Source organism: Dendrobates tinctorius, unplaced genomic scaffold, assembly GCF_039654945.1.
Source record: "Dendrobates tinctorius isolate UK_male_01 unplaced genomic scaffold, ASM3965494v1 ptg000124l, whole genome shotgun sequence".
NCBI lineage: Eukaryota > Metazoa > Chordata > Amphibia > Anura > Dendrobatidae > Dendrobates > Dendrobates tinctorius.
Genome location: NW_027361792.1, coordinates 107835 through 165052, shown reverse-complemented (window position 1 = coordinate 165052; position 57218 = coordinate 107835). Strand labels below are relative to the sequence as shown.

Sequence of the window (57218 nt, the reverse complement as noted above, 5' to 3'; positions counted from 1 at the left end):
GTGCATTGGGAATATGGGCTATAAATGGCCACCAGAGAGGAGTAGGCCTCCTGTGCATTGGGAATATGGGCCATAAATGGCCACCAGAGAGGAGTAGGCCTCCTGTGCATGGGAATATGGGCCGTAAATGGCCTCCAGAGAGGAGTAGGCCTCCTGTGCATGTGAATATGGGCCATAAATGGCCTCCTGAGAGGAGTAGGCCTCCTGTGCATTGGGAATATGGGCCGTAAATGGCCTCCAGAGAGGAGTAGGCCTCCTGTGCATGGGAATATGGGCCGTAAATGGCCTCCTGAGAGGAGTAGGCCTCCTGTGCATTGGGAATATGGGCCGTAAATGGCCACCAGAGAGGAGTAGGCCTCCTGTGCTGCCTGTGATTGTCACCAGCTGTATGTGGAGGTATTTTCTGCAGGTTTCTCACACTCTGCACTCCACTGTCGCGTGGTGACCCGCACGATACCGCCATTGCTACAAGCAACAACAAAAAAAATCCAACTGAGCACGGCATTCCGGGGTTTCCTTGTCGTGTCAGCAAGGGAGAACGTTGCCATCACAGTCACCAAAATTGTTCTTCAGTTTGAGGAAAAAATACTCAGACCCCGGTGATTTACTGTGAGCCCATCTTGTCTGGGTCAGGGGTCTCACACTCGGTTATATGCGCAGCACATAGAAAAAAATGTGAATTTGGGGGACCGAGATGACATTTTCAGTGATAATTGGTTTTTCTGGGCCCCGTCTTGTAGCAGTCGCGCCCCATCCTGGGCCCCGTCTTGTAGCAGTCGCGCCCCATCCTGGGCCCCATCTTGTAGTAATTTCCTCAGTTCTGCCAAACTTCACCTACACATTAAAAAAAATCCTTCTCACCTGACCTCGCTCCCTCAGCGAGCAGCGTCCTCTTCTCCTCCACAGCCTGGACGGCGGATGGCAGTGACGGTATACACTGTCCTCGCTGGCCTCTGATTGGTCAGGGGCTAGTATTGGTATTGTGGCACAGAGATCTGTCTGCCGCTCAGTACATTTCAATAGAATGTGCATCCAAGGGCGCGCAGTCAATTGAAAAAAATCACTGATGTTGGCGGCTGCCAGGAACGGGCCGCAGTCATCACTGGATCTCTGGTGCCTGTGGGACGCATGCGGCCCATGGGCCGAGTGTTTGAGACCCCTGGTCCAGTTATAGTTTTAAAGAGGCCATGTAGCTTTTATTTTACTCCTGCTTCTCTACTATTCAGGCTCCAGAGATGCGGGCATTTTCACTGGCTACTAATTGTTATGGGCTTTCCAAATGGGTCATGGATAAAGGGGTAATTATGTAGCACCGTCTAAAGACACGCCCCTGAGGATCCTGTTAGCCACACCTCTTTAGTATAAACAGACAAATTGGCGCCACACAAAAAGTCCAGATCTCTAGAACTGTATGGCAGATTTCAAAAATAAAAAAAACCCCAGAATATTCAGGAGAGTTGGGAATAACAAGAGTAAAAAAGGGCCCTTTTCACCTGGTGACGGGTCCTCTTTAAGGTTTGTATTTGCTTCATCGGCGCCGTGGCCTCTGCGCTGCTGGGGTCATTTCCACCTTCGGTTCTTTGTATTTGCTAATGACAGTGACGTCTTTTGCAGTTAATTAAAGAAGAGAACGTACGTGGAGTCATCACTATGAATGAAGAATATGAAACCAGACTCCTCAGCCCCTCGTCTCAGGTGCGTCTGTCCTGAAATCAGTAAGGTATGACCAAGCGCTGGGACCCCCACTAATCCTGAGAGCGGAGGGGACGTCGCTGTGCATCGTCTGCAGTGCTTATCCCCTGCGCAGTCCGGAGCAGTCTCCTGTACAGTGGGAAACACGGGAGCACTGAACAGTGGGGAAGAGAAGTATTTGATCCACTGCTGATTTTGCACATTTCCCCCCTACACGGAATGGAGAGGTCTGTAATTTTTCTCGTGGGTACACTTCACCTGTGAGAGACAGAGTCTAACAATAAGATTCAGAAGATCACATTGTATGACTTTTACATAATTAATTTGCATTTTATCGCATGAAATAAGTATTTGATACAATAATATTTGGTGCAGAAACCTTGTTTGCAGTTACAGAGGTCAGATGTTTCCTGTAGTTCTTGATCAGGTTGGCACACTCTGCAGCAGGGATTTTGGCCCCCTCCTCCATACAGATCTTCTCCAGATCTTTCAGGTTTCTCGGCTGTCACTGGACAACATTGAGTTTCAGCTCCTCCAAAGATGTCCTATTGGGTTCAGGTCTGGAGACTGGCTAGGCGACTCTAGGACCTTGAAATGCTTCTTGCGTATCTGCTCCTTAGCTGCCCTGGCTCTGTTTCGGGTCATTGTCATGCTGGAAGACCCAGCCACGACCCATCTTCAATGCTCTTACTGAGGGAATGAGGTTGTTGGCCAAAATCTCGCAATACATGACCCCATGCAACCTCCCTTCACTACGGTGCAGTCGTCTTAACCCTTTTATAGAAAAGCACCCCCAAAGTATGATGTTTCCCCCACTATGCTTCACGGTTGGGATGGTGTTCTTGGGGTTGTTCTCATCCTTCTTCATCTTCCTCCAAACATGGCGAGTGGAGTTGATACCAAGAAGTTCTATTTTGGTTTCATCTGACCACATGACCTTCTCCCATGCTTCCTCTGGTTCATCCAGATGGTCACTAGTGAACTTCAAACAGGCCTGGACATGTGCTGGCGCGGGCAGGGGGACCTAGGTTGCCCTGCAGAATTTTAATCCATGATGGAGTAGTGTGTCACTAGCGGTAATGTTTGAGACTGTGGTCCGAGCTCTCTCCAGGTCATTGACCAGGGCCTCCCGTGTAGTTCTGGGCTGATTCCTGACCTTTCTCATAATCATCCTTACCCCACGGGGCGAGATCTTGCATGGAGCCCCAGACCGAGGAAGATTGACAGTCACCTTGTGTTTCTTCCATTTTCTAATATTGTTGCCTTCTCATCAAGCTGCTTACCCATTGTCCTGTAGCCCATCCCAGCCTTATGCAGGTCTACAATTTTGTCACTGGTGTCCTTAGACAGCTCTTTGGTCTTGGCCATGGTGGAGAGGTTGGCGCTTGATTGTGTGGACAGATGTATTTTATACGGGTAACAAGATCAAACAGGTGCAATTAATCCAGGTAATGAGAGCAGACTAGAAGGCTTCTTATAGAAAACTAAGGGTCAGTAAATGCTGTGGGTTGGGCGCTGCGTACATCCGCAGCGGCCAGATTTTAAAACATAGTGATTGGGATTTCAAGAAATCCTATGCCCACTATGCATGCTCCGACACCCGCGGCTTCCCTGCGAAGACTGACATGCAGTGCGTTTTTCCAGACCGCAGCATGTCTATTTATCTTGCGGAGACGCTCAATCTATGGATAGGCGGTGGGGATTTCGCACGGTTCAGTGAACACATACGGAATCACCTGCATCCAAAGCGCTGCCGGTTACTGACCGTGTGGACATAGCCTATCAGGTCTGTGAGAGCCAGGATTCTCACTGGTTGGTCGGTGATCAAATGCTTATTTCATGCAAAAAACATATTAATTATGTAACAATCCTACAATGTGATTTTTCTGTTTTTTATTGTTAGATTTCGTCTCTCTCAGGTGAAGTGTACCTATGATAAAAATTACAGACCTCTCCGTTCTTGGTAAGTGGGAAAATGTGCAATATCAGCAGCGTATAAAATACTTATTTTCACCCCTGTCTGCACTGTATCCCTTGCACAGTCGTGTCGGCTGCAGTCTCCTGTACAGTTGGATACACTGGAGCACTGCTCTGCATCCTCTTGCACAGTCAGGGTGCACTCTCTGCACTGTATCCCTTGCACAGTCGTGTCGGCTGCAGTCTCCTGTACAGTTGGATACACTGGAGCACTGCTCTGCATCCTCTTGCACAGTCAGGGTGCACTCTCTGCACTGTATCCCCTGCACAGTCGTGTCGGCTGCAGTCTCCTGTACAGGTGGATACACTGGAGCACTGCTCTGCATCCTCTTGCACAGTCAGGGTGCACTCTCTGCCCTGTATCCCCTGCACAGTCGTGTCGGCTGCAGTCTCCTGTACAGGTGGATACACTGGAGCACTGCTCTGCATCCTCTTGCACAGTCAGGGTGCACTCTCTGCCCTGTATCTCCTGCACAGTCGTGTCGGCTGCAGTCTCCTGTACAGTTGGATACACTGGAGCACTGCTCTGCATCCTCTGCACAGTCTAGGCACGCTCTCTGCACTGTATCCCCTGCACAGTCGTGTCGGCTGCAGTCTCCTGTACAGGTGGATACACTGGAGCACTGCTCTGCATCCTCTTGCACAGTCAGGGTGCACTCTCTGCCCTGTATCCCCTGCACAGTCGTGTCGGCTGCAGTCTCCTGTACAGTTGGATACACTGGAGCACTGCTCTGCATCCTCTGCACAGTCTAGGCACACTGTCTGCACTGTATCCCCTGCACAGTCGTGTCGGCTGCAGTCTCCTGTACAGTTGGATACACTGGAGCACTGCTCTGCATCCTCTGCACAGTCTGGGCACACTGTCTGCACTGTATCCCCTGCACAGTCGGGTCGGCTGCATTCTCCTTTACAGTTGGATACACTGCAGCACTGCTCTGCATCCTCTGCACAGTCTAGGCGCACTCTCTGCCCTGTATGCCCTGCAGTGTTGGGTCGGCTGCAGTCTCCTGTACAGTTGGATACACTGGAGCACTGCTCTGCATCCTCTGCACAGTCTGGGCGCACTGTCTGCACTGTATCCCCTGCACAGTTGGGTCGGCTGCATTCTCCTGTACAGTTGGATACACTGGAGCACTGCTCTGCATCCTCTGCACAGTCTGGGCGCACTGTCTGCACTGTATCCCCTGCACAGTCGTGTCGGCTGCATTCTCCTGTACAGTTGGATACACTGGAGCACTGCTCTGCATCCTCTGCACAGTCTGGGTGCACTCTCTGCACTGTATCCCCTGCAGTGTCGGGTCGGCTGCATTCTCCTGTACAGTTGGATACACTGGAGGAATGCTCTGCATCCTCTGCACAGTCTGGGTGCACTCTCTGCACTGTATCCCCTGCACATTAGGGTCGGCTGCATTCTCCTGTACAGTTGGATACACTGGAGCACTGCTCTGCATCCTCTGCACAGTCTAGGCGCACTCTCTGCCCTGTATGCCCTGCAGTGTTGGGTCGGCTGCAGTCTCCTGTACAGTTGGATACACTGGAGCACTGCTCTGCATCCTCTGCACAGTCTGGGCGCACTGTCTGCACTGTATCCCCTGCACAGTTGGGTCGGCTGCATTCTCCTGTACAGTTGGATACACTGGAGCACTGCTCTGCATCCTCTGCACAGTCTGGGTGCACTCTCTGCACTGTATCCCCTGCAGTGTCGCGTCGGCTGCAGTCTCCTGTACAGTTGGATACACTGGAGCACTGCTCTGCATCCTCTGCACAGTCTGGGCACACTGTCAGCACTGTATCCCCTGCAGTCGGGTCGGCTGCATTCTCCTGTACAGTTGGATGCACTGCTCTGCATCCTCTGCACAGTCTAGGCGCACTCTCTGCCCTGTATGCCCGGCAGTGTCGGGTCGGCTGCAGTCTCCTGTACAGTTGGATACACTGGAGCACTGCTCTGCATCCTCTGCACAGTCTGGGCGCACTCTCTGCCCTGTATCCCCTGCACAGTCGTGTTGGCTGCAGTCTCCTGTACAGTTGGATACACTGGAGCACTGCTCTGCATCCTCTGCACAGTCTGGGCACACTGTCTGCACTGTATCCCCTGCACAGTTGGGTCGGCTGCATTCTCCTGTACAGTTGGATACACTGGAGCTCTGCTCTGCATCCTCTGCACAGTCTGGGTGCACTCTCTGCACTGTATCCCCTGCAGTGTCGTGTCGGCTGCATTCTCCTGTACAGTTGGATACACTGGAGCACTGCTCTGCATCCTCTGCACAGTCTGGGTGCACTCTCTGCACTGTATCCCCTGCACAGTCGTGTCGGCTGCAGTCTCCTGTACAGTTGGATACACTGGAGCACTGCTCTGCATCCTCTGCACAGTCTGGGTGCACTCTCTGCACTGTATCCCCTGCAGTGTCGGGTCGGCTGCAGTCTCCTGTACAGTTGGATACACTGGAGCACTGCTCTGCATCCTCTGCACAGTCTGGGCACACTGTCAGCACTGTATCCCCTGCACAGTCGGGTCGGCTGCATTCTCCTGTACAGTTGGATGCACTGCTCTGCATCCTCTGCACAGTCTGGGTGCACTCTCTGCACTGTATCCCCTGCACAGTCGTGTCGGCTGCAGTCTCCTGTACAGTTGGATACACTGGAGCACTGCTCTGCATCCTCTGCACAGTCTGGCTGCACTCTCTGCACTGTATCCCCTGCAGTGTCGGGTCGGCTGCAGTCTCCTGTACAGTTGGATACACTGGAGCACTGCTCTGCATCCTCTGCACAGTCTGGGCACACTGTCAGCACTGTATCCCCTGCACAGTCGGGTCGGCTGCATTCTCCTGTACAGTTGGATGCACTGCTCTGCATCCTCTGCACAGTCTGGGTGCACTCTCTGCACTGTATCCCCTGCACAGTCGTGTCGGCTGCAGTCTCCTGTACAGTTGGATACACTGGAGCACTGCTCTGCATCCTCTGCACAGTCTGGCTGCACTCTCTGCACTGTATCCCCTGCACAGTCGTGTCGGCTGCAGTCTCCTGTACAGTTGGATACACTGGAGCACTGCTCTGCATCCTTTGCACAGTCTGGCTGCACTCTCTGCACTGTATCCCCTGCACAGTCGTGTCGGCTGCAGTCTCCTGTACAGTTGGATACACTGGAGGAATGCTCTGCATCCTCTGCACAGTCTGGGTGCACTCTCTGCACTGTATCCCCTGCAGTGTCGGGTCGGCTGTAGTCTCCTGTACAGTTGGATACACTGGAGCACTGCTCTGCATCCTCTGCACAGTCTGGGTGCACTCTCTGCACTGTATCCCGTGCACAGTCGTGTCGGCTGCAGTCTCCTGTACAGGTGGATACACTGGAGCACTGCTCTGCATCCTCTGCACAGTCTGGGCACACTGTCAGCACTGTATCCCCTGCACAGTCGGGTCGGCTGCATTCTCCTGTACAGTTGGATGCACTGCTCTGCATCCTCTGCACAGTCTGGGTGCACTCTCTGCACTGTATCCCCTGCACAGTCGTGTCGGCTGCAGTCTCCTGTACAGTTGGATACACTGGAGCACTGCTCTGCATCCTCTGCACAGTCTGGCTGCACTCTCTGCACTGTATCCCCTGCACAGTCGTGTCGGCTGCAGTCTCCTGTACAGTTGGATACACTGGAGCACTGCTCTGCATCCTTTGCACAGTCTGGCTGCACTCTCTGCACTGTATCCCCTGCACAGTCGTGTCGGCTGCAGTCTCCTGTACAGTTGGATACACTGGAGGAATGCTCTGCATCCTCTGCACAGTCTGGGTGCACTCTCTGCACTGTATCCCCTGCAGTGTCGGGTCGGCTGTAGTCTCCTGTACAGTTGGATACACTGGAGCACTGCTCTGCATCCTCTGCACAGTCTGGGTGCACTCTCTGCACTGTATCCCGTGCACAGTCGTGTCGGCTGCAGTCTCCTGTACAGGTGGATACACTGGAGCACTGCTCTGCATCCTCTGCACAGTCAGGGTGCACACTCTGCACTGTATCCTGTGCACAGTCGTGTCGGCTGCAGTCTCCTGTACAGTTGGATACACTGGAGCACTGCTCTGCATTCTCTGCACAGTCTGGGTGCACTCTCTGCACTGTATCCCCTGCAGTGTCGGGTCGGCTGTAGTCTCCTGTACAGTTGGATACACTGGAGCACTGCTCTGCATCCTCTGCACAGTCTGGGTGCACTCTCTGCACTGTATCCCCTGCAGTGTCGGGTCGGCTGCAGTCTCCTGTACAGTTGGATACATTGGAGGACTGCTCTGCATCCTCTGCACAGTCTAGGCGCACTCTCTGCACTGTATCCCCTGCACAGTTGGGTTGGCTGCAGTCTCCTGTACAGTTGGATACACTGGAGCACTGCTCTGCATCCTCTGCACAGTCTGGGTGCACTCTCTGCACTGTATCCCCTGCAGTGTCGGGTCGGCTGCAGTCTCCTGTACAGTTGGATACATTGGAGGACTGCTCTGCATCCTCTGCACAGTCTAGGCGTGCTCTCTGCACTGTATCCCCTGCACAGTTGGGTCGGCTGCAGTCTCCTGTACAGTTGGATACACTGGAGCACTGCTCTGCATCCTCTGCACAGTCTGGGCGCACTCTCTGCACTGTATCCCCTGCACAGTCGGGTCGGCTGCAGTCTCCTGTACAGTTGGATACACTGGAGCACTGCTCTGCATCCTCTGCACAGTCTGGGCGCACTCTCTGCACTGTATCCCCTGCACAGTTGGGTCGGCTGCAGTCTCCTGTACAGTTGGATACACTGGAGCACTGCTCTGCATCCTCTGCACAGTCTGGGCGCACTCTCTGCACTGTATCCCCTGCACAGTCGGGTCGGCTGCATTCTCCTGTACAGTTGGATACACTGGAGCACTGCTCTGCATCCTCTGCACAGTCTGGGCGCACTCTCTGCACTGTATCCCCTGCACAGTTGGGTCGGCTGCAGTCTCCTGTACAGTTGGATACACTGGAGCACTGCTCTGCATCCTCTGCACAGTCTGGGCGCACTCTCTGCACTGTATCCCCTGCACAGTCGGTCGGCTGCAGTCTCCTGCTGGATGGGCTGAGTGCTCTACCAGCCTCGCATCCCCATCATTCTCAGGATCAGTACTCCCTGTTACAAAATGTTCGGACCCCCGGACTCTGCTCCATTCATTCTCTCTGGAGCTGCTGGAGACAGCAGGGTGCAGCGCGTAGAGCGTGAATGCAGCGGCGCTCGAGCATGTGTACCACTCGATTCTACTGGGACAAAAGAGTCCTGCTCTGCCAGATGGTGCAGGTCCCAGGGGTCGGACCTCCATCGATCAATAACGTATCCCTTATCCTATGGATGTCTTCTCTTCACCCTTGACTTTGCCCCCCACATATTAGTCTGCTATCCACTTGTACCCCTCCATGCGTTTCTCAATCGCTCTTCTCTTTCCAGGAGTGGGAAGCTTTGGGGGTGGAACAGCTGAGGCTCAGCACCGTTGACTTCACCGGGGTTCCCACCCTCGAGCACCTACAGAAGGGGGTAGAGTTTGTTCACAAGCATAGGACAATGGGCAACAGCGTCTACATCCACTGTAAGGCCGGCCGCTCCCGCAGCGCCACAATGGTGGCTGCTTACCTGATAGAGGTAAGACCTGCCACTAATCCCGGATTTATCCCATTAGGGTCCTCATTACATTAATGCTCACCTCTCTACACAATGGCCTCCGAAAGTATTCACTCCCTTGGCTTTTTACCTGTTTTGTTGCGTTAAAACCTGTGTAAATATTTTGTAATCAGATTTGCGTGTGACGCGTCAGCACTAGAAATATACGACTACAAGAAACCAAAAACTCTATGGAGCCGGCCTTTATGGAAGAGAGGGCAGAAAACACCCTTTACTTGCACACAATAATAGTAAGGGTCGCTTTGAGTTTGTCAAAACACGTGTTGGGGGCGTCTCCCCAAGTGTATGGAGGAAGGTGGTATGGTCACATGAGACAAAAATTGAACTTTTTGGCCACCAAGGTAAACTCTATGTCTGGTGGCAAACCAACACAGATCATCACCCCAAGAACACCATCCCCACAGTGAAACATGGTGGCAGCATCATGCTGTTGGGAGGTTTCTAGGCAGCAGGGACAGGGAAAAGGGTCAGAGTTGAGGGGAAGATGGATGGTGAGAAACACAGAATATTGTAGAGCAAAACCTGTTTCAGTCAGTGATGTGAGACTGGGCCTGGGACCTTCCAACAAGGCAATGACCCAAAGCGTATACTGCTAAAGCAACACGGGAGGGGTGTAAGGGGAAACTTGTAAATGTTCTGGAGCGGCCGAGTCACAGCCCAGACCTTAGTCCAGTGGAGAATCTGTGGTCATAAGTGAAGATCGCTGTTCACCAGAGGAAACATCTAGCCTGAAGGAGCTGGAGCAGTTCTGCCTTGAGGAATGGGCAAAAATCCCAGTGGAAAGTTCATAGCGACTGCAGCTGTAATTATTTCAAAAGGAGGATCTACAAAGTTCTGAGTTTAGGGGGAGTGAATAGTTATGCACACTGAAGTTTTCAGTTATTTTGTCCTATTTGTTGTTTGCTTCACAAAAAGAAAACCCAATGTTCACAGTTGTCGGTATGTAATTTACATGAACTGATGTAAACCCTAAAAAAAGTCAAATTCCAGGTTGCGAGGTAGCAAAACACATAAAAATGACAAAGGGGGTGAATACATTCACAAGCCACTGTATATCCTTTGGCAATACGACATGAGTCCTGATTACAGCAGCCATCATAGTAACCCCGCATATTACATCTCAGGAATATACCTTGTGCTAGACGATGAATTTGATAAGCTTTCCTTGCAGCCGCCTGGCATTGAGCGCTATCGGTTACTGTTTTCTCAGATTGCACACTGGATTCTGTACGTTACGATTCTGGAGCACTGCCACCATTTTTTGTTTTTTTTATTCTTGCAGAGATATAAGTGGAAACCGGATGTTGCCGGCGCCTTCATAGCAGAAATCCGTCCCCATATCCTGATCCGCAGTCGGCAGCACCAAATGCTGGAGAGGTTCTATCTCTTAGTGACTAATTCGGACTCTCCGGGACATGGAGGGTGACACAACGCTGAACTTTTCTAGAGTTGATTTTCTAAATAAACGTGTTTCTGGGTCCACGTGTGCCTGTCGTGTATGTGTGTATTGTACATGTGGTGCAGATCTATAGACGGTCCGTCTGGCTGTCATTTCTCACCTTCTGGCACCACCTTCCTCCCTACACTGGATGTTACGTGCGACCTGTTCCACATCCTTCCCGGTACAATGCATTTTCTGCATATATCTGCTGACAAATCTGAATACCTGACCCCACAATTACCCGACGACTGTGGTGTCCACTGACATAGGGGGGACGTGCACTGGCCCCCCAGACCGGAGCCCCCCCATATTAGTGATGGGCCATGTGCTCCTGCCTCTTCAGTGTAAATTCACAGATAGGCACATGTGAGGAGGAGAATTGTTACAGGGTTTCATTACAAAATTTATAACATGTCTTCTGCATACTCTAGGTATAATGGTTAATCAAAGACTGCATCCATCAATGAGCGCAATCTCTGGCCTGTAATCTTTGTCTCTTCATCTTCTACGCATCACTGTACATAGCAGAATGAGTTTCCAGTGATCAGCCAGTGAGCGCTGTAATACGTATTTCTCTTCTCCATCCCCTATGTATCACTGTACATAGCAGAATGAGTTACCAGTGAGGTCTGTAATACATATTTATCTTCTCCATCCCCTATGTATCACTGTACATAGCAGAATGAGTTACCAGTGAGCTCTGTAATACATATTTATCTTCTCCATCCCCTATGTATCACTGTAGATAGCAGAATGAGTTGTCAGTGAGCTCTGTAATTCTCTTCTCCATCCTCTATGTATCACTGTACATAGCAGAATGAGTTACCAGTGATCAGTCAGTGAGCTCATTCACTGCTCTGTAGTCCTTATCTCTTCTACTGATTCATCTTCTAACTTTCACCTTGTCATAAATCAGCTTAGAAGAAGGTTCAGAAGAGATCTAAGATCACAGAAAAGGAGAAAGCCCCCCCCCCACTTTGCACTAACGTGAATCACTTTAACTTCTCCGATCCGTTACGTTCTCCGTGACCATTTGCACTCACCATCTTCCTCCCTCAGGAGGGGCTCAGCCGTAGAGAAAGCCTCCAGACATTCATGTCAGGGATGAAGAATTTCCAGCGGCGCTCCCCACATGATGGGAAAGGGGAATCCTGCGATGCCCGTGCAGGTGACGGCCGGTTCGCACTCGCTAGTGCTTCTTCCAGCCTGAGGACCTAAAGAGGCGATAAGGGCTACAGACACTCCGTAGTCTGCTATGCACTGATATACATAGAGGCTGGAGAAGACGGGGGAGTTTTATCCAAAAATGTAAAAAAAAATAAATAATTACAGCATCATTGATGGCTGCAGAGTGAGGCAACTGGGAAGCAATCAGTGAGCTTATTCTGCATTAACTAGTCACAAATCATCTGCAAGGAGCTGAGAGGCACAAGGATAAGAGTCGGGGTATGTGTACCCATAGTTTTAGATATTTTGGTGTAGGTGTGCTCCAAAATACACCTGTAAGATCATGTGAGAGACTCTTGCCTTTTATTCCTGTTGTGAGACCATTTTGCTGTGCATACAGTGCCTACAAGTAGTACTCAACCCCCTGCAGATTTAGCAGGTTTACACATTCGGAATTAACTTGGCATTGTGACATTTGGACTGTAGATCAGCCTGGAAGTGTGAAATGCACTGCAGCAAAAAAGAATGTTATTTCTTTGTCTAATTTTTTTTTAAATTGTGAAAAGTTTATTCAGAGGGTCATTTATTATTCAACCCCTCAAACCACCAGAATTCTGTTTGGTTCCCCTAAAGTATTAAGAAGTATTTCAGGCACAAAGAACAATGAGCTTCACATGTTTGGATTAATTATCTCTTTTTCCAGCCTTTTCTGACTATTTAAGACCCTCCCCAAACTTGTGAACAGCACTCATACATGGTCAACATGGGAAAGACAAAGGAGCATTCCAAGGCCATCAGAGACAAGATCGTGGAGGGTCATAATGCTGGCAAGGGGTACAAAACCCTTTCCAAGGAGTTGGGCCTACCTGTCTCCACTGTTGGGAGCATCATCCGGAAGTGGAAGGCTTATGGAACTACTGTTAGCCTTCCACGGCCTGGACAGCCTTTGAAAGATTCCTCCCGTGCCGAGGCCAGGCTTGTCCGAAGAGTCAAGGCTAACCCAAGGACAACAAGGAAGGAGCTCCGGGAAGATCTCATGGCAGTGGGGACATTGGTTTCAGTCAATACCATAAGTAACGTACTCCACCGCAATGGTCTCCGTTCCAGACGAGCCCGTAAGGTACCTTTACTTTCAAAGCGTCATGTCAAGGCTCGTCTACAGTTTGCTCATGATCACTTGGAGGACTCTGAGACAGACTGGTTCAAGGTTCTCTGGTCTGATGAGACCAAGATCGAGATCTTTGGTGCCAACCACACACGTGACGTTTGGAGACTGGATGGCACTGCATACGACCCCAAGAATACCATCCCTACAGTCAAGCATGGTGGTGGCAGCATCATGCTGTGGGGCTGTTTCTCAGCCAAGGGGCCTGGCCATCTGGTCCGCATCCATGGGAAGATGGATAGCACGGCCTACCTGGAGATTTTGGCCAAGAACCTCCGCTCCTCCATCAAGGATCTTAAGATGGGTCTTCATTTCATCTTCCAACAAGACAACGACCCAAAGCACACAGCCAAGAAAACCAAGGCCTGGTTCAAGAGGGAAAAAATCAAGGTGTTGGAGTGGCCTAGTCAGTCTCCTGACCTTAACCCAATTGAAAACTTGTGGAAGGAGCTCAAGATTAAAGTCCACATGAGACACCCAAAGAACCTAGATAACTTGGAGAAGATCTGCATGGAGGAGTGGGCCAAGATAACTCCAGAGACCTGTGCCGGCCTGATCAGGTCTTATAAAAGACGATTATTAGCTGTAATTGCAAACAAGGGTTATTCCACAAAATATTAAACCTAGGGGTTGAATAATAATTGACCCACACTTTTATGTTTAAAATTTATTAAAATTTAACTGAGCAACATAACTTTTTGGTTTGTAAGATTTATGCATCTGTTAATAAATCCTGCTCTTGTGTGAAGTTTGAAGGCTCTAACTTATTTGCATCTTATCAAACCTGCTAAATCTGCAGGGGGTTGAATACTACTTGTAGGCACTGTATGTTCGGTCTTTTTAGTGTTTTTCTGCTGATGGGGAACGCTCCAAATTACTCACAGCCTCAAAAACCACTGTGTGCACATCCCCACGCCTGTCAGAAGAGCTCACTGACAGATTCTCAGTTACCTCATTCTACAGCCTGCAATAGACACTGCCCCACCGAGGTTCAAAACTTGTGAAGAAACCAAATTATAAAAATAAATTTTATTAAACAACACATTTATTTAAGATAAGAACATGGCCCCGAACATTTTTTTTAAGGAAGAAACTTGAATACAGAAGGAAACGAAGAGAATAGTCACTGATACTTACAAGTGTAACTATTGTGTTACGCTGACGCTTTGTACAGGCAATAAGCAGCTGCGCAGGGGTCCGGAGCCATCCGGAGTGGGGGGCAAGGAGCCACTGGTGGGGGACCCCCAGCAATCCGTGACTGCCCCGGTCAGTTTTGTGCAATGCGTGGTGTAATGGGCCATGAGAGAGGACCTGGTGAAAGTGGAGATTCTATAAAGGGTGTATAGGTGGGCGCCAGAAACACCCCCCCCAATCAGCAAGGTGAGCACACAGGAAGAGGCAGGAGAGGGGCTGCTGATTCCCTAATTAGCAGACATTTCAGTGTGGGGAGGTGCGCTTGCTTTTACATTCTGGCTGCTACATTGTGGACCCCACGTATCATATATGGCGCATCTGACAGAAGGGTCCCCCTGTAACGTCAGACAGGAGTACCCCGTAACGTCAGACAGGAGTACCCCGTAACTTCTGGGTGACTCACATAAGGAGGGCTCCGCATGACAGCTGAACACTTTAGGTTGGGGCTACATGTTGAGGGGTAACCGAAAGTTCTGCAGCTCATCTGACTGCAAAGTGAATAAATGGCCAAATCGCAGGAGAGTCTCAGGCAACTTACATCCAAGACTGTGTGCGACCTGTGAAAGAAACCAACACGTCGCAGGGTGACGCCGTAGGGAACGATTGGATGAGATGTCGTAGGGTGACGCCGTAGGGAAGGATTGGATGAGGTGTCGCAGGGTGACGCCGTAGGGAACGATTGGATGAGGTGTCGCAGGGTGAAGCCATAGGGAACGATTGGATGAGATGTCGCAGGGTGACGCCGTAGGGAACGATTGGATGAGGTGTCGCAGGGTGACGCCGTAGGGAACGATTGGATGAGGTGTCGCAGGGTGACGCCGTAGGGAACGATTGGATGAGATGTCGCAGGGTGACGCCGTAGGGAACTATTGGATGAGGTGTCGCAGGGTGACGCCTTAGGGAACTATTGGATGAGGTGTCGCAGGGTGACGCCGTAGGGAACGATTGGATGAGATGTCGCAGGGTGAAGCCGTAGAGAACGATTAGATGCGATGTCGCAGTGTGACGCCGTAGGGAACGATTGGATGAGATGTCGCAGGGTGACGCCGTAGGGAACGATTGGATGAGATGTCGCAGGGTGACGCCGTAGGGAACGATTGGATGAGATGTCGCAGGGTGACGCCGTAGGGAACGATTGGATGAGATGTCGCAGGGTGACGCCGTAGGGAACGATTGGATGAGATGTCGCAGGGTGACGCCGTAGGGAACGATTGGATGAGATGTCGCAGGGTGACGCCGTAGGGAACGATTGGATGAGATGTCGCAGGGTGAAGCCATAGGGAGCTATTAGATGCGATGTCGCAGTGTGACGCTATAGGGAACGATTGGATGAGATGTCGCAGGGTGAAGCCATAGGGAATGATTAGATGCGATGTCGCAGTGACGCTATAGGGAACGATTGGATGAGGTGTCGCAGGGTGACGCCGTAGGGAACGATTGGATGAGATGTCGCAGGGTGACGCCGTAGGGAACGATTGGATGAGATGTCGCAGGGTGAAGCCATAGGGAATGATTAGATGCGATGTCGCAGTGACGCTATAGGGAACAATTGGATGAGATGTCGCAGGGTGACGCCGTAGGGTACGATTGAGATGTCGCAGGGTGAAGCCGTAGTGAACGATTGGATGAGGTGTCGCAGGGTGAAGCCATAGGGAGCTATTAGATGCGATGTCGCAGTGTGACGCCATAGGGAACGATTGGATGAGATGTCGCAGTGTGACGCTATAGGGAACGATTGGATGAGGTGTCGCAGGGTGACGCCGTAGGGAACGATTGGATGAGGTGTCGCAGGGTGACGCCGTAGGGAACGATTGGATGAGATGTCGCAGGGTGAAGCCATAGGGAATGATTAGATGCGATGTCGCAGTGACGCTATAGGGAACAATTGGATGAGATGTCGCAGGGTGACGCCGTAGGGTACGATTGAGATGTCGCAGGGTGAAGCCGTAGTGAACGATTGGATGAGGTGTCGCAGGGTGAAGCCATAGGGAGCTATTAGATGCGATGTCGCAGTGTGACGCCATAGGGAACGATTGGATGAGATGTCGCAGTGTGACGCTATAGGGAACGATTGGATGAGGTGTCGCAGGGTGAAGCCATAGGGAGCTATTAGATGCGATGTCGCAGTGTGACGCCATAGGGAACGATTGGATGAGATGTCGCAGTGTGACGCTATAGGGAACGATTGGATGAGGTGTCGCAGGGTGACGCTATAGGGAACGATTGGATGAGGTGTCGCAGGGTGATACCATGATCCCAGTATTAAGTGTGCCGCCCCAGCTCCGTACACAGGTAGCAGACTGGCGTAGACACCATATGCAAATGAGACTGGCAGTGCACTAGGGGCGTGGCAGCGTACTGGCAGCAGACCACAACCCTCGATGCACTCCCAGTCTGATTTGCATACGGCGTCTGCACTGGCTTCCTTGTGACGGGCACATCGATCAGCCGCACCGATCCTTCCATAGGTAGAGCGCTCCGGTTCCCTTTCTGGGTCTACAGACGCTGTGGTGCTGGGTCCATGGTTTAGAGCCAGTATTGCACCAAAAGCTGCTAGGAACCTGCTAGATAAAACCTGCAGTGAGGTGTTCTGGGGTCTTCCATACTTGTGCCCCTCCGTTACTTTCACATTTACCAGTCGCAGTTTTCTGCCGCCCCAACTATGCACAATCTGACTAAAGTTTGCGCTTTTCGCACCACAGTTGCCAAAAGTTGTAAAAGTAGGCAAAGTTTATCACAAGGAGAGCGGCCAACAACGGTCAGCGTAAATCCAGAAAAGCCCACTCAGGACCCCCGGGTATGAGCCAGAATGGACCCCTGCCCCCTTGTACTGTACGGGCACTTGTCATCTGAACGGCTTCAGGCGCTTTTCCATTTCTCCAGGCCATGACATACCGTCACACTCATCTATATGCAGGGGGAGCTGCATTTTTAAAGGGTGGTCTCTGATGGGCTGCAGCGGTCACGTCTGTCCACCTTGAACCATCGTTGGGGGACGGGGCAGCAGGGATGGGTGGGGGGAGCGTGGCTTATTATAAGCACATTTAGAGATGTTTCGTCGTGGACAATCCCTTTAATACCCGGAATGTTTCACCTGGGTGTGAACGTGCGCTTCTCTGGATACGGGCAGGCACTGAATGAGACGGGTGACTCCTTTTATCACTTTTTAATTGAAATTCTTCCCCTTTAAAGATCAGGTCACATATGTAGCCTTCACCCCACCCCGATCACTTCCTAAGAACAGTGACTGATCCTACATCACAGGCTGTTCTGGGGGTTTTTTTTGGCAGTGGTCCATATCCCCTGGACTTCCACACAACTGCGGCTGCTGGGAGCAGTGGATCTGCATCCTCCGGCGCGGCCAAGGGTGGGGAACACCACTCTATAGAGATGGTGTTAATAATAAAGAAACATTGCAGAAGGCAATACACCCATAGACGCCAATGTATACAGCACGCAGTCAGCCGGGCCGGGGATTGCAGAGACATATCAGCACTGGGCAGCGCCGGAGATTGCATCAGCAGATGTCATCTATAGAAACCCGGAGGTCCTGATATCTGCAGAGAGGCAAATACCCGAACGTCCGGCTCAAAGGCCAAGTCCAGCGTCTGAGGGGGTGCACTGGTGGTCTCCAGCCTAAAGTGGTTAGTGAAGATAATAAGCACTAGTTAGGATTTCATATATCCAAGGACACGGCCGGGACTGAGCCACGAGTGCCCCTTAGGACAGGCAGACGTCTGACCAACCAGGACATTTCTTCCTGAGGGTCGTTGACTTTAGATTACTAGAAGCAAAGGGTTGATTGACAGCCGTCCTATGACCCAACGCAGAGCCGTAAAAGTCCACACCCCGATGCAAACCTTCTGCAGCCTTATCGGCAGTAGTCTCGGCCCGTACGAAATTGTGCCGATATTTTGGTGCGGATTTCACTGTTTTCTAAAGGCTCAAAACCGACCTGAAATCCGCAGGGGAAATTTGATCGGGTGCAGACTGAAGTTGGCGCTAGAGCTGGATCACGTGGGGATCTCTCAAGCTGCGGAGATCTGGTGGAACCTCATCCATCGTGCTAATACTGTAAGGCCGCGTTCACACATAGCATACACGGTGCATTTCTGGTGCAGAAAGTCCACTGAGGATGCGATTTCATGAGAACTCCTGCCACCGTGCGTCTATAGTGCGTGTTTTTTCATTGTAGGCTTCTATGGGGAACCTAAAAATGGAAAATAAATTAAAAAAAAAAAGTTTTGCTTTCAAATGCATAAAAAAATCCTTGTAAAATCTGCCCCAAAAATGCAAAATATTCAGAGCAGTTTACCATTGTGTTCTGTGGTGCAGAATAAAGCCGCAGATATTTCTACATGTAACTATGGCCAAATACACAGCAGAAAGTCTGCCCTGCCTCCAGCCTGTGCGCAGACCCCACGTGTGGCCCCCAACCTTCATTATTACAGCCTGTACCATGTAGTGAAGTGCAGGCGGTATATAGGATATGGATGTGAAGTCCTACCGCCCGCCATACAGGCAGATCACACGGGATCCCTGCCGCTCTGAGCCCGCGGCTTCCATCATGAAGCTTCCTGACGGCTCCGACCCCGCAGCAATACATCATCAAACAAACAACGCCAAAGGGAACGTGTCCTCAGAAAATGACCGGCCGTTTACATCAAGGTTCTGTAAGAGGTTTGCTTTTACTAATAATCCTGAAAAAAAAAATAAATTAATAAATTGGACAATTTTCACACTGATTACTGTGGCTGTACTAATACTTCATGTCCTTTCAGGAAGAGTTGTCAGCAGTTTCATTATCATCATAAGGTTTATAAGGATTGGTAACACAGGGCCCACCATTCACAATGGGTGGTGTCACAGCTCACCTCTTCCTCCTCCTGTACAATGACTGATCACACCTCTATATACAGTAGATAACACAGGATCCGTCATTCACAATAGGTGATATCACAGCTCACCTCCTCCTATACAATGACTGATAACACCTCTATATACAGTAACACAGGATCCACCATTCACAATAGGTGATGTCACAGCTCACCTCCTCATCCTCCTGTACAAAGACTGATAACACAGGATCCACCATTCACAAAAGATGATGTCACAGCTCACCTCCTCCAGTACAATGACTGATCACACCTCTATATACAGTAGGTAACACACGATCCACCATTCACAATAGGTGATATCACAGCTCACCTCCTCCTCCTGTACAATGACTGATAACACCTCTATATACAGTAGATAACAGGATCCACCATTCACAATAGATGATGTCACAGCTCACCTCCTCCTCCTGTACAATGACTGATAACACCTCTATATATAGTAGGTAACACAGGATCCACCATTCATAATAGGTGATATCATAGCTCACCTCCTCCTCCAGTACAATGACTGATCACACCGCTATATACAGTAGGTAACACACAATCCACCATTCACAATAGGTGATATCACAGCTCACCTCCTCCTCCTGTACAATGACTGATATCTACTGTATATATACCGTAAGTGTTAACAGGATCCACTATTCACAATAGATGATGTCACAGCTCACCTCCTCCTGTATAATGACCTTTGCACACGCTCATTAGATGCCTCAATACAAAGCACAGGATCTGTTTGTTTATTGCAGATCATGTACATGTGGATTTCTTGAAAACAGGAATAGTCCCAGTGGGCAAAATATTTCAAAGATTTCAGATTTTGCTTTTTTAATATGGATTGTGATATTAAAAAAAAAAACATTAAACTTAACACAAAATCCCGATCTAAACAATAGTTCATATTTCTTCTGGCATTTCCCCTATGGAGCGTCACTGTCAGACGGGCATAAATGGCTGCTGGTAACGAGGAGCAGTCAGATACATCGGTGCCAATTGTCAAGACGTTTTTACGGGGGACTCGGGTGCCAGGACCCCAATGATTGCAGAAAAAGGCAGAAGTGACCAGCGGAGGATGTGATGGGCTCTGCTCATGTCTGCGGCCTACAGAAAGTCCACACGCGCTAACCATGTGCCGCCTAGTGGAGCCGGAGGGGAACTGCGCCCAGCCGAAGGTTTCTGCCTTTTTTCAGCATCCCGACGTCTCCACCAATTGGAGACTATGATGTATCACCACAATCAATATTTTTGGATGTGGATGGGGCTGGTTTGTCTTGACGGGGCTCTAAACACAAGTATCTAAGCATAGATTTAGCAGTGGCCAGAAGACGGCAGAGGACATGGGCAGGTTCAGTACGCTTCACCAATGCCACCATTTCAGGCTGGCGGTCCCATCCAGCTTTCTTCTTTATGACCAGATTTTCATATATTTCAGATCCAAGAACCGAATCAACGAGCGACGTCTCCAGCTTTCCCCAAGTCATCATGCCAATAAAAACTGCAGATTGGTAAGCAGAAAGCGAATGCCGCTGGTGACGGTCACCACTGAGGTGGCGGGGTTTAACTTGAAGGTGTTGGCGTCCCCTTTCTTGTATTGGTCCCGAAACACGTAGATGCAGCCGTTGCAGCTGGCGATTTTCCAGAGCGCCGGCCGTGAGCTCCAGACCTCGGGCAGGCACAGCCGGGTGAAGCTGTCCAGCAACGGGTTATAACACACCAGCGAGTCCCCCTCCGCTACGATGAACACCAGGTCCTTGTGAACGGCCGCGTGCATTCGACCCGCAAACGGCAGCAGGTAGGGTTTGACGTGGCACTTCTCTGTGGTGGTATCGAAACACTGGATGACACGGGAGGGTTTGGTGAAGAAGTCCAGATCGTTCTCCTCGCCTCCCATTAGGTAGATAAGCCCGTTCAGGTTCACCCCCGCCGCCCCGGAGATGGAGACCTCCAGCTGACTAGTCTCTGTCCAGACATTGTCCGGTACTCGGTAGTAAATCACCACGTTAGAGAGCGAGTCCTGCAGGGTCTTACCCCCCAGGGAGTAGATGGCATCCTTGCCGGGCACGGACACCAGCGTATGCTGCAGACGGTCCCGGGGTAGTGGTGCGCATCGCTCCCAGTCCATGGTCTCCATATTACACTTCCACATTCGACGAGGTATGGACCCTCCTACCACGTAGAGATCGGCACCATGTTTGCACGCGGCAGTGATCTGGTGGCACAGACTGTTCTGTCCGCTTACACTTATAGAATCGTCCTGCGCACAATGGAGAGAGACGGCAAGGGAGTGCGTGCGAGATTCCTCCTTCCCGATCAGATAGATGTGCACGTTTTCCCCGATTTCCTTAAAGACATAAAATACACATGGAAACAATTAAGGCTGTGTGCCCACGATGCGTTTTGTTAAGCGTTTCCGCAGCGTTTGAGCCGGATCAGACGCTGCAGAAACGCTTAAAAGATGCATCAAATTAATTAGCATGCGTTTTTGGCTTTTTGTACAGAATCTGTATGCAGACAAGTGTTTCGGGGCGTTTGCCCCTCCTCAGTGCAAGGCAACAGACCCAATTCAGCTGTATGAGCGGCCTCTGAGGTCTAAGGGGCAACGTTTCTCCTTGGAGATATGGTAAACGAGCGACGGTGACACATGTACTGCGAGCGATCATAGAAAGGTGTCAGAACACGCAGAGCATCGCAGGTACTATAGGAAAGGTGTCAACGCCCAGAGCATCGCAACCAAGATAGAAAGGAGTCACAACGCGCAGAGCAGTGCAACTAATACAGAAATTAGTCACAACGCGCAGAGCATCAGTTTTGCTTTTCATTATATGGAGGTTACATTTACCACCTACTATAGCGGAGCCAGTCAATTTGCCGGACCTCCATCTAGCGGCCATGCCAGTGCTCCATGGCCGACGGACGGGAGCCCTGTGAATCCACCTCCTACCTGCATCCCCGATCCTTCTTTTGATTAGCCATCCTGGCGCTACATCATATGGCCGTCATGCCACCACCATGACATTGTGCCGTACCTACAAATCCGAAGCGGAGTGGGGCATACGGGCAGGAAGAAGGTGGCTAACAGGGCTCCCTCTTACGACAGCCATTGATGACTGACATGGCCGCTGGACTAGGGTCCTGCAAATCCACTCGCTTCTCTGTCCAGGAGAGAAGTCCCAGGAAATCGATGTGAAAATGATCCTAGCAGAAGAACATGGCGCTATGTACGGAAATCACTGCCAACGACGTCACCAAGTGTAAAGGAGGAGATGAAAAATGAAAAGAAGCACAAGGCGGATTGTGGCTACTGGATATGATGTCGGACGCCATGAGAACCCACTACATTATGTGAGGCCGTGCGGATCTGTACATACCCAGGTGTTCCCACACCTTGCACAGGGAAGCGCCGCACCCGAGCTCCACCTGAAGAAGAATCGGATTCACCAGAACGGGCACCTTTATCCATCGCTCCACGTCTGATCAGGTGTCCATTGTAGCAGCTTTCCACAGGCAATGAGACCGGTCTGCAGCTCCACAGACAGTGAGCTGCGATGCTCTGCGCGTCCCGACCCCTTTCTATCACAGCTGCGATGCTCTGCGCGTCCCGACCCCTTTCTATCACAGCTGCGATGCTCTGCGCGTCCCGAGCCCTTTCTATCACAGCTGCGATGCTCTGCGTGTCCCGAGCCCTTTCTATCACAGCTGCGATGCTCTGCGTGTCCCGAGCCCTTTCTATCACAGCTGCGATGCTCTGCGTGTCCCGAGCCCTTTCTATCACAGCTGCGATGCTCTGCGTGTCCCGAGCCCTTTCTATCACAGCTGCGATGCTCTGCGTGTCCCGAGCCCTTTCTATCACAGCTGCGATGCTCTGCGTGTCCCGAGCCCTTTCTATCACAGCTGCGTTGCTCCGTGTGTCCCGAGCCCTTTCTATCACAGCTGCGATGCGCAGCGTGTTTTTACCCCTTTCTATCACAGCTGCGTTGCTCTGCGTGTCCCGAGCCCTTTCTATCACAGCTGCGTTGCTCTGCGTGTCCCGAGCCCTTTCTATCACAGCTGCGATGCTCTGCGCGTCCCGACCCCTTTCTATCACAGCTGCGATGCTCTGCGTGTCCCGAGCCCTTTCTATCACAGCTGCGATGCTCTGCGTGTCCCGAGCCCTTTCTATCACAGCTGCGATGCTCTGCGTGTCCCGAGCCCTTTCTATCACAGCTGCGATGCTCTGCGTGTCCCGAGCCCTTTCTATCACAGCTGCGATGCTCTGCGTGTCCCGAGCCCTTTCTATCACAGCTGCGATGCTCTGCGTGTCCCGAGCCCTTTCTATCACAGCTGCGATGCTCTGCGTGTCCCGAGCCCTTTCTATCACAGCTGCGATGCTCTGCGTGTCCCGAGCCCTTTCTATCACAGCTGCGATGCTCTGCGTGTCCTGAGCCCTTTCTATCACAGCTGCGATGCGCCGCGTGTTTTTACCCCTTTCTATCACAGCTGCGTTGCTCTGCGTGTCCCGAGCCCTTTCTATCACAGCTGCGATGCTCTGCGTGTCCCGAGCCCTTTCTATCACAGCTGCGATGCTCTGCGTGTCCCGAGCCCTTTCTATCACAGCTGCGATGCTCTGCGTGTCCTGAGCCCTTTCTATCACAGCTGCGTTGCTCCGTGTGTCCCGAGCCCTTTCTATCACAGCTGCGTTGCTCCGTGTGTCCCGAGCCCTTTCTATCACAGCTGCGCTGCTCCGTGTGTCCCGAGCCCTTTCTATCACAGCTGCGATGCTCTGTGTGTCCCGAGCCCTTTCTATCACAGCTGCGATGCTCTGCGTGTCCCGAGCCCTTTCTATCACAGCTGCGCTGCTCCGTGTGTCCCGAGCCCTTTCTATCACAGCTGCGCTGCTCCGTGTGTCCCGAGCCCTTTCTATCACAGCTGCGATGCTCTGCGTGTCCCGAGCCCTTTCTATCACAGCTGCGATGCTCTGCGTGTCCCGAGCCCTTTCTATCACAGCTGCGATGCTCTGCGTGTCCCGAGCCCTTTCTATCACAGCTGCGATGCTCTGCGTGTCCTGAGCCCTTTCTATCACAGCTGCGATGTGCCGCGTGTTTTTACCCCTTTCTATCACAGCTGCGTTGCTCTGCGTGTCCCGAGCCCTTTCTATCACAGCTGCGATGCTCTGCGTGTCCCGAGCCCTTTCTATCACAGCTGCGATGCTCTGCGTGTCCTGAGCCCTTTCTATCACAGCTGCGTTGCTCCGTGTGTCCCGAGCCCTTTCTATCACAGCTGCGTTGCTCCGTGTGTCCCGAGCCCTTTCTATCACAGCTGCGCTGCTCCGTGTGTCCCGAGCCCTTTCTATCACAGCTGCGATGCTCCGCGTGTCCCGAGCCCTTTCTATCACAGCTGCGATGCTCTGCGTGTCCCGAGCCCTTTCTATCACAGCTGCGATGCTCTGCGTGTCCCGAGCCCTTTCTATCACAGCTGCGATGCTCTGCGTGTCCCGAGCCCTTTCTATCACAGCTGCGATGCTCTGCGTGTCCCGAGCCCTTTCTATCACAGCTGCGATGCTCTGCGTGTCCCAAGCCCTTTCTATCACAGCTGCGATGCTCTGCGTGTCCCGAGCCCTTTCTATCACAGCTGCGATGCTCTGCGTGTCCTGAGCCCTTTCTATCACAGCTGCGATGCGCCGCGTGTTTTTACCCCTTTCTATCACAGCTGCGTTGCTCTGCGTGTCCCGAGCCCTTTCTATCACAGCTGCGATGCTCTGCGTGTCCCGAGCCCTTTCTATCACAGCTGCGATGCTCTGCGTGTCCCGAGCCCTTTCTATCACAGCTGCGATGCTCTGCGTGTCCTGAGCCCTTTCTATCACAGCTGCGTTGCTCCGTGTGTCCCGAGCCCTTTCTATCACAGCTGCGTTGCTCCGTGTGTCCCGAGCCCTTTCTATCACAGCTGCGCTGCTCCGTGTGTCCCGAGCCCTTTCTATCACAGCTGCGATGCTCTGCGTGTCCCGAGCCCTTTCTATCACAGCTGCGATGCTCTGCGTGTCCCGAGCCCTTTCTATCACAGCTGCGCTGCTCCGTGTGTCCCGAGCCCTTTCTATCACAGCTGCGCTGCTCCGTGTGTCCCGAGCCCTTTCTATCACAGCTGCGATGCTCTGCGTGTCCCGAGCCCTTTCTATCACAGCTGCGATGCTCTGCGTGTCCCGAGCCCTTTCTATCACAGCTGCGATGCTCTGCGTGTCCCGAGCCCTTTCTATCACAGCTGCGATGCTCTGCGTGTCCCGAGCCCTTTCTATCACAGCTACGTTGCTCCGTGTGTCCCGAGCCCTTTCTATCACAGCTGCGATGTGCCGCGTGTTTTTACCCCTTTCTATCACAGCTGCGTTGCTCTGCGTGTCCCGAGCCCTTTCTATCACAGCTGCGATGCTCTGCGTGTCCCGAGCCCTTTCTATCACAGCTGCGATGCTCTGCGTGTCCCGAGCCCTTTCTATCACAGCTGCGATGCTCTGCGTGTCCCGAGCCCTTTCTATCACAGCTGCGCTGCTCTGCACCAGCGAGGATGGGCGTTATTGAAATGTAGCAAAAAGTAAACCGTAGTGTTGCAGCGATTCCCCTGCGGACTGTTCCTACCTTCAGGCTGGAGATCAGCACCTCGGAGAATCCCTCCCGTTCCTCCTTATTGTAGTGGATCCAGCTCTTTATGGCCGCGCTCGGATTCTGAGAACAGGGAACGCCGTCTGGTGGGAAGAAGAAGAATCAGGAAGAACCTGACAGGATGACATTGTGGACGATGGGAATTTACAGCGAGCGGAAGGGAACAGCTCACACTTTATAAGAACTCCGACTCCGTCAGTGAACGGAAACTTCCTTTTTATGCCCTATTATTATTATTATTATTGTTTCTCCAGCTCAGCGCAATTGCGATTAACCAGCCACATACACGTTTTATTTTACCATTTCAGAAGGTGAAAAAAAAAAAAAAAAAGGTGTACTTTCTATAGGAAAAAAAAAAAATTGGTTTGTGTCAGCATTTTCTGAGACTTCTGGCTTTTCTGTGCCGGTTCTTTACACTTCCCCTTCAGAGTACTCTATTTTGTATCTCAATTGATCGGACTTTTATGGAGGCCGAGATATAAAATATAATATATATTTCTTTATCCTTAGCTGGGGAATAGTAGTTGACTTTTTTTTCTCTCCATAGGGGACTTAGAGGGGATGTCCAGGTCAAGCACAATAGTCTATAAGTCACTCTATACGACTACAGACTTGTGAAGCCTCACAGCGCGCGCGGCCAGGCGGTCATGTGACTGCAGCTGTGCGATAATGTATAATCCCGGCCACATTCCAACTAGACGTGTGCGGCCTCGCTCGGTGCAAGTGAAGTGAACTAAGTGAGGCAAGTCTAGTTGGAATGTGGCCAGAAGTATGCATATCGCATATCTGCGGTCACATGATCGCTGCAGGCACTGGAGAATTCTGACAGCGTGCACGTGGATCGGGCAGCATGCATCAGCTGTCAGGCTCCCTTTAAAAGGGAATCTGTGAGCAGGATGTCCCCCATTAAACTACTTATATGCAGATGTAGTCCTCTTAAAGACAAGTCGAGCAATACATTTACATGTCCAGTCCATTCCTTTATTAATGAGAAATCACCGTTTAACTTGATATGCAAATGAGGCTGAAGAGCTACTGTAGATCTGAAGCCTCTGTCACTTCAGCTCTAAGCCTCACCCAGCACTGCCTCCTCCTGCTTGCTGACATCCTCAATGCTCTGTGACTTCAGGAAGAGGAGCCATCAATTAAGAAGGAGGTGGCGGTAGTAGGCAGAAAATAGAGCTGGAGTGACAGAAGCTTCAGATCTACCAGAGTCCTTCAGCCTCATTTGCATATCAATTCAAATCCTGATTTCCCAGTAATTGAGGATTGGACCGGCCATGTAAAGATATTGCAGGACTTGTCTTTGAAAGTGCTACATGCACGCATAAAGAGTATGGGGTGTGGGAGGGGGGCATTACGTGAATGCACTGGGGTGGAAGACGATGGATACCCAAAATGGACGTCCTGGGATTCTCCTGTCTGGAAATTCCACAGTGGATAAGCTTGTGTGTATTGTGTGCACATGCCCCTAATGAAGCAGCAGTATAGGGGGGAGTTGAGAGACCGCAGATCACTTAGTGCAGCGATTCAGTTTTCAGCCTCAGGACAGGTCACTTTTTGCCTATACCGCAATCATCCCTGAGATTGGGGAAACTACAATTCCCAGCATGCACCTGGTTGTTGGGGCACGTTGAGAATTATATGTTTGCAGCGACTGCACAGTGACCCATCACAGTGGAAAAAAAAAGGGTATGATTTTCATCCAGAAAAGTAGGACTAGTGACATGCAAGCGCCACACAATTTTTCACACCTAGCATCCGATTGCAATGCGAGTTTAACATGAGATCTACATAGAGAATTACTGTCATTTACAGTGCTTGTGCATTTTACTGTGAGTTTTTAATAAATGATTATTCTTCTGAAAAAAAAAAAAATGTTGTGGGGTCCTGTGTAATTTTGTTAACCAGCAGAGGGAAAGCCAACAGCTAGGAGCAGGTATTTATAGCCCGGGAATGGCGGTAATACCCATGGAGGTTCCTATTAATTTCGGCTCACAACTGTATCTTAGCCTTCAATGGGTATTAAAATAGAGGACCCCTATATATAAATAAAAAAAAAAAAAAAAAGGGAGCAGGGTCCCACTACAATTAATAACCAGCAAAGGCTAGGCAGAAAGATGCAGGCTAATATTAATAGGCTAGCAAGGAGCCATGGATATTGACCCCCTCCCAGACGTAAAACATCAGCTCCCAGCCGCCCCAGAAAGGCGCATCCATAAGTGCCTCGCTGTGACTCATAGATTAACATTGGTCCGAGTGCAATCAGATTTTTTTTTTATCAGATTGCACTCGTCCGTTTTCTTCGCAGATGAGTATGAGCCCTTAGGGATCAGGCTGAGCGCAGTCACTCACCTGCTAGGATGTCTGTGAGTAATCGCAGTGGCAGGTTCAGGAACTCCTCGCTATCACACAGCTGTGACAGGTGGGTTTTGGCGCAGTGTTTCGCCGCAGTGTAAAGGGAGGTGTCGCTGTGCTGATCCGCCAACCACATGATCTGCAGACAGTTCTTCACCTGCACCGTCCGCACCAGGAAGCGAGAGCATTCTTCAAACAAAGAGATCAGTTGGTACATGTCCGCCACCTCGTAGGTCTCCTGCAACTCCTCCAGCCGCAGCTTCACAGTCCCATGATAGATGTAATCCACCAGTAACTGGAACACGCGGGCGCTGACGTCCTGCAGCTGGATCACGCGGTTACGTCCCTCCTTTAGATTGGACGCAAACATGGAGCGAAAGAAGCAGCTCTGGGCCGACAGAACCAGCCGGTGCAACTGGAACTCCTTCCCCTCCACCAGGATGGTGACGTCCGCAAACAGCTGCTCCTCCATGCACAGCTTCATGATGCTCTGAGCCACCCGGCTGCTGTGGGAGCGATCCGTAAACGTGTACGTCACAAAGTAATTCTCCTCAGAGGTGCCGGCCAGGTTCTGAGACGCCGCTTCATCTGAAGAAGGGTCCATGGTCTACAATACGCCTGAGATGCAAGTGCCTGGGAAGCAAAGCAGACGCAAAAACAAGGCTTAGTGATGGAATCTACGAGTCGCAGTGATCAACCAGGTGTCAATGACGGCGCGAGAAACATTTACACAAGTCTGAATGGACGGAGTAGATTTACAGCGCACCTCCACCCGGTGAGCACAGAAGGCAGGAGTCCAGGAGGTGGAGCCGGGTCCCTGCACTTACACCCCAGAAAGGGGGAGACCCTGAAGGATTCCCTGCTTTGTACTTTATGAGATTTACGGTCTCACTCTCCCCAAAACCTAAAGCACATCTGCAGCCCATCAGCTCCTGACTGTGCACAGGCCGGGGTCAGGAGAGCCCAATTGTGCGGATATAGGGGGTCCAATGGATGACGGTGTGGTGCATCACTAGTACCTACCCATCGCGGCAATCAGCCCCCAGACAGTCAGGACAAAGGTTTGACACTTGGGGGCCACAAAAAAATCCAGGTGTGACCAAAAGAGATCGTATTGAGAGATTCTCCTTAACAGGCTGGAAGCCTGAGGCTGCACTACTGAGGCGCCTGATGTCAGACACAAGGAATACTGCGCCTGACAGGAGTCCGTAAGGGGCACGCCGTCATCAGAATCCGACATGGTGGGGGCTTCAGGCGTCACACCCTTCCAGCGGTCTGCACGGCGTCGGCGCACCATGTCCGGGTGCTAGTGCCCACCGATGTCAGATCACGTCTGGACAATCCCTTTAATTCCATGCACGGCCTGTGGCTCGCCCAGCAAGGGGGTCAGGGTCGCTGCACGCTGGGGGGGGGTCAGGGTCGCTGCACGCTGGGGGGGGTCAGGGTCGCTGCACGCTGGGGGGGGTCAGGGTCGCTGCACGCTGGGGGGGGTCAGGGTCGCTGCACGCTGGGGGGGGTCAGGGTCGCTGCACGCTGGGGGGGGTCAGGGTCGCTGCACGCTGGGGGGGGTCAGGGTCGCTGCACGCTGGGGGGGGTCAGGGTCGCTGCACGCTGGGGGGGGTCAGGGTCGCTGCACCCTGGGGGGGGTCAGGGTCGCTGCACGCTGGGGGGGGTCAGGGTCGCTGCACGCTGGGGGGGGTCAGGGTCGCTGCACGCTGGGGGGGGTCAGGGTCGCTGCACGCTGGGGGGGGTCAGGGTCGCTGCACGCTGGGGGGGGTCAGGGTCGCTGCACGCTGGGGGGGGTCAGGGTCGCTGCACGCTGGGGGGGGTCAGGGTCGCTGCACGCTGGGGGGGGTCAGGGTCGCTGCACGCTGGGGGGGGTCAGGGTCGCTGCACGCTGGGGGGGGTCAGGGTCGCTGCACGCTGGGGGGGGTCAGGGTCGCTGCACGCTGGGGGGGGTCAGGGTCGCTGCACGCTGGGGGGGGTCAGGGTCGCTGCACGCTGGGGGGGGTCAGGGTCGCTGCACGCTGGGGGGGGTCAGGGTCGCTGCACGCTGGGGGGGGTCAGGGTCGCTGCACGCTGGGGGGGGTCAGGGTCGCTGCACGCTGGGGGGGGTCAGGGTCGCTGCACGCTGGGGGGGGTCAGGGTCGCTGCACGCTGGGGGGGGTCAGGGTCGCTGCACGCTGGGGGGGGTCAGGGTCGCTGCACGCTGGGGGGGGTCAGGGTCGCTGCACGCTGGGGGGGGTCAGGGTCGCTGCACGCTGGGGGGGGTCAGGGTCGCTGCACGCTGGGGGGGGGTCAGGGTCGCTGCACGCTGGGGGGGGTCAGGGTCGCTGCACGCTGGGGGGGGTCAGGGTCGCTGCACGCTGGGGGGGGTCAGGGTCGCTGCACGCTGGGGGGGGTCAGGGTCGCTGCACGCTGGGGGGGGTCAGGGTCGCTGCACGCTGGGGGGGGTCAGGGTCGCTGCACGCTGGGGGGGGTCAGGGTCGCTGCACGCTGGGGGGGGTCAGGGTCGCTGCACGCTGGGGGGGGTCAGGGTCGCTGCACGCTGGGGGGGGTCAGGGTCGCTGCACGCTGGGGGGGGTCAGGGTCGCTGCACGCTGGGGGGGGTCAGGGTCGCTGCACGCTGGGGGGGGTCAGGGTCGCTGCACGCTGGGGGGGGTCAGGGTCGCTGCACGCTGGGGGGGGTCAGGGTCGCTGCACGCTGGGGGGGGGTCAGGGTCGCTGCACGCTGGGGGGGGTCAGGGTCGCTGCACGCTGGGGGGGGTCAGGGTCGCTGCACGCTGGGGGGGGTCAGGGTCGCTGCACGCTGGGGGGGGTCAGGGTCGCTGCACGCTGGGGGGGGTCAGGGTCGCTGCACGCTGGGGGGGGTCAGGGTCGCTGCACGCTGGGGGGGGTCAGGGTCGCTGCACGCTGGGGGGGGTCAGGGTCGCTGCACGCTGGGGGGGGTCAGGGTCGCTGCACGCTGGGGGGGGTCAGGGTCGCTGCACGCTGGGGGGGGTCAGGGTCGCTGCACGCTGGGGGGGGTCAGGGTCGCTGCACGCTGGGGGGGGTCAGGGTCGCTGCACGCTGGGGGGGGTCAGGGTCGCTGCACGCTGGGGGGGTCAGGGTCGCTGCACGCTGGGGGGGTCAGGGTCGCTGCACGCTGGGGGGGGTCAGGGTCGCTGCACGCTGGGGGGGGTCAGGGTCGCTGCACGCTGGGGGGGGTCAGGGTCGCTGCACGCTGGGGGGGTCAGGGTCGCTGCACGCTGGGGGGGTCAGGGTCGCTGCACGCTGGGGGGGTCAGGGTCGCTGCACGCTGGGGGGGTCAGGGTCGCTGCACGCTGGGGGGGTCAGGGTCGCTGCACGCTGGGGGGGTCAGGGTCGCTGCACGCTGGGGGGGGTCAGGGTCGCTGCACGCTGGGGGGGGTCAGGGTCGCTGCACGCTGGGGGGGTCAGGGTCGCTGCACGCTGGGGGGGGTCAGGGTCGCTGCACGCTGGGGGGGGTCAGGGTCGCTGCACGCTGGGGGGGGTCAGGGTCGCTGCACGCTGGGGGGGTCAGGGTCGCTGCACGCTGGGGGGGGTCAGGGTCGCTGCACGCTGGGGGGGGTCAGGGTCGCTGCACGCTGGGGGGGGTCAGGGTCGCTGCACGCTGGGGGGGGTCAGGGTCGCTGCACGCTGGGGGGGGTCAGGGTCGCTGCACGCTGGGGGGGTCAGGGTCGCTGCACGCTGGGGGGGTCAGGGTCGCTGCACGCTGGGGGGGGTCAGGGTCGCTGCACGCTGGGGGGGGTCAGGGTCGCTGCACACTGGGGGGGGTCAGGGTCGCTGCACGCTGGGGGGGTCAGGGTCGCTGCACGCTGGGGGGGTCAGGGTCGCTGCACGCTGGGGGGGTCAGGGTCGCTGCACGCTGGGGGGGTCAGGGTCGCTGCACGCTGGGGGGGTCAGGGTCGCTGCACGCTGGGGGGGGTCAGGGTCGCTGCACGCTGGGGGGGTCAGGGTCGCTGCACGCTGGGGGGGTCAGGGTCGCTGCACGCTGGGGGGGTCAGGGTCGCTGCACGCTGGGGGGGGTCAGGGTCGCTGCACGCTGGGGGGGGTCAGGGTCGCTGCACGCTGGGGGTGGTGGTTATGGTTTTGTCCCTCATATGTGACGGGGGCACAATACCAGGCGCCCCAAGGACGAGTCGGCGGGTGCCAGAGCCCCTGGGGTGTAAAACCCCCAAATACATGGCCGGAGAGGTGACCCAGCCATGGACGGAGCACTACACTGAGCCAGTGACCGTCTCTCCAGGGCACAGCCGCCATGCCACAGGTACCTGGCAGCACTGACACTGCCCACGCCCAGCATTACCCGCCGGGGTCACACCGCGCCGACTACAAAGTATGGAAGGAAAAACAACAAAGAAGAGTCACAAGGGAGAGTGACGGGGATTGTAGTCGGGTGACGTCATACGCCAGGGTTCATGGAGGAAAAAGCCGAGAAACGTGCTGTGAACGCGTCAGGAAGGCACCGACAGACCGCGGGACGGGATTCAGCAGCGTCAGCTCCCAGCAGCCATCACTCACCGGCCCCGGAGCTCCCCGAGCCTTCCCACGCAGTCTGACACCGGAACGTTCTAGGTCAGGAACCCAGAGCGCTGGAATCTACACCGGAAGTTATCAGGAACGCTTTACTGGGAGGACCGGAGAGGCTGTAGTGACTTCCGCTCTATTTCGTGTGCCCTTGTCTGTCCGTCAGGTGGAAAGATGCTGACTGCAGTGCGGGCGGCGCAGCGGGGTCTGCTCCGGGGAGGTGAGGGCAGCGTAGTACTACAAGTCTCAGCACTGGCGGCTCACTGGAAAGTCAGGATCAGTAATGTAATGTATATACACAGTGACTGCACCAGCAGAATAGTGAGTGCAGCTCTGGAGTATAATACAGGAGGTAACTCAGGATCAGTAATGTAATGTATGTACACAGTGACTGCACCAGCAGAATAGTGAGTGCAGCTCTGGAGTATAATACAGGATGTAACTCAGGATCAGTAATGTATTGTATGTACACAGTGACTGCACCAGCAGAATAGTGAGTGCAGCTCTGGGGTATAATACAGGATGTAACTCAGGATCAGTAATGTAATGTATGTACACAGTGACTGCACCAGCAGAATAGTGAGTGCAGCTCTGGAGTATAATACAGGATGTAACTCAGGATCAGTAATGTAATGTATGTACACAGTGACTGCAACAGCAGAATAGTGAGTGCAGCTCTGGGGTATAATACAGGATGTAACTCAGGATCAGTAATGTAATGTATGTACACAGTGACTGCACCAGCAGAATAGTGAGTGCAGCTCTGGAGTATAATACAGGATGTAACTCAGGATCAGTAATGTAATGTATGTACACAGTGACTGCACCAGCAGAATAGTGAGTGCAGCTCTGGAGTATAATACAGGATATAACTCAGGATCAGTAATGTATGTACACAGTGACTGCACCAGCAGAATAGTGAGTGCAGCTCTGGAGTATAGTGCAGGATGTAACTCAGGATCAGTAATGTAATGTATGTACACAGTGAGTGCAACAGCAGAATAGTGAGTGCAGCTCTGGAGTATAGTGCAGGATGTAACTCAGGATCAGTAATGTAATGTATGTACACAGTGACTGCAACAGCAGAATAGTGAGTGCAGCTCTGGGGTATAATACAGGAGGTAACTCAGGATCAGTAATGTAATGTATGTACACAGTGAGTGCAACAGCAGAATAGTGAGTGCAGCTCTGGAGTATAGTGCAGGATGTAACTCAGGATCAGTAATGTAATGTATGTACACAGTGAGTGCAACAGCAGAATAGTGAGTGCAGCTCTGGAGTATAGTGCAGGATGTAACTCAGGATCAGTAATGTAATGTATGTACACAGTGACTGCAACAGCAGAATAGTGAGTGCAGCTCTGGGGTATAATACAGGAGGTAACTCAGGATCAGTAATGTAATGTATGTACACAGTGACTGCACCAGCAGAATAGTGAGTGCAGCTCTGGAGTATAATACAGGATGTAACTCAGGATCAGTAATGTAATGTATGTACACAGTGACTGCACCAGCAGAATAGTGAGTGCAGCTCTGGAGTATAATACAGGATATAACTCAGGATCAGTAATGTATGTACACAGTGACTGCACCAGCAGAATAGTGAGTGCAGCTCTGGAGTATAGTGCAGGATGTAACTCAGGATCAGTAATGTAATGTATGTACACAGTGAGTGCAACAGCAGAATAGTGAGTGCAGCTCTGGAGTATAATACAGGATGTAACTCAGGATCAGTAATGTATGTACACAGTGACTGCACCAGCAGAATAGTGAGTGCAGCTCTGGAGTATAATACAGGATGTAACTCAGGATCAGTAATGTAATGTATGTACACAGTGAGTGCACCAGCAGAATAGTGAGTGCAGCTCTGGAGTATAATACAGGATGTAACTCAGGATCAGTAATGTATGTACACAGTGACTGCACCAGCAGAATAGTGAGTGCAGCTCTGGAGTATAATACAGGAGGTAACTCAGGATCAGTAATGTAATGTATGTACACAGTGACTGCACCAGCAGAATAGTGAGTGCAGCTCTGGAGTATAATACAGGATGTAACTCAGGATCAGTAATGTAATGTATGTACACAGTGAGTGCACCAGCAGAATAGTGAGTGCAGCTCTGGGGTATAATACAGGATGTAACTCAGGATCAGTAATGTACATACACAGTGACTGCACCAGCAGAATAGTGAGTGCAGCTCTGGAGTATAATACAGGATGTAACTCAGGATCAGTAATGTAATGTATGTACACAGTGACTGCACCAGCAGAATAGTGAGTGCAGCTCTGGAGTATAATACAGGATGTAACTCAGGATCAGTAATGTAATGTATGTACACAGTGACTGCACCAGCAGAATAGTGAGTGCAGCTCTGGAGTATAATACAGGATATAACTCAGGATCAGTAATGTATGTACACAGTGATTGCACCAGCAGAATAGTGAGTGCAGCTCTGGAGTATAGTGCAGGATGTAACTCAGGATCAGTAATGTATGTACACAGTGACTGCAACAGCAGAATAGTGAGTGCAGCTCTGGGGTATAATACAGGAGGTAACTCAGGATCAGTAATGTAATGTATGTACACAGTGACTGCACCAGCAGAATAGTGAGTGCAGCTCTGGAGTATAATACAGGATGTAACTCAGGATCAGTAATGTAATGTATGTACACAGTGACTGCACCAGCAGAATAGTGAGTGCAGCTCTGGAGTATAATACAGGATATAACTCAGGATCAGTAATGTATGTACACAGTGACTGCACCAGCAGAATAGTGAGTGCAGCTCTGGAGTATAGTGCAGGATGTAACTCAGGATCAGTAATGTAATGTATGTACACAGTGACTGCAACAGCAGAATAGTGAGTGCAGCTCTGGGGTATAATACAGGATGTAACTCAGGATCAGTAATGTATGTACACAGTGACTGCACCAGCAGAATAGTGAGTGCAGCTCTGGAGTATAATACAGGATGTAACTCAGGGTCAGTAATGTAATGTATGTACACAGTGACTGCACCAGCAGAATAGTGAGTGCAGCTCTGGAGTATAATACAGGATGTAACTCGGGATCAGTAATGTATGTACACAGTGACTGCACCAGCAGAATAGTGAGTGCAGCTCTGGAGTATAATACAGGATGTAACTCAGGGTCAGTAATGTAATGTATGTACACAGTGACTGCACCAGCAGAATAGTGAGTGCAGCTCTGGAGTATAATACAGGATGTAACTCAGGGTCAGTAATGTAATGTATGTACACAGTGACTGCACCAGCAGAATAGTGAGTGCAGCTCTGGGGTATAATACAGGAGGTAACTCAGGATCAGTAATGTATGTACACAGTGACTGCACCAGCAGAATAGTGAGTGCAGCTCTGGAGTATAATACAGGAGGTAACTCTGGATCAGTAATGTAATGTATGTACACAGTGACTGCACCAGCAGAATAGTGAGTGCAGCTCTGGGGTATAATACAGGAGGTAACTCAGGATCAGTAATGTATGTACACAGTGACTGCACCAGCAGAATAGTGAGTGCAGCTCTGGAGTATAATACAGGAGGTAACTCAGGATCAGTAATGTAATGTATGTACACAGTGACTCCACCAGCAGAATAGTGAGTGCAGCTCTGGGGTATAATACAGGATGTAACTCAGGATCAGTAATGTATGTACACAGTGACTGCACCAGCAGAATAGTGAGTGCAGCTCTGGAGTATAATACAGGATGTAACTCAGGATCAGTAATGTACGTACACAGTGACTGCACCAGCAGAATAGTGAGTGCAGCTCTGGGGTATAATACAGGAGGTAACTCAGGATCAGTAATGTACACAGTGACTGCACCAGCAGAATAGTGAGTGCAGCTCTGGAGTATAATACAGGATGTAACTCAGGATCAGTAATGTACGTACACAGTGACTGCACCAGCAGAATAGTGAGTGCAGCTCTGGGGTATAATACAGGAGGTAACTCAGGATCAGTAATGTACACAGTGACTGCACCAGCAGAATAGTGAGTGCAGCTCTGGAGTATAATACAGGATGTAACTCAGGATCAGTAATGTAATGTATGTACACAGTGACTGCACCAGCAGCATACTGAGTGCAGCTCTGGGCACGCCCAGGAAGAGGAGGAGCGTCTGGGCTGAGCTCTGCAGGCTAGGCTTTTGCTAAGCTCCTGGGAAGGGAGGTTTTTCCTGCAAGGACTTTCCATCTGCCCCCTTCCCAGGAAAGAGGACTCTACCTGGGACTGAGCGCCGGGGCTGTGCCCCTGGCTCCCACCCTTCGGCAAGCCAGCTGGGGGTGGGGGGCCTCATCCACCACCAGGAGGCCCAAGGCACAGCCAGCCAGTCCCAGGGATGGGGAAAAAGCGGACCCCAGGGGGCCGCAAGGCTCCAGGGTCCGGGACCCCCGAAGTGAAGGCTGTGGCGGGCCCTTCCCCCGGAGGTGCAGCAGCCGGCAGAGGTGAGGCGGGGCCCCCCCTTAACGTCTGGGGCTCCAAGGTTGCGGGAGAGCCAGCTACCACCTACGCCTCCCGCATTCATGCCCACCTCTCCGAGTATGAGGAGGCCGGCAAGCAGCTCAGGAGACTCCGGGGGGAGTTGGAGGGAGCCTGGGTCATCAGTAAAAACAGGCTCCCTGCCTCAAAGAGAGCGGAGGTCACCGCCACGGTCAAGCAGCTGAAAGGGGAGATTCGGGCCCTGGAGGACCGGCGAAGTACCATCATGGCCGGCAGCGGCCCCTTCCAGGAGAAGCTGCAGAACGAGGACCGGTTCAGGGCCATGGCCGGTGGGTCTCCTGGGGGGGTCAGGAGTCCCCATCCAGGTGGAGGAAAGCGAGGAGGAGGAAGAGCAAGATGGCACCCACACCACATCCGGGCCACCTCCACCTGAAGACCTGGCGGACACCAGCGTGAGCCAGGTAACATGCAGCGGGATAGCCCCCGAGCAGGTGGCCCTCCCGCTGGACTCCAGTAACGCGGAGGAAAGCGGGAGCGAGGGGGAGGATGGAGGGAGCGGGAGTAGTTCTGAGGGGGGCTGCCTCATCCTTAAACAAGTACGGCAGACGGAATCCCCAGCACGGTTTGGCACGCTGTTGTTTGGGGATGAAGTCTGCCCGGAGGATGAGGCAACCGGGAGGAGAAGAAACAGGAGGCGCAGGCGTAAGGCCTCTGAAGGCGTGGAGGAACAACTGGTTTTTGCTCCTCTTCCCGGGGCCCCTCTGTCCCGCTGTGTGGAACCCGCTACCCACCCCGGCTCGGGCCCTGTGGTGGGTCCGCAGCGAGGGAGCGGGGAGAGAGATGACTGTTGTGACCTGACTGTCGCATCTGGTGACAGTTCAGACCAGGGCAGCGACATGGAGGTCGGTGCTGGTTGTGGTGGTGGTGTCCGGGCTCAGCCCTCGGTGGCAGGGGGGGCTGGCCTGGCACCAGGTAAAGTTGGTACAGCCAGGGCCGCACCTCCGGCGGCGAGTGCTGGGGCTTCTGGACCCCCCACGTACGGATCCGCTAAGTCTGGATCGCTAGTGGGGGTCCAGAAGCCTAGGAAGGGCGAACAGAACATCAAGCAGCAGCTGAGGCGGTGCAAAGTGCTGGTCGCTCCCATGTCGGCGCCTGTGGTGAGAGCGGGGTCTCCGGCACGTCGACCCAAAAAGGGGTCCGTGCAGGGGGCTCCGCCGCCGCTGGGCGACGAGGGGGAGTGGCCGGCCTTGCCTGTCTCAAGTGGTGGGCATAGGGTGGCGGCGGTGGTCCGTGAGGGGGGCGTGGCCTCCCCGAGTGTTGCCCGGCCTGCAAAGGCTGTGCCGTGCGGGGGGGGGCATGTCCTCCTCGGCCGTCGTCCCACCCGCTGCGTCCGCGTCACCCGGGGGGCGTGGCCTCGCAAGGGGTCGCTGCTCTGCCCGTGGTGGCTGTGACTGGCGGGGGGCGTGGCCTCAGCGGTCGCGGCTCCGCCCGCTGTGCTCGCGTCACCCGGGGGGGGCTCTGCCTGGGGTGGCTGCGACCGGCGGGGGGGCGTGGCCACTGCGGGCCCGCTGTACTCTGTCCCACCCACCCTTCCAAGTAATGCTGTGCTGCCCCCAAAAGCTGGCGGGGAGTTGTCGGGGTCCCCGGCCCACCTACCTTCATCTGAGGGTGCGGGGACTCTGGCGCTCCCTGGCAAGCCGGCAGCGGGGGTGAAGAAAAGTGCAGGGCAGGGAGCGGTGCCAGTGGCCGTCCCTGCCCAGAGTAAACAAAACTCGGAAAAAGAAAAAAAAATGGAGCTGAAACCAGGAGCTGCTGTTGCTCCTAGGCCCAGCCAGGGCAGAGTGCATGATGTCATCAGCACTGAGGCATTTAAAGGGGCAGCAGCGCTCCTGGACAGGAGCTGGAGTAGCTCCCAGCAAGAGAGCTCAGGGCCCCCAGCAGGCAAAGAGAGGAACTACACTGGTTCGGGAAATGTAAAAAATGTAAATAATGTTGCTATGTTCACCAATTGTGCGAGTGAGAGTGAGTACGAAAGTGGAGTGGACATATTTGAGGAGATGTTTGCTGAAGTGAATGGTGATATGAGTGACATGGATGAGGGAGTGAGTGCTACTGTGAATGTGGGTGAGTGTGCTGGAGTGAATGGTGGGGTGAATGCAAATAATAAAAGAGTGAATGGGAGAGTGACTGGGAGGACGAATGAGGGTGCTGGCACAAGTGGTGGTAGTGGTGTGAGGGCTGGCCCATCTGCCACTCCGGCCGCGAGACCCCAACGCAATTATGCGGGGGCCGCGGCTGGGGGTCGGGGTGGTTCTGGGGGGTCTCCTCGCCTCCGGGCTCCAGGGACGGCGTTTCGCACCGCCGTTTCCTGGAGGCTCTCAAAAGGGGAGATAGATCAATAGTGGTAGAGGGGAGGACGGTGGACTTGTCTTTCTGGATAGAGAGACACGGCCTTGCTGCCTTCCAAAATCAAAGGGAGGGAGGGACTGTTTGGTCTCTCCCCACAGCCGGGCAGGGGCCGCCAAGAAGGAATGTGGTCCGTCTTAGGTGGGGGGGCAGTGAAGCTTGTCCACCTAGGAGCAAGGTGGTGGAGCTCCTCCTTAAGATGGGCTTCGGGGCGAATGACATCTTTGCCCTGATACATCCTTCGGCTTCCCGCTTCTTCGACGTCAGCTTCGTGCGGCCATAGGGGCTTGAGCTCTTTTGGTCGAATTACGAGCTGGTGCGAGAAGAGCCCGGATGGTGAGACTTCGTGGCTCAAGCGGTGTCTTGCCAAAATTCCGTCAAGCGAGTGACCGTGGTTACATGTAACGAGTCACTCGCAGGCATGGACATCATGACGTGGCTTTCCCGTTACGGGGAGGTCACCGAGGTCCCAAAAAAGAACAGGGACGAATTCGGCATCTGGTCGGGGGGCTGGACTTTCATGGTTAAATTGAAGGTTTCAGGCGGCACGGTCACCCACATCCCTTCCTCGGCGTTCCTGGGAAGGGACAGGATCCTGGTCTTCTACCAGGGGCAACCGAAGGTCTGCCACAAGTGCGGCGACCCCACCCACTTCAGCGCCAACTGCAAGGTGCAGAAATGTGCCTTGTGTGGTGGGTCATCTGGCCGCCTTGTGTAAGGATATTCGGTGCCACCTGTGTGGTGACCTAGGTCACCCTCTCAGCCGCTGCCCTCGCTCCTTCTCTAATGCCGCCGCAGGCCTTGTGGGGGGAGACCGTGGGGGGGGCAACCCCCGGTGGCGTTTCTTCTGCTGTGACAGGTGGTGGCGGAGGAGGAAGGGCTGAGGGGCCAGTGAGGAAGGGCAATGCTGCAAGGGGCCCCGCGTACCAGCGGAGGCAGGAAAAGCGCCAGGAAGGTAGGGGACAGGTGGAGCCTCGGGCAACCGGGGTGATGCCTGCTCCTCCCTCCAGGCCCGTGGCCAAAGCCTCTGAGGCCCTGGGGGAGAGTGCGGTGAGTGAGGAGATCAGGAGGATGGATAGAGAGGAGAAAGCGGCTGACTCAGACGACTCCTCTCGTTATGAAAGTGTCGACGAGGATGTCAGAGAGCAGCCTACAGCATCAGGTGGCAAAACCAGGCGTGCCAAGCGCAAAACGGGGGGGAAGAAGGCTGACAAGCCTTCAAAGTCTCCCCCGCCCCCGACCACCAGGGTGCACACGGAAGGGCCCGCTGACCCCCCTCTGATCAGACTCTCCAACCGGTTCAGCGCCCTCGGAGGTTCAGATGATGAGCCGCCAGACGAGGGTGCTGGGCCGGGGGCAACACCGGAGGGTCCTTCAGGGGATGGCGGAGTCCGTCCCTCAGGGGGTACTGTTCCTCCTGAGGGGGGGACAGACCTGGAACCCGGGGGCGAGGACACCGGGGGGGTGGGATGGACACGTCGGGAGCTTCCCTGAAAAGGAAGGTGTCTGACCCCTCCCCAGGTGGAGGTGATAGTGGGGCAGGGAAGAAACTGGCCATCCAACTCGATCACCCATGATGGCTGAACTCGCCCCGTTGACGCTGGCATCCATTAATGTCGCCAGCATTAAGTCAGATGCGGCTCGCTTCACGGCCTCTGATTTTTTTCTCCCGGATTGAGGCAGAAATTTTATTCTTGCAAGAGACCAGACTAACGGACATGGGGGCCATCTTTAAAGCACGGAGGGAGTGGAGGTGCGGGCCCTCATACTGGTCTCTTGCGGCCGAGCCGTATAGCGGGGTGGCAGTCCTTTTTAAGACTGCAGCTGTTGAATGCCGACGGGTTACTGAGTTGGAAATGGGGAGGTGCCTGATCCTAGATGTCTTCATGAGGGGACAAGAGCTCCGGCTCATCAACATCTACGGCCCACAATCCAAGTGGGACCGCAAATGTCTCTTCCTGAGGATCAAGCCCTTTCTTTTTACCAGCCGGCAGGTGGTCTTCGGTGGGGACTTCAACACCATTACGAGGTCCCGTGACCGGGGGGGTCCCGGAGATCGCCTGGCTTATGATAGCGTCGCGTTGAATAGCATAGCCAGTGAAGCTCGCCTGGTGGATGTCCACATCCGGCACACCCCAGGTCACGGGGGTTTCACCTACCTTAGGGGTAGCAGTAGGTCTAGAATAGACAGGTTTTTTTTGAAGGAGGACGCCATCTTTTCTGCTGTGTCCGCAGTTGAGGTGGAGTTCTCCGATCACTGTCTAATTTTCTTTTCTCTGAATGTTGCAGAGACTCATCGGATGGGAAGAGGGCTGTGGAAGCTCAATTCGTCCCTGCTGGAAGAAGCGGAGGTGAGACAATCCTTCGAGGATTTTCTTCAGGGCCAGGTACCGCTGTTGGATCTCTGTAGTAGTAAGTCAGAGTGGTGGGAGATCTTCAAAAAGCGGGTGGCGGGGTTCTTCCGTCAGCTCTCGAGCCTCAGGAGTCTGAACAGGCACCGCTTGTACCAGGCCCTGGGGAGGAAACTCGAGCAGCTTGTCTCGACTGGAGGTGACCGTGAGGAAATCTCCAGAGTGAAATCTTTGCTCAAGAGGTGTCAGTATGATAGGCACACATCTTTAGTTTTTGAGAGGGACTTCGGGAAGTACCGCTCGCCCGACCCTTACAGAAACTGTAAGATGTCAGTGAATTGTAAGATGGTGACAGGACTGATCGACAGTATGGGGTCCCTGAACAGATCCAAATCAGGGATCCTGGAGGTGGTCAGATCCTTCTACTCACACCTCTTGGAAAAGAAGGATCTGGATCGGGACAGGATGTCGGCTTTCCTGGCTGAAACCGTCCATTGATGGGCTTCGGCCCAAGAAATCGCCAGGTCCGGATGGCTTAACATCCGAGTTCTATAAGACTTTTAGGGACTCCTTGGTCCCCCTCTTGACAGGGGTATTTAATGAGTGTCTCTCCTCGGGTACCGCTGTTGGATCTCTGTAGTAGTAAGTCAGAGTGGTGGGAGATCTTCAAAAAGCGGGTGGCGGGGTTCTTCCGTCAGCTCTCGAGCCTCAGGAGTCTGAACAGGCACCGCTTGTACCAGGCCCTGGGGAGGAAACTCGAGCAGCTTGTCTCGACTGGAGGTGACCGTGAGGAAATCTCCAGAGTGAAATCTTTGCTCAAGAGGTGTCAGTATGATAGGCACACATCTTTAGTTTTTGAGAGGGACTTTGGGAAGTACCGCTCGCCCGACCCTTACAGAAACTGTAAGATGTCAGTGAATTGTAAGATGGTGACAGGACTGATCGACAGGACGGGGTCCCTGAACAGATCCAAATCAGGGATCCTGGAGGTGGTCAGATCCTTCTACTCACACCTCTTGGAAAAGAAGGATCTGGATCGGGACAGGATGTCGGCTTTCCTGGCTGAAACCGTCCCTGAGCCAGGGGGTGATCCCTCTCTTGGTGTTTTGGCAGAAGAAATCAGGGAAGAGGAAGTGAGACTGGCCATTGATGGGCTTCGGCCCAAGAAATCGCCAGGTCCGGATGGCTTAACATCCGAGTTCTATAAGACTTTTAGGGACTCCTTGGTCCCCCTCTTGACAGGGGTATTTAATGAGTGTCTCTCCTCGGGCACTCTTCCCGACTCAATGAGGAAGTCAGCCCTCATTATTCTGTCAAAGGGTAAGGATCTGTCCCGTATCGAGAATTGGCGTCCCATAGCGCTTCTCGATACGGACCGGAAGGTTCTGGCCAAGGTGCTGGCCAATCGGCTGGTGAAGTTTGCACCCCGGCTCCTTTCAGGGGCCCAGCATTGCTCTGTTCCAGGCCGCAGTGCTGTGCTCGGTGTCCGAGAGGCAGTGGAGCAGGGTAGGGCAGGTCACTGGGGGGGGTACTTGCTGTCATTAGATCAAGCGAAAGCCTTTGACTGGGTCAACCACGAGTACCTCTGGTCCGTCCTTCTGAGGTATGGTCTGCCTGGGAGGTTTGTAAAATGGTTCGAGATCTTGTACCAAGGGGCTGAGACTTTTCCGCTGGTGAACGGTTGGTCAGGTCGCCCTTTTGAGGTGGGTTCTGGGGTCCGTCAGGGCTGTCCGCTGAGCCCGCTTTTATATGTGTTCGCGATCGATCCCTTCCTAAGGAGGGTAGATTGTGGACCGTTGGCGGGAGTCGGGATGGACCAGGCGGGCTCTGGGTCCTCTCTGAGGGTGGTGGCGTATGCTGATGATGTTTCCCTTTTCGTGTCCTCGAGAGGGGAGGCGGATTGGGTCATGTCGGAGGTAGTGCGCTACTCGGAGGCATCCGGGTCCATGATCAACCGGGATAAGTGTGAAAGTCTCTGGCTGGGAGGGGGAGATCCCAGGTTTGATCTCTCGGACACCCTTCCAGGGCCCCAGGCCACCGCCAAAATTCTAGGCATCGAATTTGGCCCCGGGGATTACCCCCAGCAAAATTGGGAGGGCAGACTTAAGATCGCCGCCCAAAAGGTGGACCAATGGAAGGGTTGGTCTTTAACCCTGAGGGAAAGGGTTGCCCTGGCTAAAGGCTTTCTGCTACCTTTATTAATATACCTGGGCAGTGTGTGCATCTTGCCGGAACCTCTCTGGACACGGGTCTATAGCCTGTTCTTCCAATTGTTATGGGGGAATAGGCTTAACCTAATCAAGAGGGAGGTTACATACCGTACGAGGAGACTAGGCGGGTTGGGTATGGTTAACCCGGTGGTGTTTCTAGTAAACACCTTTCTTAAGACTAACATCTCCAACCTCTGGCTAGAGAGGGCTCCTCCGTGGGTAGTCTCCTGCAAGGGTTGGCTTTGGCCTTTCATCCAGGAATGGGAGACAGGAGGGCAGGTGAAGGACCTACGCACACCTCATGGGCATCTCCCGGCTTACGCTACCCCGGTTCTGAAGGTGATCCGCCGGTGGGGTCTGGGAATGTGGGAAATCAGGACCATGTCGAGGCAATGCCTTGACAGGAGGGTCCTGTTGACCCATTTCCAGAAGCCCCTGGCTCTAAGCGGATCCCCATGAAGTTTTGGCACTTGACCTGGCGTTGCTTCCACGGGAGGCTGTATGTAAAGGATAACTTGAAGTGCAGGAAATCCGATGATCGGGGTTGTCCCCGTGAGGAGTGTGGCGACGTGCTGGAAAGCATGGAGCACTTCCTGCTTCAGTGTCCCTTTAATGCAGAGGTGTACAACAGGGTGGGTGCTTCCATACGTTGGCCGCGGCTGGCGTCCCTCTCCTACGCTGAGTGGGCCTATGGAGCGTTCAGATCCCTGGGTGGTCGGGACCCGTGCACTTTATTCCTAGTCAGTGTAGTGGTTAGGTTCTACACTTGGAATGCACGGTGCCTAGTTTCGACGCGGAAAAAAACCCTCCCAAGGGATGAGGTGGTAGGAAACATCTTGGGTGACCTGGTGAAGGTCCGTTCTTTGGAGTTTGAAAGGTTGGGTGTGAGGAAGGCCTCTTGGCTTTGGAGAGGCCTCTCCTTTTAAAAACGCACTCAAGGGAGAGCTAGCTCCGTGTGAATGAGGGTAGGGATAGCATAAGTTTCACTGGGTGTGTTAGGGACAGAAGTAGGGGCAGATAGGGACAGGGTGGGACAGGCACTGAGGGACAGATAGAGAGTTAGTTATGATAAGTTAGGTAGAGTAGGGACAGGAAGGGACAGATAGGGACAGTTTCTTTAGGGACAGAAGCAGGGACAGTCTTAGTTGTTGAGGGACAGGGTGAATGAGTTAGTGAGGGACGGGGCCTCGAGAACTCCTTTTCCTGGTGGTGGGCTAAAAGCATGCCACTCTAGTCTTTTGTTTTGGAAACATAGAGCATTAATGGATATTGGGCTTGCAGGCACTGAACTTGGGCCTGTAAGAAACGTTTTGAAGGAAAAATATGGTGTATTTAGTAATTAATTATATTTAATTGGTGTTATATTGTATTATGTATTGTATTGTATTGCATGTTATTATGTGTTGTGTATGTGTTATTATTTTCTTTTAGTTAGAGGGCATGGGAGGGTATAGTGAGGTTGGGAGGGGGGTGAATGGGGGAGGTGAGAATGGAAAAATCAAAGGACCCCAAGTCAAAGGGAAGTGGCAAGTGGAGATATACCATGGACCATGGAGGAAAAAGTCATGCTGGAGCACATCGGAGGCAAATGGTGGGGGTTTTTTTTTTCTTGAGGGGCATAAAACTTTCGTGCTCCTCAAGTAGATGTGATAAGGCCACGAATTGTTATGGACCTTGTGGAGTGATAGGCCATGGACGTAAATGGACCTGTGGTGAGGAAAAAGGTGGGGGGAAAAAAAATTAAAAAAAAAAAAAAAAAAAGTATAGGGGTGGTAAGCTCGGTGGCGGTTCTTTTTGCCAAGTTAATGGCTAAAGCTAATTTTGAGGCAGTATGGGCCGGAAGTATTTCTTTAGTTAGTTATTTATATATAGGTATGGGTGGGAAATGTGAATGGGGTGTGAACGGGTATGCATGAGGATGAATGGATTATATCTGGGGTTTTTTATTTTTACTTTTTAAATTGTATAGTGTTATTGGAGAGTTCCTGCTGGGGGCCTTCCAAGCTGGAAAGCTTGAGGACCACAAAGGACATTGCAAGTTTTGCACAGGCGTTGTATGTTTTTGTATGGTTTTGTCTTGTTTTTTGGTTCTGGAATGTTGTTTTTGTCTGTCTTACGTATTATGTATTGTGTTTTTGATATTTTTATAATAAAAGATACAGGATGTAACTCAGGATCAGTAATGTAATGTATGTACACAGTGACTGCACCAGCAGAATAGTGAGTGCAGCTCTGGAGTATAATACCGGATGTAACTCAGGATCAGTAATGTAATGTGTGTACACAGTGACTGCACCAGCAGAATAGTGAGTGCAGCTCTGGAGTATAATACAGGATGTAACTCAGGATCAGTAATGTACATACACAGTGACTGCACCAGCAGAATAGTGAGTGCAGCTCTGGAGTATAATACCGGATGTAACTCAGGATCAGTAATGTAATGTGTGTACACAGTGACTGCACCAGCAGAATAGTGAGTGCAGCTCTGGAGTATAATACAGGATGTAACTCAGGATCAGTAATGTACATACACAGTGACTGCACCAGCAGAATAGTGAGTACAGCTCTGGGGTATAATACAGGATGTAACTCAGGATCAGTGATGTAATGTATGTACACAGTGACTGCACCAGCAGAATAGTGAGTGCAGCTCTGGGGTATAATACAGGATGTAACTCCGGATCAGTGATGTAATGTATGTACACAGTGACTGCACCAGCAGAATAGTGAGTGCAGCTCTGGTGTATAATACAGGATGTAACTCAGGATCAGTGATGTAATGTATGTACACAGTGACTGCACCAGCAGAATAGTGAGTGCAGCTCTGGGGTATAATACAGGATGTAACTCCGGATCAGTGATGTAATGTATGTACACAGTGACTGCACCAGCAGAATAGTGAGTGCAGCTCTGGTGTATAATACAGGATGTAACTCAGGATCAGTGATGTAATGTATGTACACAGTGACTGCACCAGCAGAATAGTGAGTGCAGCTCTGGGGTATAATACAGGATGTAACTCCGGATCAGTGATGTAATGTATGTACACAGTGACTGCACCAGCAGAATAGTGAGTGCAGCTCTGGTGTATAATACAGGATATAACTCAGGATCAGTAATGTAATGTATGTACACAGTGACTGCACCAGCAGAATAGTGAGTGCAGCTCTGGAGTATAATACCGGATGTAACTCAGGATCAGTAATGTAATGTGTGTACACAGTGACTGCACCAGCAGAATAGTGAGTGCAGCTCTGGAGTATAATACAGGATGTAACTCAGGATCAGTAATGTACATACACAGTGACTGCACCAGCAGAATAGTGAGTGCAGCTCTGGAGTATAATACCGGATGTAACTCAGGATCAGTAATGTAATGTGTGTACACAGTGACTGCACCAGCAGAATAGTGAGTGCAGCTCTGGAGTATAATACAGGATGTAACTCAGGATCAGTAATGTACATACACAGTGACTGCACCAGCAGAATAGTGAGTACAGCTCTGGGGTATAATACAGGATGTAACTCAGGATCAGTGATGTAATGTATGTACACAGTGACTGCACCAGCAGAATAGTGAGTGCAGCTCTGGGGTATAATACAGGATGTAACTCCGGATCAGTGATGTAATGTATGTACACAGTGACTGCACCAGCAGAATAGTGAGTGCAGCTCTGGTGTATAATACAGGATGTAACTCAGGATCAGTGATGTAATGTATGTACACAGTGACTGCACCAGCAGAATAGTGAGTGCAGCTCTGGTGTATAATACAGGATATAACTCAGGATCAGTAATGTAATGTATGTACACAGTGACTGCACCAGCAGAATAGTGAGTGCAGCTCTGGGGTATAATACAGGATGTAACTCCGGATCAGTGATGTAATGTATGGCATATCCTGGAGTGTAATGCAGGATGTAACTTGGGATGAGTACAGGGTGTATATATTCCCATGTATTTGCTGCCCCTGGCTGAGTTATATCTTTGGCGATGTGATCTGGGCAGAGCATTACATGCTGTTCTGAAAATGGTGTGTAAGGAAAGAATTAGAATTAAGGTTGATTTCTTCGCTAATTATTTTTGGATCCAACCAGTGAGCCCTCTTTGATTGTGATATTGGGGGTTGTATTTCCCGTGAGTGTTCCTTGCGCTGCTCCGTTCTGGGTTTGTGACTGATGGAGGCAGCAGCGTCCTCACCTGACTGCGCCTCTTTGTCTTGCAGCCTCCGCTCTCCGTGTGCTGCCATCGGTGCGATGCGAGGCCTCCGCCACAGAGACCAAACGTATGTAACTCTTCTAGTCATTTATTTGTAGAGGTAAAGGACTCTTGTGCTGGGACAATCTCTAGGGAGGATTCAGAGTTCTCTTTGCTTCTATGTGGGGCTGATAGTCTTAGTAAAAATCGTCCTAGCTGCGTCCGGGTGATCATCTGCTTACCTGGGCCTTCCGTCTGCTGCCAGTCCGAGCTTTGCACCAGAAGGAAACAAGGTTTCGTTAGTATTTGAAGACTTTTTCCTAAATCAGTTCTCACCAGATCACAACATTTATTAACACCCCGGACCAGCCCCCTCCTGATGTCCCCGGATCCCCCCCCCTCCTCTGATGTCCCTGGATCCCCCCCCCCTCCTCTGAGGTCCCTGGATCCCCCCCCCCTCCTCTGAGGTCCCTGGATCCCCCCCCCCTCCTCTGAGGTCCCTGGATCCCCCCCCTCCTCTGAGGTCCCCGGACGAACCCCCCCTCCTCTGAGGTCCCTGGACGCACCCCCCTTGATGTCACTGGACCCCCACCCTCCTCTGAGGTCACTGGACCCCCTCCTCTGATGTCCCCGGACCACCCCCCTCTGAGGTCACTGGATCCCCCCCCTCCTCTGAGGCTCTGAGGTCCCTGGATCCCCCCCCCCCTCCTCTGAGGTCCCCGGACGCACCCCCCCTCTCTGAGGTCCCCGGACGCACCCCCCCTGATGTCCCTGGACACCTCCCCTCTCTGATGTCTCTGGACCAGGCTGCTAAACTCACTTAGGTCCCAGATCAGACTGTGCTCCAACATTAGACCAGCGCATAGACTTGTTCAGACAATATAAATGGACAATTTAGCCTTCCCGCTGCTCGGTCCTCTACCCCTCCAGGGGCCGCACACAAATCCTCCTGACCATGCCCCCTTATTACTTGCATTGCCGTGTGCCACGTCTGCCGCATGTCTCCCTGTGTCCGGGACATCAGCAGTTTCCCTCCTTACAGGTCCGGTGTGTGTGTGGGGTATGCGGCTGCAGCAGGAGCCTCTCCCTACTCTGTAATCTTAGACATGTCACCCTTTCCTGTGTTTCAGCGACGGTTCGTCCAATGGATGCCGCTCTACAGAACCAGCTCAGCGCATTCGGCGAGTACGTAGCAGACATTCTTCCCAAGTACGTGCAGCAGGTTCAGGTGAGTTATCGGCCGCTGTGCACACAGACGGGGGCAGAAGGCAGGTGAGCGCTGCTCTTCACATCACACTTTCCAGCACCGGAGGCCTCCGCTCGCTGCACCCGTTGAGCGGATTGAGGCTTTATCTGCAGCTCTAGTTTTACATTTTGCATTTCCCGCTGGTGTGCATCTGTATTGTAAATCCCCGATCCCGCCAATCCTTATACTTGCCTAATATATGACATAATTACCCATTATTAGTCACCCAGGGTCCAGCAATGCCATCCTGCACCGGGGGCACAGACCCAGATCACTGCCGTAGTCTTAGGGTAGGTCACTAATATCAGATTGTGGGGGTCTGAGACTCAGAAAGATTTGTAGCTCTTCCCACGGGCGTATGTGCCCAGTGTACTGAGCTGGGGCACCTCAACTCTGTGCACATCATAGTGGACGCTCTGTGTACTGCAGCACCGATCAAATTCACTTCTATAGGAGCTGAGCTGCAGTACCAAGAGCGGCCAGTAGACTGTGCACAGAGCTGTTATGTTCCAGCTCCACACAGGAAGACCTTCAGGCGGCCGTGGGGTTTGTAGACAGCTGATGAGTGGGCGCCAGGTGTTGGATTTATACTAATATGATATTGATGACGTTTCATAATAGGCCATGAATATTGTCATCCTGTACATCCCCTTTAAGAATGTTTGTGTCTGAATACTCACAGAGTAGATGTGGAGAGGCTGTTGCTGCAGACAGTTGTCTTACAGTCACACACAGGACAGAGAGAGGAGGCTCCTGCTGCAGACAGTTGTCTTACAGCCACACACAGGACAGAGAGAGGAGGCTCCTGCTGCAGACAGTTGTCTTACAGCCACACACAGGACAGAGAGAGGAGGCTCCTGCTGCAGACAGTTGTCTTACAGCACACACAGGACAGAGAGAGGAGGCTCCTGCTGCAGACAGTTGTCTTACAGCCACACACAGGACAGAGAGAGGAGGCTCCTGCTGCAGACAGTTGTCTTACAGCCACACACAGGACAGAGAGAGGAGGCTCCTGCTGCAGACAGTTGTCTTACAGCCACACACAGGACAGAGAGAGGAGGCTCCTGCTGCAGACAGTTGTCTTACAGCCACACACAGGACAGAGAGAGGAGGCTCCTGCTGCAGACAGTTGTCTTACAGCCACACACAGGACCGAGAGAGGAGGCTCCTGCTGCAGACAGTTGTCTTACAGCCACACACAGGACAGAGAGAGGAGGCTCCTGCTGCAGACAGTTGTCTTACAGCCACACACAGGACAGAGAGAGGAGGCTCCTGCTGCAGACAGTTGTCTTACAGCCACACACAGGACAGAGAGAGGAGGCTCCTGCTGCAGACAGTTGTCTTACAGCCACACACAGGACAGAGAGAGGAGGCTCCTGCTGCAGACAGTTGTCTTACAGCCACACACAGGACAGAGAGAGGAGGCTCTTGCTGCAGACAGTTGTCTTACAGCCACAGACAGTTGTCTTATAGCTACACACAGGGTAGCAGAGGAGGTAGATTCTTCTGCTACAGATAGTTGTCTTTATAGGCACAAACAGGACAGAGGGGGAGGTTCCTGCCGCAGACAGCTGTTTTACACCCAAACACAAGGCAGAGGGGGGAGGCTCCTGCTGCAGACAGTTGTCTTATAGCCACACACAGGACACTGAGGAGGAGGAGGACATGGCTGAGCTTCTTTCTGGAAAGTTAGCCGACGTGGGAAGGAATTGCCTTTTTGATTTTTTTTCCTGCATTTTGGAAAGCCCCTGTACGAGCTGCTTATGGCTGAAAACGCTGATACCCTACGATCTCCCTGCAGCCATCAGTTCTGTTAACTGTCACTCATTTCTTTTTCTTGGCTGCCAGAAATAATGTGATGTGTTCAGCATTAGATCACGGCTCCAGGCACAAGCCGCAAAAGTGAATGTCAGATCTGGAGGGTGCTGCTGCGGTCAGTGACTGGCTGCTGCGGTCAGTGACTGGCTGCTGCGGTCAGTGACTGGCTGCTGCGGTCAGTGACTGGCTGCGGCGGTCAGTGACTGGCTGCGGCGGTCAGTGACTGGCTGCGGCGGTCAGTGACTGGCTGCGGCGGTCAGTGACTGGCTGCTGGGGTCAGCGACTGGCTGCTGGGGTCAGCGACTGGCTGCTGGGGTCAGCGACTGGCTGCTGCGGTCACGGCTCTATGTGCACCTTATATTGAGGATTCCCAAAGACCTGGAAACCCTTTAATCATTAATGATTGTCTGCAGCGCCGCTCACCTCCTGCCCTTGGGCTGCCTTATTTTCATTTTAATTTCCTACTATGTTCTCTCGTAGGTCACGTGCTTTGGGGAATTGGAGATAATGATCCACCCTGATGGAGTCGTCCCCGTCCTGACGTTCCTCCGTGATCACACGAATGCTCAGTTTAAGTCCTTGGCTGATCTGACCGCTGTGGATATCCCGACGAGACAGAACCGCTTTGAGGTGAGCGCCGGCTGCAGTCTCCACCGCTATACACCTGGTATGTGAATTACAATGGCTCCATTTCTGACTGTCAGGCGTCTGCATCACTATCGCTGATCGGCCATGATGAGACTCCGATTTCTTTGCATTTCCCTCAGTTGTCTTATTGAAGAGCATCAGTCAGTGTCTCCCCAGCCAGAAATGGCTGATAACAGGGAGCAGTAGATTATATATAAGAGAACGGTGCCGGTGCTGCGCCCTCACACGCCGACAGTAGATTAACCCATTCCATGCCTTCTGCATCTTTTCCAGATTGTCTACAACTTGCTGTCTTTGCAGTATAACTCCCGGATCCGTGTGAAGACTTATGCAGATGAGCTCACCCCTATAGACTCCATTGAGTCCGTCCATAAAGCTGCAAATTGGTATGAGAGAGAGGTGAGCGCGCGGCTCGTGTGAACTCGTACGATCCGTAATAACGAGTCTCATCGGATCAAAAGTCCTGATATATTGGGGATTGTCGGCAGCGGTCCCTGCACTCCGTACACACATGGACGCCCTTCCAGTCAGGTGCAGCGCTCCTCATCGGGGAACTGGGAGTATGTGGATTGTGGTCAGTGACTGAGCGGCAGGGATATGATTGGCTGATTCCACCGTAAACATCAATGATCAATGTGACGCCGCAGTGAACGGTTATCGATCAATCAGGGGTGTCACTTATGACTTATTGGTGGGGTACATCCACTGGGACCCCACAGACCTGAAAGCTCCTTTATTTTATCATGAAGGCTTCCAGTCTGGAATCTCCTTTTAGCGTTTTTACAAGAGATGGCGCTCTCACAGTGATTGTTGCTTATTGCATTCCTGTCTGATGTCTTAGGTTTGGGATATGTACGGCGTCTTCTTTGCCAATCATCCTGATCTGAGGAGGATCCTTACAGATTACGGGTTTGAGGGGCATCCGTTCCGTAAGGACTTCCCTCTGTCCGGATATGTAGAGGTAAGTCTGGTCCACGGGAAGCTTTATACAGGGGTTAGGTGCGAGGCATTTGTGTCATTTATGATTTTATGGCTGCAGGGGGCGCTCTTGTATTCTAATACTGGGAGTCCTATTGCTGGGGCTTCCACCAATCCTGAGCCCTCCCTGCTCGGCATCGTCCCCTCCCTGCTCGGCATCGTCCCCTCCCTGCTCGGCATCGTCCCCTCCCTGCTGCTCGGCATCGGCCCCTCCCTGCTGCTCGGCATCGGCCCCTCCCTGCTGCTCGGCATCGGCCCCTCCCTGCTCGGCAGCGCTCTCAGCCACCCGTTTGTTCAGAGTACTCCTCTTGGCCCCAGAGGTCCGGAATGCTCCCCTGCAGGGGGAGAACAGTGATGGAGATGCAATCTCTCACTGATGGCCCATACACAATGTCATGTCCTTGCCAGGTTCGTTATGATGACGAGGTGAAGCGCGTGGTGGCAGAGCCGGTGCAGTTGTCCCAAGAGTTCAGAAAGTTTGACTTGAGCAGCCCATGGGAGGCCTTCCCAGCCCACCGGGAGGCGCAAGAGAGCCCGAAGCTGGAGGCAGGAGAAACTAAGGAAGCGAAGTGAAACCAGCGCTGACGTGAGAACGTCCGCATCCCCGAAACGATATTTATGTACATAGAATAAAGATCTGAAGTCTTGGAGAAGCGTCCGGGTGTTGGTAGAAGGTCTGATGTGTCTTCTCATGTCCTCGCTCTTCTGAACCTTCTGCCCCTTTTGTTTTGAGCTTTGATTTGTTCATATCATTGCGATTTCCCCATTGACATGAATAGGACCCTTCACCAAAATCCACACAAAATGCCAGCTGTGGGGCGCTCGTGGTCTTCATGTGATCGATGCCCTAGTTCAGAGGCCCGCCGAGGACATTTTTCCGGCCTGCCTCCAGGGGCCCCAAGCAGCTGTTCCTCCTACCTCAGCTACACTGGGCCCGACCGACATTGAACTTCACTACAGTTCAGTGCTGGCGGGCCCTGTAATCGCTGGCGGAACGACGAGACGGCGAGAAAAGGCAATGCGTTGCCAGTCCGGAACACTTGGGTCCCTCCGTATGCAGCACAGACGATGTGATTGTCATCACGCCGTCTGTGCCAGAAGAAGAATCGAGCGGGGAACTCTTCAGAGCAGCGGGGGACATAGGAGAGTACTGGTATTTTTTTTATTTATTTTTTTTAATGCCTATGCTGCCTATTGGGATCATTTGCCTGCCTATTGGAGACTCGCCTCACATCAGTCTGAGCCTGAGGTAAAAGCAGAGTTCCACCAATATGGGCACTGGTGAGGCTTAAATGAGATATAGACTGGCAAGGCTGCATTGACGGGCGCTGATCAGGCTGCATTGACGGGCGCTGATCAGGCTGCATTGACGGGCGCTGATCAGGCTGCATTGACGGGCGCTGATCAGGCTGCATTGATGGGCGCTGATCAGGCTGCATTGACGGGCGCTGATCAGGCTGCATTGACGGGCACTGATCAGGCTGCATTGACGGGCGCTGATCAGGCTGCATTGACGGGCGCTGATCAGGCTGCATTGACGGGCGCTGATCAGGCTGCATTGACGGGCGCTGATCAGGCTGCATTGACGGGCGCTGATCAGGCTGCATTGACGGGCGCTGATCAGGCTGCATTGACGGGCGCTGATCAGGCTGCATTGACGGGCGCTGATCAGGCTGCATTGACGGGCAGTGTAGTCTGTATGCCTCTGTGTGGGCTATTTCATTGCTGGTATATTGTTTTTGTAGCGCTGTGTATATATTGGTATTTTACCAATAGCAATTTGGAATCCCTGGGAAACAATGATATCAAGAAAGAGAACAATTGCTTCACTTATTACGACTAGCAGTGACAATATGGAGCCGGACATGGACCATCTCATTAGCCAGTAGCAGGCCCATAGTTCCCATTAAAACACCGGTAAGTTTGTTGATTTTATCTTTACTTGTTCTTCATTTTAAATATTGTATTTGTTCCTTTTTTGTTTTTTTTTTTACTTCAAAATAAGACCTGTGCAGTGTGCATAGGAATCTGTTCATAGTATTTGTTTTTCTTAACTCTATTCCGGCCCTCCAATGGTCTGAGGGACATTGAACTTGGCCCCGTTTAAAAAGTTTGAGGACCCCCGCTCTAGTTTATTAGGACAAGTGTGTATCGGTCCATTTGGACCAAATGATTGTTCTTTCTGCCGTGTTCACACTTCATTTTTTGCATCAGAAAAGAGATAAACAGGACCCCGGCGGTCAGGTTGGTGTTCGGTGGGGTTGACACCTGTCGGGGTCCCCGACTACTCTTCCTCTGATTAGTAGGTCCCCTGCCCGACGTCGCTCCTTTATCCCTTCCACGTAATGACGTTGTGGCCTATTGATCAGAAGATGCGCCGAGGACGTCGTAGGTAGGAGGAGGTTCACAGCGCTCTGGTCCTTCAGCCAAGACTACCAATGTGGCTACTGGACCAGGGTGTGACATATTCCTCCAATGGAGACCCCCAACATCTGCACCCTCCAGGCATTCGGTGGCAAATGTCGCCCTTTGCTAGACGTTTGCACCCAGTAGAATGTATCATCTGTATGGCGCAGGCTGCGCTTCACTATACAGAAAAGATAACCGGTATTACAATGCAAACTGACCCATGTGTCAAAAATTAGTGTTTTCATATATATGTATGTTTGTACGTGTGTTCAGAAAGTTAGGTGTGAACAGAGCCTTAAGGGGGTCGTCTGGAATCTATGATATTGGTGGCTTGTCCTTAGGAGAGGTCTTTACTATCAGATTGGTGGGTCCAACACTCGGCCCTGGAGCGATCAGCAGGCGCAGACTATGTACGAACCAGAACCCCACAGCCCCACACATGGCGTGGAGGCCGATCTTGGTACTACAGCTCGGCCTCTTCTTACAGCAGGCACAGGACAGGGGGCTTTGAAGGGTGGGAATCTTCAGAATTCTTTCTTAAATCCTTTCCTTGACCTCATGAAATAATCACATGTATGAGCTCCAAATCCTCCTTCCCCAGAAAACCCCCAATTCTCACAGCACCTGCAAAACTGGTGTCAGTGGCTCCTAATCCGCCGCGTGTCTGTTCTGCGCCGCCTGCTGGTGAAATACAAGGACTCATCAGCAGGTTTAATTAACCGCTGGCATCAGGAGCGATGGCTCCCGCAGGACGCATCTCCATGAAATCACTCCTATTTGCATAAACATACACCATTAATGACATCTATAATTGCCAAACACATGGGAAATCGAAAATGATTTTATTCCCCCTCTTCTCCCCGCCGGGTAGTGTAACTTACGGCACGGTCTGCGTGGCTTCGGAGTATCTTACACCGTCTTCTGTCGGTCGGACCGGCCGCCTCCTGCACTCCTCATCCTACGGACACTGGGGAGGTTCCCCACTCCGCTCTGCACAGAGCTAGAACATGCCCACCGACACTGTGAACGACAACTCTATGAATGGAGACACGGACCGACGTCACTGGTCCTATCAATAGATGATCCCAAGTGGAGGGGATTTAAGACATAACTCCATACAAATAGTGGAAATGTACAGGGGTTGGACAAAATAATGGAAACACCTAACGTTTTGGCATCATAATCTTCGAACATGTTATAAACATGCAAACCGTGACATATGGTAATGTTTTGTAGTTGATTATTTGTGTTATGTGATCTGTGTATGTAAATTAACTGTTTGTTTTGCAGAATTGTAAGAACATTGATGAGAACCTGATACCAATGGCAGACCGCTCGGATTTTCAAAGAGGCCAAATTATTGGTGCTCGTATGGTAGGCGCTAGTGTAATAGTGCCCGAATGCTTGGCGTGTCAAGAGGTACTGCCTCCAAAGTAATGAAAGAGAAGGAAAAACGTCCGCAGCAAAGCACAGGTCCGGCCGAAAGTCGAAGTTGACTGAGAGAGACCGTCGGACTCTAAAGCGAATTGTGAGAGAGGATCGCAAGACCACGGCTCCGAAAATCACTGCTGAGCTCCATGAACACCTACAGAACCCAGTGTCCACGAAAACTGTTCGTCGGGAGCTGCACAAATCTGGATTCCACGGAAGAGCTGCAATTCGAAAAACGCTGCTCTCAATGACAAATGTTTCCAAGCGTTTAGAGTGGTGTAGAAACCTCCAGAATTGGTCCCTTGAGCAGTGGAAACATGGGATATTCTCAGACGAGTCATCGT

At 52.8% G+C, this 57218-nt stretch overlaps 3 protein-coding genes across 5 annotated transcripts in view; 2 read left to right on the top strand and 1 right to left on the bottom strand.

Annotated features, from left to right (window-relative positions):
• PTPMT1 (protein tyrosine phosphatase mitochondrial 1) overlaps positions 1-10809 on the top strand; it is a 13182-nt gene extending 2373 nt beyond the window's left edge. Inside the window, exons 2-4 of one of the 2 annotated variants that reach the window (XM_073541561.1) lie at positions 1615-1695; positions 9097-9288; positions 10610-10809. In XM_073541561.1, coding sequence (XP_073397662.1) covers positions 1615-1695; positions 9097-9288; positions 10610-10753 — 417 coding nt within the window. In that variant the 3' untranslated portion in view covers positions 10754-10809. The remainder of the gene's footprint in view (positions 1-1614; positions 1696-9096; positions 9289-10609) is intronic. The other variant, XM_073541562.1, reaches the window with a different exon arrangement.
• Positions 10810-20003: 9194 nt separating this feature from the next.
• Positions 20004-32850, bottom strand: KBTBD4 (kelch repeat and BTB domain containing 4). Of its 2 annotated transcripts, none has more exons than XM_073541552.1 (4): positions 32716-32850; positions 28171-28806; positions 25792-25898; positions 20004-21533 (listed from the first exon to the last, which is right to left on the bottom strand). In XM_073541552.1, exons 2-4 carry the CDS (start codon positions 28775-28777, stop codon positions 20673-20675), a joined length of 1575 nt encoding a protein of 524 aa, XP_073397653.1. In that variant the 5' UTR covers positions 28778-28806; positions 32716-32850; the 3' UTR covers positions 20004-20672. The 2 variants fall into 2 exon arrangements, with proteins under 2 accessions (XP_073397653.1, XP_073397654.1); XM_073541553.1 differs by lacking the exon at positions 32716-32850 and adding an exon at positions 29197-29347.
• Positions 32809-53687, top strand: NDUFS3 (NADH:ubiquinone oxidoreductase core subunit S3). Its single transcript, XM_073541559.1, has 7 exons — positions 32809-32941; positions 48373-48432; positions 49475-49572; positions 51889-52038; positions 52330-52455; positions 52898-53017; positions 53443-53687. The coding sequence occupies exons 1-7, from the start codon at positions 32896-32898 to the stop codon at positions 53605-53607; spliced, it is 765 nt and encodes a 254-aa protein (XP_073397660.1). The 5' UTR covers positions 32809-32895; the 3' UTR covers positions 53608-53687.
• The last annotated feature ends 3531 nt before the right edge of the window (positions 53688-57218 follow it).

Bases quoted from the DNA above. Each gene is read 5' to 3' on its own strand.
- NDUFS3 (XM_073541559.1), top strand. From the start codon at position 32,896: ATGCTGACTGCAGTGCGGGCGGCGCAGCGGGGTCTGCTCCGGGGAG. The intron at 32,942-48,372 runs GTGAGGGCAGCG...TTTGTCTTGCAG, and splicing joins GCGGGGTCTGCTCCGGGGAG to CCTCCGCTCTCCGTGTGCTG. The intron at 49,573-51,888 runs GTGAGTTATCGG...GTTCTCTCGTAG, and splicing joins AGTACGTGCAGCAGGTTCAG to GTCACGTGCTTTGGGGAATT.
- KBTBD4 (XM_073541552.1), bottom strand. From the start codon at position 28,777: ATGGACCCTTCTTCAGATGAAGCGGCGTCTCAGAACCTGGCCGGCACC. The intron at 25,899-28,170 runs GTGAGTGACTGC...TCTTCCCACCAG, and splicing joins ACTCACAGACATCCTAGCAG to ACGGCGTTCCCTGTTCTCAG. The intron at 21,534-25,791 runs GTAGGAACAGTC...TATGTCTTTAAG, and splicing joins TGCTGATCTCCAGCCTGAAG to GAAATCGGGGAAAACGTGCA.